The sequence below is a fragment of the Gouania willdenowi genome, chromosome 15 (assembly GCF_900634775.1).
Source record: "Gouania willdenowi chromosome 15, fGouWil2.1, whole genome shotgun sequence".
Lineage (NCBI taxonomy): Eukaryota > Metazoa > Chordata > Actinopteri > Blenniiformes > Gobiesocidae > Gouania > Gouania willdenowi.
The window spans coordinates 7,309,287-7,381,375 of NC_041058.1; the positions used below are offsets into that span (position 1 = coordinate 7,309,287).

The window sequence follows — 72,089 nt, forward strand, 5'->3', positions numbered from 1 at the left end:
GATTAACGTCGACATACTTTTATATCGACCCTCATCCAGAGCCTATACGTCCTTATTATGTGTGCAACTTCCTGCATTATACATAGATTAAATACAGATATAGATGTTGCTATATGTTAAATAGACAGGGTCACTCTCTTTATCGCTGAACACAGTCAAGTCCTTATGACAGAGCAGAAAGAAGCTACAGCGGGAGCCACAAAAATGTAATTATATCTTATCGGAGGGCCATATCATCAACATTTATGTCAACAATTACAATAACAACCAATCTGAGCATTAATGCATGAAAGAACAAAGGCTTTTATGGTTTTTGGAGTCATTTTGTGTGTGTGTTTTTTGTTGTTGCTTTGTGTATTTTTTTTCTCTATTTCTGATTATATTTTTCTCCCACTTTGTGTGCATTCGGAGGCATTTTGTGTATTTTTGTTCGCGTTTTGGGTTTTTGGAGTAAATTTGCATGCTTTTTGTTGAAATTTTGTGTATTTTTGTTGTCCTTTTGTGTTTTTGTCTCTCATTTTGTTTTTGCTGTTGCATATTTTTGTTGTTTTCTGTATTTCTGTAATTCTGTTAATATCGTTTTCCTCTATTTTTTTGTGTTTTTGTAGGCATTTTGTGTGTTTATGTTGTATTTTTTTGTTGTAATTGTGAGTATTTTTGTCATTGTTTATATTTTTCTCTTATTTTGTGTGTTTTTGGAGACAAATTGTGTATTTTTGTTGGGGTTTTGTGTTTTTGGACTAATTTTTATGTGCTTTTGTTGTAATGTTGTTTATTTTGTTGTCCTTTTGTATATTTTTCTCTCATTTTGGGAGGTTTTTGTTGCGTTGTTGTTGTCATTTTGTGCATTTACTTTTGGGGCTGCACAAAATTAGACTCCGCATTTGGCCCCTGTTGCTCTTGTCTAATATAGATCATAAACATGCTGTTTAAATCCTGTTTATTGACTTCATATTAAAAAGGTTACAATTGTTTTTTGAGAAAAACTACTGTTACTTTATTTTTTTGGCCACCTCCAAGAATATTTTTGCCCATCATTTTATTGGTAGTAGCACCTCCAAGAATAAGGCAGATAAAGAATATATGGCCTGTATTTATTTGTGTGTACATCTTGACATCAATAATCTATTGACTCAAATCTGTTCAATGTACATGCTTTTAGTTTGTTGAATTTTAAATTCCCAGATCCAAAGTGCGTTTATCCTCCAGGCTGTATTAGCCCATACTGTATGTCTATGAATGTTGGATGCTGTAAATGGTTTTGATCACTGCAAATCGGCTCTAGTGACCCCGATTAAAACCCTTTATTTACTCACATGAAACTTGAATCATTTTAGGAGTGCATGTGAGTGCAGGTTTCCTCATGGTGAAGAACATTGTTGCTTATGGCATCATGTAACATAAAAGTATGTGATTTTTTTGTCCTGTGATGATTTAATGGTGATGTTGCCCTTAGCGTTTTACTGTCCATTTACAGTGAAACCATCTCCGTGGCTTTCTCTATGTCCTCCTCCTATTCGGCCTCTGCTCACCACAATAGAAGAAGTTAAACACTAAAAGGACACGCTCCACTGGACACCATTATGCTCCCCTCCCTCCTCACCATCATAACCAGTTCATCTATCTCTCACACACTACTCACTCAGTCACTTGGCTCCTTGGCGGCCTGAGAAAAAGTCTGGGTATCCGTATTGAAAAATTAACCAAGGATCAGGGGTCCGTTACATCTGAATCCTTCGTCTTTCACTAAATGGAGAAGCTGTTTCAGTGTTCCAACATCATTCGACTTTCATGCAGTTAAACTTTAATGACTTCACCCTGTACAGTGAGTGTGTATGTATGTGTGCACTATGTGTGTTGTCCCTACAGTGTGAGCATGCCTTTGTATGTTCGTGCCTATACACTGACATTAACTAGAGCAGGGGGAGATTTGAACAAAGAGGTACAAAGTAGCAGGAATGGCATAAAAAGCACTTAAAATGGTCTCTGATGTGACTCCATTAACACAAAACACAAAAAGGCGTCTTTGAAACACGTTCGGAATATTCGGAACAATGGAAAAAGTTGTACTTCTACAATGAATAGCTACAATTTATTAACTTTTGGGTTTTTTAAGCAATTTTTCGTCCTGTGTTTACAGCGTGTAAAACTCAAGGCCCGGGGGCAAATTCCGGCCCTTTAAGCATCCAATTTCAGTCTGCAGGAGTAAGTAAAAACAACAGAGAAAACATGAACCATTGTGTAAAATATTACATCTCAGCCTCTCGAAATACTCAGTTCCATTATGCTTTTTTATATTATGTCATTGGATATTATTGTGCAATGTCCTTTTTTGTACATATGTCTTCCCACTTTCTCTTTGTACTGTGTACAGGCCCATGTATATATCTTTCTTTTCCTTTTTCCATTTTTTTCATTACGCTGTTTTATTTCTCCTCTGCAGGAACTATGCAAATTCCCTCTTTGTTGAACTAATAAAGATTATTTTTATTTTTATCTTTATCTTTATGATAGCAGTCGTTTTTCTTTTCTATTATTATCTTAAATTGTTGAAAGAACTTTCAGTTTTTCCCAAATTCTGCAATTTCCCTCAAATTACTCCACAAAATGTCCTTAAATTCAAAATCAAGGAAATTGAATGTGAAGATCGTGCAGGGACTAATATTTGTCACTTATTGTTTGGATATTATTGCTGTCTTACATACTTTATACATCATTATATGTGAAAGTGGCTGCAAACCAAATTGCACGTTTTCCCGCCTAAATTCTGCCGCCAAATTAAGACCCGACTGGTGTGTATTGGCTCCTGAACTAAAATGAGTTTGACATGTTTGCTCATTTTCAGTCCACTAGATGGCAGTAAAGGAACACGTTTGACTCTCAGTTTATTTCAGGCTGATGAGTGGGTTGAAGTGTACATCATGCTCCTGTTTTGTAAATAGTGGAAAAACTGAGAATGACAATCAAACTCAAAAAGGACATATTTCAGAATCTTTGCATTTTTTACACAATAAAAGGTCATTGCAGACAAAAAGACAAGATGTTAAGTCTATTGTGTAAGAGCATTTTTAGAGCAGTGCCTCCACTTCCTGGATACATTTTTGAGACTGGATTATCTTTCAAAGACAAACATGTAAACACATCAGTGAGATGTTTGTCAGGTATGAACCCAGCAGGTCTTTCAGGTCAGATAGTGGAGCCCAGAGTTCACAGCAAACATTGTGACGCTGCTTTTAGTTGTTATGCTGCAAAGAAGTGGAACAAACTGATGAAGGCAGCGTCCAATGTGTACATTTAAGTTAAAGGCACTCTTTTTCTCTACTAAGCATGACTGAGAGGGAGATTTTTAATCACGGTATTGTTGATTTAATGTTTTTACTGCCGATTTTAAATGTTTTACTGCTGATTTTAAATGTTTTTTGAATCGCCTTGTGTATGAAATGCGCTATACATTTGACTTGCCAAATGATCACTTGGTGCACTGTACTTTGATATCAAAAGTTTGTTGTTTTGAGTCGACTGTAATTCTACTTCAAGACGCAAAATTAAACTTTTCTTCTTTTTTCGAAGTACTTTTGAGGATCAAGCTGCTTATCTAAAATAAATATGTTTTCATCACCAATACAATGGTCATGAAAGGGGAAAAAACCTGTAATGTCCCAACAGGATATTAATGTCCAAGTTGATTCAGTCAGTGCTGTCTGTGCCAGAGTGTGCACGAGCTCCAGCTGACAGACAATGGCCTTCAGCATCAGACTGATGGAGAACAATCAGCAATTCATGGAAGGAAAGGCGTCCGTACATAGGGATGTGTGTGTGTGTGTGTGTGTGTGTGTGTGTGTGTGTGTGTGTGTGTGTGTGTGTGTGTGTGTGTGTGTGTGTGTGTGTGTGTGTGTGTGTGTGTAGGATCCGTGCCATGCTTTAAGAAGGCCTGAGAACAGCGCTAACAAACACAGGTGCTGGGGGGCTCTTTTTAAGCTGCTCAGCCCCTCTGTCCGCTCGGTGTGCACGAGGCGAGAGATCACAGCCTGCACCCCCACCATCACCCCACACACACACACACACACACACGCCATCCCAGCACACACACACACACACACACACTCACTCACACACACACGCACACGCACACACACACACACACACACACACACACACACACACACACACACACACACACACTCAGGGTCTACATGAGAAGTGCATGGAAGGTTGCCCGCGTGCACCACACATAAAAAAAGGGGGGGGGGGGGGGGGGGGGGGAATGTTCGCTTGAGTAGACAAGATTTGGTTTGCTTTCATGTTATGCTTGTTTTAAAAAGATGAGGCGCACACACACACACACACACACACACACAGGTGATATTTCATTCGCACTGCATCCAGATACTTCATAGGATCGGTGTGTGATCTATTTGATCATTTGGATGTTTGCCATGATGCACAATTTAATCATATCTTATCTTTTTCCTTTTTATTTATTTATTTATACTCGATTAATCGCGATTTTATTCATGTCGATTATAAATCGATGCTTAAATTTCCAAAGAATAATTTATTGCAATAATAAAACATGCATAGCTGTCACGAAAATATTGCACTAAGTACTGTTGACCTTCGACAGCTTGTGCAGACATGGTCAAAAAATATATATATATATAAGAAATATTCTAAGAATTTCCAAAGATTGTTTATTTACATTTTTTCAAATTGTACACCATAGGCGACCCATCAACCGAAATTTGAATCTTTCAATTACTTTATACAATACTGAAGGGACTGAGAAATGTTACTCAAATGAGAAGTCAAATCATTCAGCAGCGGACTGATGTTAAAAGGAAGATTAATAATCAGCAATAATCGAAAATCAATTCGATAATTGTTAAATAATCTGAAATCAGTTTGTAACCGAATCGAGAATTCAACAATCAGAGTCAAATGAAAAAATATAGGCCTATTTATTATTAGTGATGCAGGTCATCTTAGAGAACGTGGTATTAAATAATATGTCATGTAGCCTACTTTTTAATAAAGCACATTTGTTTTTTAATTATTCAAATTGTATTGAATTATGATAATACGTGTCCTCTGCATTACTTAAAAATACTTTAGTACTTTAAATGCAAGAATAAAGTCAAATGTCGAGATCATAGTTGAAAAGTTAAGATTAAAGTTGAAATTTCGAGAATAAAGTTATAATATAATGTTGAAATTGAAGTTGAAATTTAAAAAAAGAACTGAAAATACAATATTATGTTAAAAGTCGAAAGGTTTACTTATAAAGTCAAATCTACGGAAGCTGACGGGGCCAATTCACCATATGACAACAAAGAACAGATCATGGCCGTCTACAAAATGCATGCGTTAAACTATACTTCAAAGTTGGGTTTAATAACAAAAATACATTTTTGACACGTAAACATGGTTATTGCCAAAAAAAACTAAATTACAAGGGAAAAAAAACTGTAAAGTTTGAAGAAACAGATTTGTTGTTATGAAGTGGCCTTAGTCCGCTTCCGTAGATTTGACTTTACATTCGAATTTAATCTTATTATCAATTTCATTCCAACTTTATTCTCTAAATTTTTACTTTAATCTCGACATTTTGACTTAATTTATTGATTTGCCCAAAATTATTTTCCCCATTAAAATTGATAAAAAAACGATTAGTCCCACATACTGCAGCCATGGTGTCTATATCCAGAGGAGATGATCCTGAGTGGTAGTAGTGTATATATAGTCACACACACACACACACACACACACACACACACACACACACACACACACACACTGGCTGCTGCATGAATACACACTAATGGAAAAAGTTGTGTTCAGTTAACCTGGGAAATGTGAGACTGAGACATGGCAATGTGCGTATTTCCTCCTTTCCTCTTCTAAAGTTCAACTGACTCTTCACTTTCCACCCCTAAAGTTTTCACTTTGTTTTTCATTTAAACATTGCTTGGCGGACACACTATTTACACTATTTTTTACACGGTAAAAAAACAAGCTGAAGGGATCTAGAAAAAGGGGGGAAAACATGCGGCTGTTCATTGTCGCTGCACTTGTCTCACATTCTCGTTTACGCTCATAAAAGTATCACACACACAGATTACTCTTCGCTAAGTTCTTTTGTCTTGTGATCCATATTTAAGTTGACAGATCACGAACAAAAGCTCCCCCACTGTTTATGACCCCCACCCTCCCCAGCCAGCAACAGATAGACTCACACTTCCAACACTTGTTTTTTTTTTTTTTTTTTTTTTTTAAAAAGACTCATTGGCCTACATATGTTCACTGAGAGAACAACCTGTTCACACGTCTCTTATTTCTAATAAAATAATTATATTTTACGAACATCTTAAAGTTTACAGCAAAAACAAAAATACAAACTGCTGATAAATATGTCCACAAAATAACAATCAACTACTAATATGTTTTGCTCCATAATAAATTGCGTCCGTGCGCATCTTTTTAAACACTTTTCCCACAGCCATGCGTTTTAATGTTGCGCAAATGAGGCCCATTCATGACTTGTTTTGTATTCATGAGCTCCTATCTGCGCCTCCATCTCGCAGATAAAGCTCCTAATCCTTGTGTCCTTCTTTTGCCGATAAAAAAGCAAGAAAAAAAAAAATGCTCTTCAGTTTACGATTAATTTAATCTCAATCATAGCCGGGGCTTGTCACAGCCAATAAAACTTGTGGAGTGCGTAAATGGAGAGGCGGGGGGCGGTGTGTGATAAGGCGGGTCTGCTGGTCCGGCGGTGCCATGGCCCCTCGGTGCTCTTCATATGGGCCATATCTGTCTCTGGCAGACTTGATTTAAGTCCCAGAATAGCTTTCAAAATATGATACAGATTTATTTTATCTACAGTGGTTATGGCGATGGGAGACCATTTGTTTCAGCTGCGTTTTCTAAAAGCTTTGCTGATATTTAAGGAGGGCCCATGGGTTCCAAATCTGAAGCATGTTTGACCCTTGTTTTGTTGGTATCTTGGTAACACATGCATAAAACACATAATAATGTGCTGATAACATTATAGCTTAAAAAAAAAAAAAAATAATAATAATAATAATAATAATAATAATAATAATAATAATAATACTAATCATCATAATAATAATATGATAGAAATTGGGGGAAATAAATTGACATTTGTCAGAAAAAAAAAAAAAAGAATTTGACATTTTTTCCCATTTGCAACAGAATTTCAAAATTGATACAGAAGCTTTTAAACAAGCTTTAAATGCAAACTACAATTGGTTTCCAGGACATTATTCAGTGTGTTCCAAGACTGACTTTCAGCTATTTTGTAGTTTTTGTACGAAATCAAACATAAGGGCAAACATCCATATAGCCCAACAATGCCTCCCTTTGCCTGACACCAGCATGCCTAAACGTGCATTCAAACTGAATAACGTTTACTTTCCACGGACCTAAAGATCTGCAGACTTTGCTCAAAGTGTTTCCAGCAAAACTGGAAGTAAATGCAACAGTGTGTCCTGCTGCTGAGTCTGCGGCATAATTGGTTAGAAAAGGGGCTGCAGGGGAGAAAGCCTCTTTTTTTTTTTTTTTTTTTTTTTTTTTTGGAGGGGGAAATGGTTCTCGTCCGAGGAAGAAAAGCTCTTTTCAGGGGCCACAATAGGAGATTGGGACAGGGGAGGAGACCCATCGCGATTAGCCCATTTAATGGCGCGTTTACTTAATTTCTGTATTCACTAGCAACGGTAAACAAAAGGGGGAAATAGCACTCACATTTTAAAGTGCTGCATGCATGGCGTTGACATTTGCCAGAACATACAGCAGCAGTCATCTAGATATACTTTCTTTAAATAAATAAATAAACAATACATTACCAACCTATTATGTGTTTAACATTTTTTTAAAAATAAAAAATAGCATAAAATAATGTTTTTGTGGTAAATAACCACAAAAAAATCCCATGAATAAATACAAAAAATGTCGAAAACTTATTTGAATGGGTTCATCAACCAGACTGCATAACCTTCCCATTTATGCCATAAGGTGAATTAATAGTTCCACAATTAATGACCTGAACATGTGTTTAGCCACTTATTACATGTCCTCATCCGTAATCGGATAGAATGAAAGGCATCCACGGAAAAAAAAGAAGAATAAAAAGGCTATGTCATAATAATAACAGCCAAAACAAAAACAAAAAATAACCCACACACAACATCATAAATTAGCATGTTTCATTGCAGCCTGCGGCAGGAAAAGAGAAGAAAGGCGCCTTGTTGACTTCAATAAACCCCATCCATAATGTATTATGGTGCGTTCATGCACTTTTCTTTGTGGTAAACTTGATTGGTATAACACAAGCCACGAGCAAATAACCCAGCAAAAAACAAACAAAGCAACAAAAACACCTAGAGCAGTTGAGTTGTAAGTTTTGACAAATATTTTATGTAGGAACACCAAAGTCAAGAAAAGTGAGGAAGGGATAGAAAAGAGGATGACACGGGGGTTGAAAGGCAGAGCAATAATTATGTACAAGCCATATTCCTACACATATAATACAGACCGCATTATTTGAGATATACATAATTCAATATAAAATTTTGAAAATAAAAATAAAAATCTGATACAGTCATTATTATAACGGTTTCCGCTGGACATTTTTGACCATGATGATGTATTTTATATAACCCCACACACAAGCAGTGACAGAAGAGATACTCAAAAAAAGGTGCAAGTTACGACTTAAAAATGATTGTCTGATGAACACAAAATAAAAAATCAAAAAATCAAAATCAAAATTGCATCTTGTCTGAATGGCGTCTTCATCATCATCATGGATTAGAAAACGAGGATGGGGGCAAAAGTGCAACGTAGACACCAAGACGATCTGTTTTGAATTCCCTCTGATCGATGCTCCTGATGGAAATCTTGCATTTATAGGTTATTATTCCCTGATTACAAATTAAAAAGTAAAAAAAATTAAAAAAAAAAATTAAAAAAAATAAAACGTCATGCAATAGTAGAGATGGTGGTGGTGACGTAGTGGGGGTATATGATGAGGGGGAGGCGTGGGTCCTTTGAAAGCGCTTTTCATAATAATAATAATAATAATAATAATAACAATAATAATTAAAAAAAAACCCGACGTGCTATATCTCTTTTTATTTTATTATTTATATCAATCGGTCCTTTTTTTAATCCGCAATATTTCATAAGTCTTGTTTTTCTTCCTCTCAGGTCCATTTTCCCTGTTAATATTTCTCTTTTGTTTGTTTTTGTGTGTTTGTTGTTTGTTTTTGTTTTTTCTGTCCTCCTTCGTATCATACATCGCACTCCGAGTCACTGGATGTGACGGACAGGATGGAAGTCCCAGTGTCAACTCGCTCTGTCATACTGGAAACGCTGGTGGTGGGACTGGCCGCGGTCGACGGCGACTCTGCGGAGCTGTGAGGGGTGAGGCCGGCCTCTGACAGGGACCTCATGCCGCCCGGTCCTATAGCTTGGTGCTGAAGCCTGGAGAAGAAAAGACGCATGAAAAAAGGGGGTAAAAATTGAGGGAATCAGAATCAGAATCAGAATCAGAAATGTTTTTAATGGCCATGTACAGTTTTAAGGACAGTACAAGGAATTTGTCTTGGTAGTTGGTGCACAAAACAAACAAAAAATTAAAAATTAAAAAAAAAATAAAGAAAAAAAACAAAGAACAACCCAGCAACAATAATAATAATAATAATAATAATAATAATAATAATAATAATAATAAAGGATGAGGGATAAATAAAGGATAGATAGAGAATAAAGGATAAATATAAATATATATATATACATGTATATACAGTGCAGCAGATAATGTCATCATGGAGGTGGTGATCGGGTGGGGGGGGGGGGGGGGTTCAGTGGGTGACTTGGAAATGGCAATTAGACCTGGGAATGTACCCCCACCCCACACACCCCCATGTACCCCTCCCTCCGCCTGCAAAATAGAGGTTCAAACTCGCCTTTCTTTCCCCCTGCTGGCCCCAGCTATGCATGCATGCCTTTATCAAATACAGCTTTCAGGGGACAAAACACGACTATTTAGAATACCAAATGTTGGAGGAATCCCTGTTTTATCCTGGTTTTTTTTTTTATTATTATTATTTAAATCAACACTTAACTCAGCAATCTGGGGTATAAATAGATTATAAAACAGCTTTTCCAACGCAGCAATTTCAAATAAAGTAGCATTTGGTTCTTTGTTTTTGTCTATTTATTTTTTGCATTTTTTTGCATTCTACGATGAATTAGCAACATTTCTCTTTTGAAAATTGAATATTTGTATTTTTAAAAAAAGCCATAAATAGTACATTTCAATGAGTGTTACATGAATGACGTGATGGTTACTCTAATCATCCTAAATGTTTTTTTTTTTTCTTTTTTTCTACAATCCACTCATGATAATAGCTTTATCATGACGGGGATAATGTCAGCAAATGGAAATATATCTATTCATTTCGAAAAAAAAAGAAAAAGATTATAGTGTTCATATGGCTTAGTATGTATACTTTCCGCCGTGTATTTTAATCAATTATAGCATTTCACTGGAATGATACTACACTTAATGTTATGAATACAGGCTATAGTCCTTCAATATTTCTCTAATAACACCAGCTTATTTTTTTTGGTCAACTATAATATGAATACATTTTTCTGCTTTCCCCCTGAAGATAATCTTTTATTTCAGTAATGCTATAAAAGCCCTTTGGTGCAACTGGAATAGCTGCGCAGTTGACCATAACAAACGATGCTTCGCTGTTAAAAAGCAAAACAAAAACAACAATAATAATAAAACGATTTACTAAACATAAAACTGTAATAAATATTTAAAATATGATCAACAAAACTATTCCTTATAAAGACAATAGATTATTATGTTTTTTAAATACATGTAAGTTAGTTAATTATGTATTAAAATGTATACTAAATTGTGGAATTTGTTTTAAATAGAATTATGTTAATCTATAAACATGTGCATTTGATTTGTGAATTAAACGTATTTATAGATTCAAAATCTAAATTTCTAAATGTAGGATGTAATGTTTTGCAAATTGTAAACAATGCATTTCTGTCTTTAAAAAGCACAATGTCATGAATATATTTGGTTTTTTTGTGCACATCTAATTTGTGTTTATCGTTCAATTTCATCAAAAGCTAAAAAAAAATATTGTATTATTATTCACATAAAGACTTTGGGAGTTTGTCTAAATTTGTCTAAAATATCCGTAGTGTTTATATGGAATTGAAACAGGTTTAAAGTAAACTAATGTACAAAAAGATGTATAATTTATTATAGGATTGTTTTGATTTTTTAAATTTGAACAGATTGTGGTTTTTAACCCGATTTCAGGTCATAATAAAGGGATAATTAACGACTTGCTAACCGACAGGCTTCACCATAAAACATCTACATGAATAAAATGAGATTTTTCCTGCTGTTTTTAAATGTTGTCTTTTGAACAATGTTTGAGTTTATGTGTGTGTGTTCATAAATACTTAAAATCAATACAAAAAAATAAATAAATATTTGAATAATAGTAATAAAATGAGATTTTTTCCTGTACTTTTTATATAACATATGCAGTTTTAGTTCCAGCTGTAGTGTTAAGGAGGGATATGTGACCAACCTGTTTTTGGCTGCCGCGGCTCTGTCTCGTTGCCTCCGGTTTTTAAACCAGTTTCCGACCTGTGTGGGAGTGAGTCCAGTGGCTTGAGCCAGTTCCCTTTTCTTGCTGGGGTTCGGATAGGGGTCCTGAAGGTACCACTCCCTCAGCAGGCTCCGTGTCCGCTCTTTGAAACAGTGCGTCTTCTGCTCTCCGTCCCAGATGGTCCGAGGCAGCGGAAACTTCTTCCGCACACGGTACTTATCGACCGGTCCGAGGGGACGGCCGCGCAGCTTCTCGGCCTCCTGGTAGTGCGCCTCCAGCCACATCGCCTGTAGTTTACCGTGCGAGTCTTTGGTGAACTTGTGGTTCTCCAGGATGTGGTAGAGGTCTCTGAAATTCCCCGTGTGGAACGCCACCACGGCTCGGGCGCGCAGGATGGACTCGTGCTTGTTGATCGCCTCGCATGCTCCCGGAGCCACGGGTAGGGACCACAGGAACCGGCCCAGCCGCTCGATGTCCCCGGTCTCCTCCAGCGTCTCGCAGACGCTCGCCACCTGCTCCGGGGAGAAGTTGAGGGTCGGTAGCTGAAACATGGACAAGTCTTCTGGAGACCTGGTGGTGGGAGCGCTGTTCGCCAGGAGCAGAGGGCGATCAGCGAAGTTTGGTAGGAAGAAATGGGAGGGATAAAGCTCTAAAGGGGATCGGAAAACCATGGAAATGACTTGATAGAGAACAGAAAATTACGGAGAAAAAGGGGGAAAAACCGAAAATACGGCTTGTATAAAAAAAAAGAGGCTGAATGACTCAATGGCTATCGCCTAATGACACCAGCCCTCATAATATCTCCCCCTAAATCCGCCGTTGAGTGTAGCATTGAAACATTTTGTTTCCCTTTTCTATTGGTCTTCTTGGTGTCGTTGTAGCGTTGTCATGGCAGCCCTGCCAATCACTGTCAAGCGTGCCAATCATTAGCCAGTACGTAACGCGAGGCTTTCACCACTTGTGCAGCACGCACGGGGGGTTATCAGAGTGTCCGATCTCCGCAGCAACCCTCCCACTCCCACCACCGCAGCGCACCGCACTGTGCGCACCGTGCGCATCAGCCACAAGCCAGTGCTCGCCTATCTGCTGAATGGAAAGAGCAATTAGAGGGAGGAATATTATTGCGATCTTAACGAGGCTCGTTAAAGCTAAAGAAGATATGTAGACTGGAGATGCTTCTGGGAGGGTGGGGGGCAGAGAGGGAGCTTTAAATGAATGACAAATGGACAACCAATGACTGCAACTCATGGAATAGACGATTTAAAAAGCGATTCCGTCACTTTCTATGTCATTTTGTTTTTGTAGTTTTGTGTTTTGTTGTACATTCCCATCATCCTTTTGATTTTTCTGCACTTCTCCTTGGATTTATGTACAATTTGACCTTGTTTTATGGATAGTTTTTATTTCATTTTTTAAACATTTTTCTGCATTTTGTATATAATCCGATACATCCAGGCGGACACTCTTTGGGACAATACGTGCAACCCGGTCCTCTATAACCGAAAATTGTATGCTATACTTTATTATCTGGTACTTATTTTAGATAAATATCCAAGCACAATATTCATTGTACAGGTTACATACATATTAAAACCTAGAAGATTGGGATTACAATCACGTCATGGCAACATGAAAGCTTCTGGCTACATAAAAGCACTTTTCATGTATTTGATCTAGTGGTATAAGGACACGATCCACATCCAAAAACCAAGTCACAGGACTCGGCTTATAGAAGTAGTGACCACGGTGGTGTGATTTTCATGTTTATGGCTCAAACGGCTTCATATTTAGACAGGGCTTACAGGGTGTTAAAACAGTGTGAGTTCACTCCAACACGAACAGAGCTGCACATTGTGAAAGAAAACCGTGTTACAAGGGCGTTGCATCGAGACTCCGCTTAATCCGCCCTCAATAAAGCTGACATAATGATCCTAAGCCGCCTTTCTACAAAATCATTCAGGAATTCAAAACTTTTTTCTTTCTCTCAGATTTGCACATTCTGCACGACTGCATGGGCACAGCCGACATCAGGCTTGGAGGAGGGACAGTGAGTAAAGCAGCGTATATGCATGTATGGTCCATTATCTATGTGCAGTTTGTGGACTTTTCTTTACCTGCAGATGCCTGGGAGGAGATCCGCTCTCATTGGTCATTGGATAATTGTGATTAGGGGTGTAAGGGAAAAAAAATAAAAAAATAAAATTGGTTCAGCGATATATCGCGATATTTTACCGTGTAATTATCGTATTGATCCTCAAAAAATGCCACAAACAATTTTTTTTGTTTGTTTTAAAATCATGTTATTTAACATATAAAACATTTAATTGCACTGATATATGCATAGCACATAAACGCCCAGTCACTAGGTGTAAGTGAACCACATTTGTAAAACCTTGTTAACCTACCTCAATCCATTGCATTTAAGCTTGGAAGTTGGACATATTGGGGACTTTTATAGATATTTGTGGTATTTTTTTATTTTATTAATTTTTTTAGAACTAAACTTTTTTTCAAAAATGTAAGTTGACAGTTTGATAAACATATCACTTGTTTTTTTTTTTACGTTGGCACTTGAATTACAGTATTACAATATTTACTAGTTCTCGCAAGTTAAAAAAAAAATAGATAGATTTTATTTCATACAATTTTGTAAAGGTGAAATTTGTAATTATTGGTATTGCTATTATATATATCGCAATGCATATTGTATCGTTTGGGTTCGGGGTATATCGAGACATATCGTATCATGCCCAAATCGTGAATGGCATCGTATCTCAAATTCATGACAATGCACATCCCTAGTTGTGATGATCCTGCACGCATGCATGCAGGTTCGTTTCTTTTGGGACTGTGTGTGCACGTTTGGGTGTGTGTGTGTGTGTGTGTGTGTGTGTGTGTGGAGGGGGGGGTCAAACCTGTCCAGTGCGCAGTTATACGAACCTCAGGAGTACTAATTCTAAGTGGCACTTGAATTGGTCCTGTTGGAAAGCTCTGTGGACTGGAAGTAAAGGCCGGTATTTTCATGCTGGTGTTAAAACTAACCTCCTAACCTAACCCCACCCCCCCCTCTCTCTCTCTCTCTCTCTCTCACACACACACACACACACACACACACACACACACACACACACACACACACACACACACACACACACACACACACACACACACAACCCTGGCTTAGCTGAGAATATGCAAAGCCTCCTACCTGACTGGGTTCCTGGGTGCACCAATTTAGGTGATCACCATTCAGGTATTATCAATGCAAGCATTATGTGTGGGAGTAGCCCTCAAGGACCCAGTTCGGAAATCGCTCCTAGAGGAAGACTGGCTGAAATGTAAAACCTGAATAGAGTTTTTTTTTTAAGGGGGGGAGGAAAGGAAAGCCAGTGGTAATTCGCGTTCTTTTACATGGCTTTTGTTTACGTTAAGCATGTAATTAACACCCCCCAAACAAGTTTATTCACCTGCTGTAATTGTGTGTTTATCCCAGGGCTTTTTGGTGAATGTTCCTAACAGCGGGGGATAAGAGTCGTGAATGCACACCGACCTATTTGGCGTTTCTCCGTTTACTTACAGCCAAAATCCCCCCAGACACGACAACACAAACAGGAGTTTACAAGAGTGGAAATAAGTTGGCAAAGCAAGCAGACACACCAGGCGCCTGAAGACGGATTTCTGCACCTAAAAAAAAGTCATCCTCCTGTTGTAACTATACTGAAACCTTATTGTTAAAAAAAAGGCTAATTAACACTTTTATTTGCGCATTTTATTAATGTGTAAAAATGTAAGTGGGAGGGGCATCGTCCACCAGTATAATAAGGATTTAATTCTCATTAACAATCCATTACAACGAGGGCGAGCAAATAAACAAAGCTGCTGTTGCGTCATTCCGAGAGAGAGAGAGAGAGAGAGAGAGAGAGAGAGAGGAGGTGTGATGGATGATGGAAGACAGAAATAAAGAACGAAGGAAAGACAGGTGTTGAAAGGTAAGAGGAAAAGAAGCAACGGCAGAAAGACTCGTGTTGTTTTCATATTTTCAGACCCTCGGTTGACCTGCTTTATTGGCAGCTTTGGCAGATGCTGGTCAGGGAAAGAAGGCATGCACTCCTTCCGTGGGACTAGACACCAAGAGGCTCCTACAGCCATGGATTCATCTCAACAACACTTCAGCAGGACATTGAGTGCGATGACAGGTACAGAGTCACGCTAAAAACCATTGATTTATTCTTATTTCTGAATAATTTGTTATTTTAAATTACATTTTGTTAGTTTGTTTTACTTTGTGAAAACTTGGTGATGTTTCTCCTTCTTAAGTCTAATTTCTTAATGTTTCATATTTATTTTTTAGGTAGTTTAGTAATCTTTCGGTCTCCTGCAGAGCTGCGCGTAAAGTCCATCCCATGCACGGACTGTCACCATCTGCGCCTCAGACCGGAGGTGGCACCGCTGCTCCACTCGTCCCATAGACCCTGATCCTCTGATGGAAATACAACTACAGCCCATGTAAGTTTCTGGTCTTCGGAAGACGTTTTTCTTTTTTTTTTTTACTGTCAATATTACAATTTGATGCAATGTTTAAATAAAATGTAATTATTATTGTTTATTTTTTTTCAAAAAGTAGGCAACTCGTCGTTTATTTTCGTCGTTTTTACGCATTTTGGGGGAGATCAGTGCGTATGCACAGCAGATGTGATGCTGTCGGGACGGGGAGCACAATCCCTTCTGTCCCATAGTGATTGACCCGTGCACGCACGCAGTATCCTAACCTGTCACGTCACACAATCCATTTGTTTATGTCAGCTGTCGCTTTGGGAAAAAAAAAAAAAATTTGCTTTTCTATTTTGGCAGTTTTTATTTATTAATTTGTTGAGTTATTTAATGCGCAAAGATTGAAACACACTCGAATGAATTTACTCACGTCACTTTGCATGTGATTTCCTATATGGATGACCCAGAAAAGCCCAAAAAGTATAATAATTAGCAGTGTAGTAAAAGCTGTAAACTGCAGTTGCAAAATAATTGCAGGTGCAAAAGGTCAATCAGGTCTGTAAAGACACACGCACCCAAAAAAAAGTGAGATTGAATAAATGCATTTTTTTTTTTTTTTTTTTGCTGTCATGATCTGCACATGTGGCGCCAACTTTGATAACAAAGCTGGTACAAAGGTTGTTTTTTTTTTTTTAAATATCTCTCTCCTTTTCTCTCACCCATGTCTGCCTCTCTCTCCCCCTCCTTTCTCTTATAGTTTTTATTGTGTGGTCTCATTAGGGGGACTTCCTGGCAGGGCTGGGAGCATGCATCGGAGCTGTCCAATCAGTGTATTTACACGGGTTGTTAGCGACAGTTAATGAGGGCTCCTCCCCGGTCCGGTAGAGAAAAGGCGCCTCAACATTAAGATTTACCTTGTGTCAACTCGTTACTTCTAATGAAGCTCTTCGCCAAAAAAAAAAAAAAAAAAAAAAAAGCCTCCTCGCACTCAATGGAGCCCGTGCGCCCGGATCTTTGGGTGTGAGACCCTGGAAGAGTGGAGTTGTGAGCCCCCCCCCCCCAAAAAAAACCTTTTCTTCCGCTCACTGAGGGAGTGAGAGACGTTTTCTTTTTTTTCTCTGCAGGTTTGAGTCTATATGATGTGTGCAAAAGTGCATTTTTTGATCATCACTTAAAGCGTGATCCCTGCACAGACCAGCCCATCACATACTATAGCAACGGGTGTTTGTATTTTTGTGCCCGTATCACAAATCCAATATGTCTTCTATTGTTTGGTGAATGAGGCTTGACATGTCAGCTTATTGCCTCTGCAGAACTAAGTTCATTTACAATCAAACCTCCATCCCCCCCCCCCCCCCACTTGAGAGCGAGCAGCGAGCACAGATAGACACCCCGGGCCCCCCACCACCACCACCATGCACACCCACCCATCACCCCCTCATGGCCCCCAGTATGGCTCGTTGAGCCGTATCAGCAACACATCACTGCGCCTCAATTTAGGTACAAACTGGAGGAGTTCTGGCAGATCCATGAAGTGGACTCTACTCGTGAAAAATCACAGACACCACTTAAAAATCAATTAGTGATATTTACGTCTGGCATTGTTTAAAAAACAAAAACAAAACAGTCTTCTTGTTCAAATTATTGACCAAAAACGGTGGAAGAAGTCCAATCAAAGATAACTTACATTTTCAGGCTCAGTGATTCATTTTGTCGACTAAAGATTTTCGTCGACTTCATTTTTAAGTGCCAATAACTAGACTATGATTACTTTTTGTACACAAAAACTATATTAAAATAAGTTTTATATTTTCGTTACCTAATATAAACGAAATTGTAATTTTGTCATACAGGACAAAATCCAATCAGAAGTCATGATTCGTGATTATATGTGGTCTTACGCACTGATCACGTTAAATCTGTGTATTTACAAACATTAATACCATTCCATATCAGGTTAATAACTGGTAATTTAATTTTTTTTTAAAAAAAATGCATAACTTCTTATGCTTAATGATTTAGTCGACTAAAATCATCATTCAGTCGACATTAACTCAGACAAAAACTGAAATAACAAATTTAAGTTGAAAACTAAGTTGTCAAAAAACCATGACTGTAATGAAAACTAAATTAAAAAAAAAATTGCTGTCAAAATTAACACTGGATGTGCTTTACTTTGAAAACTTGTATCAAAATAAAATGAAAGTTAGTTTGATTTGTTCAAATATGGACATAACAAATGCACAAGCAAAATGTATATAGTTTACAACAGAATAAAAATTATCGCGTTGAAACGACACATTTAGAGCTTAATGAGTGAAATATTGCCTTATGTGACACAAGTGACAAAGTGGGAACAATCCATGGGCATGCAGCCTCTAAAATGTGTGTTTCCCATGTCCTCATTAGGTGTGTGTGTAGGTTTTTACGTGCTCACTCTTCCAGGTAGATGGGTTGATGTGGGGACGCAAACAGAAATATAATGGGCTGCATATCAGATGCATCGCCCCCAGCTTTACACATGATGCTCACCTACAAGACGTCTTGACTCTTCACTGCATTATTGTCTTATAAGAGTAACACCTGCAGACAAGCAATTTAAAACCTATTTTCTCTGTGTGCTACTTCACACTGACAGTTTTGGTAAAAATGTGCTTGTTTTGGATTTGCCTGTCTGCTCTGATTAGGAGCTGGGACCTTTGGGCCCTGCAGTGTCACAGCGGCTGACAGGCTGTAATTACTGCCGACACAACAGAAAGTATACTGTACTATACAGTGCACGTGAAGCCACTCTTTGGTCACTCTGAACTCTCACTAATCACGTGACCCTGCAAGTGACGTTCCTCATTTAACGTTTCAGGAAATAAGTTATTAAGGAATAAAGTGATAGAGGAGAAAACACAATATATCTTTAATATACAGTAATATGGGTGTATTTGAAGGATTTAGAGGAAAACGTACAAAGATTTAGACTCTCCTTCTCGAGGTAAACAATAGCAACATATCGGTACAACGTTGATAAAGAAACATTTTGAAAAACTACACAAACATAAAACTGTTGAATATAAAGTCACAATATAGACCATGATTAAAACGCAGTACTGTATATCGAATAAGATTATTAGAAACAACAAGCTTTTCATTTTTCAAGTTAGCTTTGTGTTCAGTAAACAAAAACTAAAAACCGAAAACTGAAACATAGGGTTAATCTGACTTCCCCCTATTGTTTTTGAGGCATTTCTGAACTATTTGTGTCTTAACATAGTCGTCAGAAAGGGAAACAAATACGTTTATTATCATTATTTGTATTTAACTTTCATTTCTTAATTTCTCAGGTGCAGCCTTCATTTAAGATTCATCTAATGATAGAGATATAAATGATCTTCTTTTGTTTGTGCGTGTTTATACATTTTATGTTTTCACCTGTGTCTCATTATGAGACACAGGAGTAGAAGAAGAAGAAGAAGAAGAAGAAGAAGAAGAAGAAGAAGAAGAAGAAGAAGAAGAAGAAGAAGAAGAAGAAGAAGAAGAAGAAGAAGAAGAAGAAGAAGACAACATCACCCCACTTGATCGCCCATTTACCCCCGAGTCAAGTTGGAGGCAGGCGTGAAGTGTAAGGAGAGGTGGGTGGTGTCACATCCACTCAGCTTTGCATCATGGGTTTGTTTCCCTGCCCTGCCCTGCATGGCCATGGCCGTGGCTTTAGCTATGTGATCATTGTTCAGGAGAACAATTCCTCTCAGTGTCTGAGCAGACAGGAAGACAGCATGTCAGAGAGCAACCAGGGAAAGCTGCTACGCTCATATTTAGTCTGTGTCTACGTGAGTGTTTACATTATAGGCTCACAATCAGAAAAAAAGGCCCTATACTTCATTTTGTGTGATTTCAGTTCACAAATTCACTCAAAATAAAAAAAAAAAAAACACAAAATTCAGAATAGCACAAGTTGTCTCAACAATTTGAGGCCTTTTTATGGAGGCCCAACCCCAAATGATCTGCTTTGCTACATTTGTTACATTTAAATAACCTCAGTGAGACATATATGTGGATATGATTAAATGCAATAGGCCAGGGGTTCTTAACTGGTCTCACCCTATGACCCACATTTTGCCAGGGTCATTAAATCGCGACCCACTTTTTTTTTTTTTTTAGAATTCAACCAACCTGATTGTTTAGGTTTTCAAAAACACACATATATAATCTTTTTTAAAACATAAATCTAGATATTTTCCTGCTCAACATGCATTTCACAGCATGCCTGTCAAAAGCAAAGTTTTGTCCGCAACGCACCCAGTACAAGTCCGCGACAAACCAGTTTAGAATTGCAGCTATAGGCATTAATTTGATAAAGACATTATTTCCAAACTATGGCTAAACTCCTAAATTTCAGAAAGTAGGCCTACTTTCATGGTTGCTTATAACACAGTGTTATTGAGTGTTATTACTGTGTTTTTGCTGTTTTCTGGGGCTAGGACAGTGTTTTTCAACCTTGGGGTCATGACCCCATGTGTTGTCACCTGAAGTGTCAAGTAATTATAAATACTGATAAAAAAATATATATTTTAAAACGTTTAATTAATACTCTTTCAAATTAAAACAAACAATCTTAAACAACTGTATTCTCAAATATAAATCTAGTTACAATTAAATGCATTTTAAAGACAAGAAAGAGAACAAAGGAAGAAAATTAAAAAATATAAATGGATAAAGTGCAGTATAAAAAAATCTGAGCTAGCAAATCTTCTCACTTTGTGCACTAATCCTAATAAATATTTGTTACACATTGTAACAACGACGATCCAAAACTAATCAGAGAAAAATAATAATGTTTGAGATATTGCCAGAAAATAGTGGTATCAAAATAAGGATAGGAATTAGCAACCAATCAGAAGTTGTCTTTAAGTTTATCTTAGTGGTTTTAAAATAAGGACACCCAATTAGACGGTTTAATAATAATAAATGTTTTTATTGCACATTTGCATACAAGCACAGGTAAAATATTGTCAGAAGCTTTAAGATGCATTTTTAATTTGGTGACTTCAAAGTCTTTGTGTAAAACAGGGGTGTAAAACTCATTTTAGTTCAAACATCAGCTTTAGCAACATTGTGCTCTCATTTCCAATATTAGTCCCTGCAGGATCTTCACTTCCCAACTTTTTGAATTTGTAATTTTGTGTAATTTCGAGGAGATCTGTAAACACATAAAAAAAAAAAAAACCCACTGCAAATATAAGCATTATTGGGTCATTAACAACATAATTATTGTTTTCTCATTTTCTACTGTCTCCTGTGGGCTGAATTTGTGGCTTTGAAGGTCCAGATTTGGCCCACGGGCCTTGAGTTTGACACACGTGGTCTAAAATCTCTATCCATAACAGTGGTGAGCTCAGTAGTATCAGCAGCACTGAGATATCAGGATGAGGTCAGAGAGGTCCACCATGCACACCAACCCATGTGTTACTGAAACCATACTGTTTTCATAGTCTCTCTCTCTCTCTCTCTCACTGATTCTAAATGAAGGGACAATAAAGTCGACCCATATCCGCCTCCCTGTGACACTCTGATCTTTATTCATTATTCATCTGTAGATGATTAGCTTTAGATGGCAGATGTCAGAGCGTGATGGAGATGTTTATGTTTGACTGATTTAAGGAACCATTATCCAGCCGCTTATCAAACATTCATGTGTGGCAGATGTAGTTGTGGATCAGTGTCTCCAGTGGCCGTTTCCTTTCTCTCTCTCTCTCTCTCTCTCTCTCTCTCTTTTTCTTTAAGCAACCACGACCTTTCCACTCAGTTAACCTGTTATTATCTTTTAACATTTAGGGGACGGATTAACTCATCACTGAGGAAGACATAATCTAAAAAGCCTGTTATATGACCTACAGGACATATATATATATATATATATATATATATGCTGTATCATTATCGCGCATGTAAAGAAATACTGCAGATATTTTCATGCTTTAGGCCTTCATTGGCAACAAACATGATATTCAAAATAAAATAATCATTTAAAAATCACAAACCTACATAAGGACATGAGAGTTCATCCATGAAATAATGAGTTTTCACTTTCCATTTTACAGCAACTGCAAAACGACAGCTTCTTTAAACAAAACACACACAAACACAACTAAAATGTTTTTAACTTTGAACTTTACATGTGAGCTTTTTTTCTTTTATATTTAGAGGGGGGTAAATGCAAATACGGTGGAATTATAACACAATGGAATTATTTTAATAATATCTGAAGTGTAGTTAAACTTAGTCCTTTCTTATAAGAAACAATTAAGTGTGCAGTTGAAGATGAATGTGATCACTAAATTTTACTGACAAACGTTTGTATTTATGTTATTTATTATATATTAGATTAATTATATTAGATTAGAGTTTTTTTTTAATTTATTTTATCCTATAGATAGATTATGTTACAGCAGACACAAAGAGAAGGCTAAATACAAATACAGAAAGGAAAATTAATTACAAAAACTAAACCAAAAATAAAAAATAGTAATAATAGATAATAGCTATTAATATATAGATATTACATATTACTGTAATTTAAAATGCCTATTAAATATTTGCACTCAGAAACATTAAAAAACATGCAACTGAAAAGTTGTAAATTGTCATTTTAGAGATTCATAACTTTAAAAAGTAAATAATTCATAAAATAACCTTTAAAAAAAAACAAAAAAAAAAAAAACCAGCGTGCTATTTGGCTTTGGTGCGTGCGTAATAAACAGTTGTTGTGATAAAAGTGACATTTTAAGAAATTGGAAACTTAAAAAATAATAATAATTCAACCTTTTAATCGCCCCTGATTCAGTTTAAATAATCCAAACTGCGTAAAACAGCTTTTTTAAAGCTCTCTATGATTTGATAACAGCCCGTGTCCGTGCGTGGACCAGCAGTCCTCTACCCGCCTGCATGTTGCACAGGGTGGGTTTCACTCCTCTGACCTCTCCGTGAACAGCATCCAAACATAACCACGCACACAATGCTGCGTGTGCGCGCTCTCCTCTGCGGTATGTGGGCCAAAGGTCGTGCAGAGGTACTGGGAAGTCGTCGGAAGGTAAGGTCGCGGGTTCATGGCGGGGTTAAACACACCTTATGTTTGCTGTTTCTTTGCTTCCACAGCTCGGCATCCTTCCTCCACGAGGATGTGTCCAAGTGCGCGCGCGGCGCTCACCCCGAATCAACCCCATTCAGCGCGCGCGCACACATACCCTGTTTATTAACAGGAAAAACACCAATATGTCTACGTCATTGCAGGGTGTCTGAGAAAACTCCGTTTGTGTTTAGACTGACTCAGCCTATTTATATCAGTTCTATAAATGCTGCTGCTCTTTCCTCTTGGTTTCATATGGATCAACATCTATCACAGCGGGGGCCACAAAAATGTGATTGGATCTGATCCGAGGGCCACATCATCAACATTCATGTCAGCATTAAGAATAATGACTGATCTGAGCATTAATACAAGGGGGAAATGTTTTCTTTTTTGTGTGTTTTTGTTACTTTTTTGTGTTCTTGTTATAATTATGTGTATTTTTTATGTGCATTTGTGTTGTCTATTTGTGCGTTTTTGGGGACACTTTCTGTATGTATGCTGTTGTTTTCAGTATTTTCCTGTAATTTTGTTGACATTTTGTTTGTCTTTTGAGCTTTTTTGTATGTGTTATTGTTTTTTGTGTTTCCGTCGTCCTTTTGTTTGTTTAAGTGGTTGTTTCTGTCTTTGTTGTCATTTTGTGTATTTAAAAAAAAAAATTTTTTTGTACTTTTGCATTTTGTTGTTGATTTATGTGTTTTGGGAGTTGTTTTGTGTATCACAGTATGTCTTAATATTCCTTCCAACTTCTTGAAAAACAATTCTTGGGGATTTTTTGGGGGGGCCGCACAAAATTAAACCGAGGGCCACATGTGGGGTCGACTGAAAAGTCTTGTAATTGATGAAAATTAAATGAATTACTGATTATTATTATTTTTAAGTATTATTATTATTATTTTACAATTTAAAACACACAAAAACATCAACTGTATTTTATACCACAAACTCTCAACTTGTGGGTCGAGACCCTAAAGTAGGTCACGGACAGCTGGTCAAAAAAATAAAAAACACTTAATGTCTCTCAGTTGGACTTGTCTTTTATTCTGAAAGAAAGTTTTATTTTGACAAACCTTCTGTGAAATGCATATTGCACAGGGAAATATATATATTTATGGTTTAAAAAAAAGATTATATATGTGTGTTTTTGAAAAACTAAATTTGGTTGGTTGAATTCTAAAAAAAAACCAATGCAGTTATTATTAACAACAATAATAAGAATATTAAAATGCAGTATAAACATATCTGAGCTGGCACAACTCTGTATTGCCAGAAATTCTTGATATGAAAATGGGGTCACAATCCAAAAAAAAATAAAAAATTTTGGGAACCAACCACTTTAAGCAAATCAAAAACGTTTCTTCCATATATTATAATTCATTTAAATAGAAAACCATTTCAATTATGCACCACCACCCTTTGCACAACTTCACACCCCGAGCTCTATTATAAAAAAAGAAGAAAAATAGGTCATTACGAATAATGATATAACATGTAAGAACACAAAGCAAACTGTTCTATTAAACTAATGCCCTTTAGAATCACATTTCTTATGAACCATATTGTACAATGTTCACAGCATAGCAGTGATGTAAGTATAGTTAAAAGGAAAGAGACAATAATGGTCTTTTCTTTCCACTTGCACCGATTATTATTATCTCATTGAGGATAACTGGCCACGGGTCGGATGGGTTATCATCTATTTTAATTGCTATTGCATTACTGCTCTGCCCTTAAGCCACACTAGAATGTTCATTTCATAGAAATGGCAATACAGGGTTTATATTAAAAAAAAAAAAAAAAACTTTTCTGATTATTTAAAATGGCATAAAATACACTTTGTCTAAGGTTTTAATATTATTCATTTATTTTACAGTTCTGTTATATTCTGTATATATTTGGGATTAGCTTTTTATAGTAACTTTATAACATATCAACTTATTTAGCAAATCATTTACAACTTAGCCTTTACTTTGATTGATTGATTTATGTCTTTTTTTTTTCAAACATGTACACTAATAATAGAACAACAGTTTAAAAAACCAAAAATAACAATGAATGAATTTATTTGATCCACAAACACTAAAACCTCTCAACTTACATGTTCGAAAAGGAGTTGGAAAAAGTGTAAGCTTATTTAATTCTATACCCCTGTATTTACTACCGATTTAGCTTTTTTAAGTACAACTAATAATACAATGAATTACCCAAATATCATTATACAATTCACATATTCACAAATAGTCTATAGCTAATCAGTATTACTCAAAACAGAAAACAACAACAACAAGAACAACACACTGGTCATTAATAAGGTCTCTCTTCATTCCTGTATCTTGTAAAAATAATTTCTTACCGCAATGTGTTGTAATGTATAATCTGTCAATAACTATCATAAAATAAAGGTACTTTTTACTGATCAAGTTCCCCCTTTGTCCTACAACCACATTTTGCTCATGCAGAATATTATGAACAAACAACTATAGAGCTGATGGAATAAACGAGTGTTAACACACATTTTAAAGAATGTCATTTTGTAAATAAGTGGAATGAAACAGTATTTAATTCCTGAATAGATCTCCCTCCTGATGTGGGACCAAGACTGACTATTATATTTTCAGTTCATGTAATCAATATAATTTCTATCATCGTTTTGTGTGTTTTCTGTGTCATTTTGTGTATTTTCTGTGTCATTTTGTGTGTTTTCTGTGTAATTTTGTGTATACTGTTGTTGTTTATTTGTTTTTTTTTTAAATTAATTTGTATATTTCTCTCTTTTTTTGTGTTCTTTCATTGTTGTGTTTGTGTGTTGTTGGTATTATTTAAATTATTTTCTCTCAGTGAGTGTGTTTTTGGTGTCGTTTGGTTCTTTCTTATGTTGTTTTGGTTTTATTTTGTAGCGATTATGTGTATTTTTTTCTTTGTTCCTGGTAAAAGCAAGTATATTCTTCTCTTTTTTGTGTGTGTTTTTGGTGTCGTTTTGTGAGTTGCTGCTTATATCTAGTATGATCGTCACTTTTAACTAAAAAATAAACATTAGAAAACCACATATTTAATGCTTTCATTTGATAATTTTCCACTCTCTCTCTCTCTCTCTCTCTCTCTCTCAAGTACCCCCTGTGGTGCTATCGCATACCCCTAGGGGTACACGTACCCCCATTTGAGAAAAACTGATGTAATGGTTAAACATGTGCTCAATGTGTTCAAATCAACCAAGATTTCAATTCTCCAAGTAGACAAAAACCAAGACAGAGAACTGTGGTATATAAATACAGTGCAGGTACATAATACAGTGGAGGTAAAAGGACAAAAACACATAAGGAGGGAAGATCAAAATGAATATGATACGTACAACAAAAAAGGGATTGACATGTCCCTAAAGCAGGCGGTAGAGGTTCATCTTACTGAAACACAAACCAAAACATAGACACAGTGACTGGGTACAGTGGGGCTCTGCATTGGCATGGAGAAGACCCTGCTTTGTTGTTACCCTCCCTCTGTTTCCATCTTTCTCCCACTCACTCATCCTCTCCCTTTCCTTTGGTGTTTGTGTGGAGACATCCATACAGGAGAGCCAGCTTGGTCTTCTGCCTATCTTCTCCTCACCATGGAGCCCGTGAGACCAAACAAGCCAGGAACGTACACACACACACACACACACACACGCACACACACTCAATCTGAGCTGCCACTGAAGAGAACAGCTTGGCTCTGCATTATACACTGAAAACCATGCTTTCCCCTCAATCAGACAGACAGACAGACAGGTAGACAGCTGGGTGTTACGGTAAATCCCTTCCCCCATGTGTCCCTCCTAACAAGGGCTTCGCTCACACTGTCACTTCTCTCCGTCTGCCGCTAAACTCCTCATTGTACGCTTCAATATTCAACGTCGGCAAACAGGGGCGAGCTATGAAAACATTCAGTCAAGAAGTACCTGAAAAACCTAGGGTGAGAACTACGGTAAACACATTTGAGATGTTTTCAAGGTGTAAACTGGTCAATTCTCTCAACAGGAAGTGCTGTGGAAAATAGAAAGGAAATAAAACACAAGAGGGCCTAAAAGAAGTGTTGTCCGTCACACTCTGGTCTGCAGCATGACCCTGAGTTCACTCTGTCTAAGCACCACTTCACCCTAAAGCCTGTGTGTGTGTGCGTGCATGTGTGTGTGTGTGTATGTGTGTGTGTGTGAGTGTGTGTGTGTGTGTGTGTGTGTGTGTGTGTGTGTGTGAGAGAGAAAGAGAGCCTCCCTCTCTTATCATCAATGTTTTGTTGTGTTTGCCAGTAATGATGATCTCACCACATAGCAGTACTAAGCCTCCATAGTTATTCAATCTCTGAGTTTGGCAGGCAGACATGCAGCAAGTCAAATATGCCCATCAGTCATTCAGTCATTCAGCCGTGTCTAATTATCAAAAACGGTAAGATTTCAGGTAGCTAAATGTCAAATCACATGTCAATTTGTTGTTGATGTAGTGTGTTACAAGACGGATCTGTCTGTAAGGACTAAAAGGAAAGGTGATACCGATCACCTTTTCGTCGACGACAAAGTAAAGAAAAGAAAAGCCAAAGATAAACAATGCTGAGTCTGTGTTTTTTTTGGTACAACTTTGAGTTATCCACACTCCCTAATACTGCACTGCATGGAAAACTGCACAAATCAGCACATTCAAGTTCAGGCACGACGTGAACAACATATCCAACCTTTCGCTTTCAGCTATAGTTGAGCTTCAGCAGTTTTTTGTCAGGTGTCGCACCCCAAAATATGTCAGAAAAGCTGCGACTGATGGGATAGTATGGAGATAAAAGAGTTTAAGGTGGCACAGCTGGCTCTGAAATACTACACTAATGTTAAAATTGTGTTTTCACTCTGAGTACCATGGTTGTGCTGTTAAAGAAAGACTTAAAGCTGTGGTTCCCAACCCTTTTTGGATCGTGAACCCATTTCCCATTTTGATATCAAGAATTTCTGGTGACCCTAAAGAGATTTTTTTTTTCTATAGAATTTGTTTTTGTTTACAAATACATTTCTATTTGACTAAATGTAAGTATAGAATACAAATTGTGTATTGTTTTAATTAAAAAAATAATAAAAATGACAAAAATTAGTAAAATTATTATTATTTTAATTAATTACTATTGACATTTCAGGTGACCCCATTTAAACTCCAGGCGACCCCACATGGGATCCTGACTCCAAGGTTGAGAAACACTGAGTTAAAGGGTTATGAGTCGCTACTAGTCACAATACTTCTAATAAATGTATGTGTATTGTATTTATGGCTCTATTTTGTTCTTTTTTTTTTTTAAATTGTTCTCTTTATTTTGCAATATTAAACAGACATCAATACAGAAAACTGAAAACAATATAACATATAAATTCTAATGCAAAATAAACTTAACGTCCCATTCATCTAAAATAAATAATGATTAGACAAGTTCAAACAAACAAAATCTATGAATGTGGGGAAAGAAATACAGACTAATAAATGACAAATAAATGATTAATATTATACCCAGAGTGTAATTAAGTGAACATACTGTGCTTGCATAGAGAAAAATAAAAATATACTTCGAGTTCAGCCAAATATGTGACCACCAGGTCCCAAATGGAGAATATTATCGTTTCCAAACGTATAAACTGCGATGTCACTCAAACATAAAGATATTTTAGGTGGATTTTTATATTTCCAATAGGAAAGTATTTTTCTACGCGCAGGCAACATTGTAAAAGTGATTATATTTTCTTGTCCTCTTGGTATTGTATGTATGGCTCTAAATTTGACTATAATCATGCAATGTGTCATATTTCAACAAGCAGAGTCAGCATGCTCGAATCAAACAGCACATGTATGGAATTAGATCCTTCTGTTTACTTGAAGAAAACCGTTGAATTAGGCAGAATAAAGTATTGTTTGCAGCTGCAATAAAGACTGAACAAGCCACAGAAACTAAAAAAGCAGAATAAACGGCCAATTCGATTGTTCACGCGATAATAGCCTTGTTGCTACATATCTCATACTACCTGCCTGATTGAGTTTCACTTCTTCCCGAGGCTTTATCACAACAGAATAAAAGAAAAAACCAGAGAACCAAGAATTAAAGAAGTAAAATGATTAAATGATTTACTAAATATGAGCCAGAGCTGATGAGTACAAACAAAAGCATCGAGCAGGAGTTGGAAAAGTCTCAGAACAACTGTATCCGTTGTTGTTCTAATCCTAAATGAAATGTGTATTCAGTAAAAGGATTAGGGCGTCCTGTGTCATAAGAGAAACCACTTACCAGCACCAAAGGTAATTTGTAACCTTAGCAACTGCTTGTGGAAATGAATGGGGGATTAGGATTGGCTGCAGCCATCACTGTCTTTCTCGTGCAGTCAAAACAACCTCCGCACATTCGTCTACAACATATTTATTCTTACTCTAGCATTCTTTAAACGCGCTATAATACAAGTCATACAAAGTTGAAAGTTGTAGTAAAATTAATTGTAGCTGTTTCATACCAGTGGTAATTATGACAGCAAATTATGATCAAAATTCAGTCATTAGGACTATTTCAGTTATAGTCTAGTTTTAGTCAACTAAATGACATTATGATTTTAGCCGACAAAATCTGTTACAGACATAGTCGACTACAATAAATAAGAGTTTATGCTTTTGTTTAAGATCAAATTACCATTGATCTACATCAGTGTTTCTCAAATGGCGGTACGCGTATCCCTAGAGGGACGTGATGGTACTACAGGGGGTACTAGACAGAGAAATTGGAAAATTAAAAGACAAAAGCATTAAAAATATGGGGTTTTATAATGATTTAAAAAAAGTTTTATAAACATAATAAAGGTGATCGAAATGATCTTGATGACAACATGAACTGAAAATTCGATTTTGGTCCCACACCAGGTGGAAGAATACCGTAAATGATCAAAATTATAGAAAGAAATCTATTCAAGAGGCACTAAATACAGTTTTATTGTGTTATTTACAAAATGAGATTCTTTAAAATGTGTGTCATCACTCGGACAAAAGGGGTACACGGATTCAGAAATAATAAAAAGGGGCTACTTGTGCGCAAAAAGTTTGAGAACCACTGATCTACACAATATACAACATTTTTTAAGTGACAATAACAAGATTATGACTAGTTAGAAATATACATGTGAACAAAAACTATATAAAAAAAATATATTGATATTTTCATCAACTGATAAAAACTAAACTAATCTAATGTATTTACAAACATTAGTACAATCTGATATCAGGTTGATCAATGGTAATCAAAGCTTAAAAAAAAATGCATAAAGTCATATGCTTTATATTTTAGTCGACTAAAATATTAATGTCATTTAGTTGACTAAAACTAGACTTTAACTGAAATAGTTCTGATCACTAATTTTAGACTAAAACTAAGCTGTGCTTTGGTCAAAAAATTATGGCTATAAATAAATAAATAAATAAATAAAAATTTGCTGCCAAAATTAACGCAAACACAATCAGCTCCTATTGGATCACTTACTGGCTTGCCCCGCCTTCCACGCAACAAAAGTAGTTTTGATTGAATACCTTCCTAAAAAGAAACATAACTCTGATTGGATTTGGTCCCATGTGAACATTATAGTTATATATTGATATTTTATTAAAATATTAATATATACTGTATTGATATTGTTTTTGTTGACGAATGTCGATGAAAACTATGGCGTAAATCTTAAGTCAACAAAAGTGACAAAAGACATTAGACAAAAAAAGCAGAAATGAAGGAAAAATAAAGATTGACTGTAGCTCATCAGACTTGATACGTAACCAAAGAAAAACCTCCACCAAGAACGACTGTTAGCTTGAAAATTTGAATTAAACTGTAGAACTACGAGATAAACTCGGGTTACCAACTGCAGCTCATTTGTTTAACCGACACGTGTCTAACTCTAAAGATGTTTCTCTGTCCATGTTCTTGTGTGTGTGTGTGTGTGTGTGTGTGCGTGAGCGTGCATGTGTAGACATATTTGTAGCGTGCATGTGTGAGTGTGATTACCACCAAGTGTTATGTGACAGCTCTCAGGAAGCAAAGGCTTCAACTGTACCTACAAGTTCTCACATTACACTTAATGATGTCAACTCACGCTTGAGCAGACAAGACTGTGTGTGTGTGTGTGTGTGTGTGTGCACATAGACTTAAGGGGCAGACGTAGATAAAGTGTAAATACAGTCATAGGGTGAAGGAAATGCAGGTGCAACAGATCAAGAGCAGATGTGAGATGGATTCTATGAGGAGAATGGGTCGAGACCCTATAAGCAAAGGGATTAAAGACTCCAAACATCCACTTGTGTCTGCGTGCACCACCTTACATGGAGACAGCTCAAATAGCTAATTGCTTAATCATGTGGAAGTGACAATAGCCCAAACTTGTTGTCATGTCGTCTCCTTTCTTCGCGGTTACTAATCCGTCTGCATGTCGTCGTAGTTCCTCGCCGTAATGCAGGGGTGTCAAAAACTCATTTTAGTTCAGGGGCCAAATATGAAGCAGTTTGACCTGAAGTTGGCCACAGATTTTAGGTGGAAAAAAGAGCAAATTCCACATTAATGTGCACAAGTTTGTGCTTCCGTGTATAAATGATACATAAACAATAAAATATGTGAGTATACATCAGTTCCTGTAGGATTTTCACTTAAATTTCCCTGATTTTGGGAATGTGGGTGGAAATTTTGTGGAATGATTTAAGAAAAATTGGCCTGATTTTGGAAAAATGTAGCATTCTTTCAACAATGTGATATAAGAAGTGGAAAACTGAGCTCTGCAAATACTAATTTTTGTATTTGGAGGGGTTGAGATATCTACAACTGAATTAGTTGGTCATTTACAAAATGTTTCATGTTTTTTTTCTATCACTTTCTCGAGCGGGCTGAATTTGATGCTTTAAAGCACACATGTCAAACTCAAGGCCCGGGGGCCAAATCCGGCCCTATAAACCATCCAATTCGGCCCCTGGGAGAAAGTTAAAATGACAGACAAAACATAAGTTATTACAATAATGAAATTCAACAATATTTGCAGGTGTGTATCGTTTTCCACGTGCTTATATCACATGATGGCAGTCTTTTATAATGAAAAACTCAAAATTCTTACAAAATCCTTATATTTTCCTCAAATTATTACACAAACAATATTTCCCTGAATTATACAGAAACTGGTGAGATGATCTAGATTGTTTGAATATTGTCAATTTCAGACATATTTTGTATTTTATGTATACGTAAAAAGGCAAACTATAGGGCAAAATATTGTTGAAATGACTTGTTTGTCTGCATAAAATCTGTGGTCCACATAAAATTAAGCCACTCTGTATTCGGTCACTAAATTAAGATGAATCGGGGCGGATTTGGCCCCCGGGCCTTGAGTTTAATACATATGCCGTGATGCATGTGCATTTGTTTGTCTCCGTAGCTTTGTCTATGTCTCTCAGTCCATGTGACTCAACATCTTCCTCCTCTCACCTCACACCTTCTTACTTACTCTCCGTCACTCCTTCATAAGTCTGAGGAAGCTATTAAAACGGTGGCAAATGGCTTCTCGGGTGACATTTGCTGACATTCAAGGAAGTGCATTTATCAGCGTACTACAGTTCACCTTGGTGAATGAAATCCATTTGTGCTGCTGTGATGGCCCGGTGGCCTCTCTCTCGTTCCTTTTCCTTGCCTCCCTCTATGTCTCGCTCTCCCTCTCCATCCTTGTCCCCTAAATTGATGCCCAGTGTACAGGGAAATGGCAAGGTGGTGCGCAGCTTCACAGCTGCTCTGAAATGTCATGCCGGAGAAAAAAAAAAATCTTTAATGGGCTAAGTGTAGCCTTTCCAGTCCAAACTTGTCATGTAATCAGAATTTTTCCCTCTCTCTGTCTCCATTCTCAGCCTCTTTTTCCTCAGCTCCCCAGGGCGACGACTCAGCACTAATTACCTGTTATACCAATCGGAGAGTGGGACGGCGCGAAAGAAGGAGACTGCTTTTAAGATGGGAGGATATCACATCTTCCTTCTCACGTCTGCAGTCAGACAGGACGCATATTTTGAGTTTCACAGAAGCCTAACTCCACAGAGCTGGAGTCAGGTGGAACATGACACCTTTTTTTTTCTTCCTTAGTGTGTTACTGTCATTACAGTGTGGGGGATTTTTCCTTTCACGGTAACCTGCAGGGATCAGTGATAAGGGAATGTCACCGTATCCTTTAAAGCACGTGTTAAACTCATGGCCCGGGGGCCAAATCCTGCCCTGTGGAACATCCAAGTTGGCCCCCGGGAGAAAGTAAAAATGACTCAACAATATTTGTAGGGGCTCACAGTTTTCCCGGTGCTTATATCGCTTGATTGCAGTCATTTTAATGTTAAACTGTTGAAAAAAGTAAAAATTCTTACAAAATTCTTCAATTTTAAAAGTGTAAATTTATTTAATCCTACAGATTACACTACAGATTTAGCTTTTTCAAGTACAAACAATACAATTATACACCCATATATTATTATGCAAACAATCCACATATTCACAAATAGTCTATAGCTAATCAGTATTACTCAAGTCTCTCTTCATTCCATTATTTATAAGTGATTGTAAACTGAATTATGTTTACCTGCAATGTGTATCATAAAATAAAGGCACAGAGACAACATGAGTCATTGGGTAAATGAAACTCAATAATATTTGCAGGGGCTCACAGTTTACAAGGGGCTTATAATCGCATGATCGCAGTCATTTTTAATGTTAAACTATATTGAAAAAAACCTCAAAATTATTACATAATATTTCCCTTAATTAAATAGAAATTGGTCACAACATTTAGGAAATTTAAAGTGAAGATCCTGTTGGGACTGATATCTGTCAGTTATTGCGTTGATACTGTGTATTACAAATTTAGTATTTTATACATAGAAGTGCAAACTAGGGCACAATAATGTTGAAATTACTAATTTTTCCACATAAAATTTGTGGCTCGTACTTGAGATCGAGCTGCTCCATATTTGGCCCCTGAGTTTGACACCCCTGTTTTAAAGAGTTTTACATAGTAAAGGAGGACAAAACATGCAACATGGAGAATAAACAAATATGTGCCAAAACTCTGTTTTTTGTGCATTATTTATTGACAGATGAGTTTTTTTGACCTTTATTTAATATTAGATTAATTTGACTCGTTTCTAAAATATGTATAAAACAACTATGTCAATCTCAATAAAAGTGAATCATACGAAGACGTGCAACTTTTTCATTAAAGTTTTAGGCTTTATTTATTTAATTTATTATTATTATTTTTTTTTTACTTTTGGAGTTTCAGATTCAAACAACTATATTATAAAATGACTGAAATGAATACCTTTACAAGAATGTTTCTGAGTAGCAAACGTTATCTGATCTAATGATGAAGTTTTGATGTACGATGCCTTTCTCGGAAGGATTACAATGTCTCCCTGCGGGCGTTGGTTGACTGACAGCCAGCAGTGTCGTCAAATGAAAACGCACACAAACAGAATGAAATACAAAGAATCTCTTTGGAAAAAAGTCAAGCCTTGTACTGAGCTGAAACAAATTCTGTTTGGTGAAGCCAACGCTAAAGGTTTGACCTTTCAGACACATTTGTGGTTTCTATGTATTTATATTTAATCTAATTTGCATGTTGTTCTAGTGTAGGGGTCACCAAGCTTTCTGAAACTATGAGCTATACTTCAAAGATATTGAATCATCAGAAGGGCTAAAAGTTTAATATACACTTCTTAAATACTACATTTTCATAGCTTCACTTTAATTAGAGGGCAAGAGAATAAAAGAAGACAAGCAGCAACTTAAAAATGTCTCAACGTGAAAAACTTTATTTTTCTTAATTTATGCAATTGTATACTTATGGGAAATCATAATTTTCCTATATTTTAACAAACAACTTTGAACTAGTCGTGAGACAAAACGTACAATTTAACAATTTTGTAATATTAAACAAAAATCTACTTTGTGGTTCTTGTTTTTTTATTTATTTTTTAATCACATTGTAGCACAATCCACAAAGTTTTGTATTACTAACAGTTATTGTCACTGAAAAAATCTGAAGAGAGCATGTATTTACTCCACTAAGGCTCTGACGACATCTGTATTAATCTTTATCGGACTAGTTTGTGACTAGCGCTGCTGTTAGAACCTGAGGGCCCCTCACATGGTCCATGTGGGCTCCCTGGTGCCCGTGGACACTGTATTGGGGACCCCTGTTATAGTGTGTTTGTTTCCTTTTGGTAGCTGTTTTAATTTGACCTAAAAATCCCCTAATCTGCCATATCTTTAATAGACAATCAATCACATACTGAAATATCCAAATTAAAGCAAACATATGCTGAGTAAACGTCAATAAACTACAGTAGAATTATAGGCCTAAATAAGTTTGGATGATTGAAGTTAATTAAATGAGCTTAACATGATGGATTCAACGTGTTTCCCCCACTTTCCTATAAAGTCAGTTAAATGAACATGGGTTTGTCAGTAGAAAGCGAAACAAAATAAAATATATATATAATATAAAAGTGTATTTATAAATTCAAAATACGGAAATGTATTTGTAAAGCACATGTCGTACCCAAGGCATCATTTACATTATTAGAAGTACAATATTTAGAGTTTATAAATCAATAAAAAAAAAAACTTTATAAACAATAAAAAGTGTTTGAAAATAACAACAAAATAATTAAAAAAACTCCCTCTCAGTCATAAGCAGTAGAGAAAAAACAAGCTTTTAATTCAAGTTATAAATTATTGTGTTCACCTTCAACAGCATGTGCAGACAAGGTAATAATAATAATAATAATAATAAATGTTCATATTCTATGCTTACTTAATTTCTATTCCATGCAGCATAACAACTAAAAACCACTCCACCTTGCTTGGTGTGAACAAGCATGGCAAACATAAGCATATATATATACTGTATATATCCAAATAGATTTGCAAAATGTGTGTTTGTAATGTGAAAAATGTTATAACCTCAATGTGAGCTGTAACTATTGGGATAAACACACATTTGTAAATCATAAAAACGAATGTGTGCAGCAACTTCAAAGCAGCAAGCGATCAAAGCGGTATTGCCAAAAGAATACGTACAGTAGCAATCATAACTTTTGGTCTCTGTTATGATGGAATGATTTAATTCCAGAGGAGAATAACATCTTTCATTGAGATTTCTTTTGTTTGTTTACATATTTTTACACAAATGCGTTGTCATTAAAATGCTAATGTTGAAAGAGGTGCAGCACTCCACACACGCACGCACGCACGCACACACACACGAGAGAGAGAGAGATGAAGGTGAGATAATGCAACATTAATAAAAACATAAAAACTTACAAACATGCAACCATTGCTAATCTCCTGTTTTTGGAGGAAGAAGGAAACTTCAGTAACAAGGTGAAAAGCTATTTTCCTTCAGGCACATTGTTAAGAACAAGCAACAGAGCAGAAAAAAGGGACATACAAAAAAATAAAAAATAAAATAAAATATAAAGAAATTATGACTGATAAGAAGAAGACATGACATGAAAAGTGATTGATGGTGTTGACCTTTTCTTTTAACCCTCCTATTATCCTTGGGGTCTATTTGACCCCATTCAAATGTTTATCATTCAAAAAATAACTTTTTTTTTGCTTCATATTTCATGAATCTTCCTAATTTGATGAGTACAATTGATTAAGCATAAAATTATCATGATGATTTTTTTTTTTTCTTCAAAATGCTGAACATGTATGGCACGCATTGGTGTTCCTCTGGGGTCAATTTGACCCCAAGCTGTTTTAGCAGTGGAAAACATGACTTTCTGTGTGGGACCTATGTGTGACCTTACATCCCCACACCTGCAGGTGCAGAGTTGATACTTCTGAGTTGACACATGACTTGGAAAACGGAAGGTTTGCTGTCAATGAGGTTTAGGAACAGCTCTTTCACAGTGACATTGAGGAGGATGTGTCTGAGACAGAGGACTTTATTGTGAATAACACCAAATAATTAACAAAAACGGAGATAAAAATAATTAAATAATATTTTTTTATGAGAGGAAATCAATGGCTGTATTGTTTCAAATATGACAGACAAAACAGTAAAACGTTTGTTTGTTTAAAAAGTAAAGAATGACAGTCATACTATGACAAATGAGCAAATCTAATGTCTTTAACCATGCACACTGTTTGTCAATAACACATTCTAGGCTACAGTCTTAGTTATATGATTGTGTATTAGCGTCCCCAGATTGTCTGCACTGGTATAAAAGAACTGGCAACCATTCAGTCCGAGTCCTGCTTTCTATTGAATGGGAGGAAACAGAGCATCTGTATTAGACAGAAAAGGCTGTTTTTGGGGCCACACTTGGCCATCTATGTCTTGCATTCAGACGTTTACATCCTTCTTTGTCGAAGAAAAATTAGGCCTTGTGTTGATAATTTGAACACGTTAAACTTGCAGTGAGGCTGCATGTTTTAAACTAGTTAAAAAAATGTCACTAACATTTTCATCTGTTTCATTGAGTTTTAAAGTGTGAAGTGCCTTTGAGTTTCTTGAAAAGCACTATAAAAAATTATTTCAGTAATATTATCAGTATTTTGAACAGTGGTTCCTAACAGCCAATCAGCATTCAGAATCTTGCACTGGGTTCTTTTTAACGGTGACAAAACAAAGACGAAAGGCAATGATATCAAAGCTCACAGTGGGTTCTTTTTTCTGGACTCAGAGACTTCAACTCCTTTGAAAGACTGGAAGCTTTTTGGTAACGTCCACAAGTTTTGCATCTAATATTTTAAAATGGAGAAAATAAACATCACAGCAGAGACAGAAGTTTCTTCTGACAAATCATCTTGTAATGAACCAGCTAATCCCAAGTGTAATGAATGTGGAAAGATGCTTAATCAGGAAAGAGAAATAGATTCCATCCTTGAGGCACAACAGGAACTGAAGGTCAAATTGGAAAAAAAGGATCTAATGTTGGAGCTAAAGGAAGAGGAAATCTCATACCTTTCATTTTTACTGGATGAGATGGAAAAAGAATTAGACATGAAAAATAGCCAGTGGGAGGACAGCCTTGACCTTAAACTGGAGGAGCTACGTGAGAAGTTCCAGGATCAGAAGAAGCAGTTGGATGAAGAAAAGGCTGCTTTGTTGGACATTACTAACGAGCTTCAGAACAAAGAACAAATGTTCTTAAAGCAGAAAGATGAACAACAAACAACCATTTCACAATTGGAGGCCACTCTGAAAATGAAGGAGGATGACCTAAAAAGCCAACTGGTGGAGAATGAAAAAGCTGTGAAAGCAATCACAGAAAAGGAAGCTCTCTGCAATAATGAGAACCAGTCAACACAACTACAGACTGCCCTGGATGAAGCACAGAAAAAACTTGTGGCAATGGAAGAGGAGCGGTCCAACCACATCAAGACTATGTCCATCATGAAGGCCACGCTCACTGAAACACAGGAAGCCTTCAACAAAGTGCAAGCCACAATTCAGGAGCAGAAGCAGGAGAAGGAGAAAGAGAAGGAGCAAAAGAGGGAGAAGGAGAAGAGGCAGAAGCAAGGGAATGAGGAAGAGAAGGAGAAGAGGCAGATGCAGGGGAAGGAGGAAGAGAAGGAGGAGGAGAAGAAGGAGAAGGAGCAAAAGAAGGAGAAGAGGCAGAAGCAGGGGAAGGAGGATGAGAAGGAGGAGGAGAAGAAGGAGAAGGAGCAAAAGAAGGAGAAGAGGCAGAAGCAGGGGAAGGAGGAAGTGAAGGAGAAGGAGCAAAAGAAGGAAAAGAGGCATAAGAAAGACAAGGAGCAAAAGAAGGAAAAGAGGCATAAGAAAGACAAGGAGCAAAAGAAGGAGAAGGCAGATTCTAATGACAACCCGATAAAGAAATGGTTCAAAAACCTGTTTAGAACCAAAAGAACATGAGGATGGTGCTGCAGATGGATGATGTGAACAGTAACTGGTGTAACAACGTGACAGTGATCCTTCAGCACTGCTCTCCTCAGAACCACCAGAATATCGGTGCATGTTTGTGTCAAACTTACGTGTCCTGATGTCATTCCATTCATCTGAATTTGGACCGAGGACCTCCTGTGTGTCACTGAAGGGATGTTATTGTATTTAAATAAACAATTTAAATCTTAATTGCATTATTCTGTTTAAATATCCTACTCCTTAGTTGAGTATTGCATGAACTTTACATTCCCATAAATATATTAAAATAAAAATATAAACCTGTGCTACAGCAGGGCAGGTTCTGTTTCTATCTAACACATGCTGATGTTTGAAACTTTACATGTGTGGATATAAAGAGCAATTAAATAAAACCAATCTTATAATCCAAAGCCAAAATAAACAATCAGGTTAATTTAATCATGACCACGATTAAAATTTGAATAATTGTGCAGCCCTAGTTCTCCATCGCAGTGTTAGGTTTAACGGTTACACGGCAAAGCAAGAGGAAAAAGTAAGACAGACTCAGAGAAGCAACAGAATAAAGTAAGGATGTCACGATTTCCGATCACATGATCGGAAATCGGGCCCGATCACATGGTTTCAGACTCGATGGGAATCGGACGTTATCTCCCGATCAAGACTCGGTTATGAATGTATAATTATTATCATTATAGAGGTGGGCAGTATAGTGGTTCATACCAAATACAGCCGTATCGGTATACTGATTACACAACGCTCAGAACGCTACGCTGTGCCGCGTCAGATCGGAGCCTTTTCAATGTTGCGCTCCTTGGTTTATGAGGCGTGATCACACACAGGACTCTGAGCAGCTGACGTAACTGACACACACACACACACACACACACACACACAAATCAGCCAGTTTATGATAGAAAGAAACAATAAACAGCATAAAGTTGCCAAATAACCACGTTATGTTGGTTTAGAAGTGATCGTGTCTGGACTCAGAGTCCGATGTTGTTGAGGCGATGGTGCATGGGGAGCGGACAGAGGAGTTAATCAGTCTGGATCCAGTAAAAAGGAACCATAACAAGCTGTAAATAGACTAATATGCAAACGTGGAGCAGTGAGGAGGAGACTTAATGTAGAGACCGAAACTTGTCCGTTGAAATTGATCAGAATACACGGAAACCTCAGTTAACCAGAGTACAGCAGCCCGCCTATACCTGCCCGTTCTGATTGGCTGAGTCGTTTGAAGGGCACCCTCAAACCTTGGAATGTGACCAATATAATGATGCGTTCAATATCCCGGAAAATATGGTACTTGTGTGTGAGGAGCGGCTGTCAGCCTCTTACTGTCCTTACAGCAGCCAGTGATACGTGCTTTATTGTCAGAGTCTCTAAAACATCAGAAAACTCTCCAATAACACCAGATAACGTCCCTACATTTGTCACTAGTCTCTGCTGAGAAAAAAAAAGCCAAATAAGAGCTCCACAGCTGGAGCGTTCACCAGGATACTGGTAAGAGACGATAGGATTCAAAACAGGGAGGGGAGAGTTTTTATACAAGTCTCACAATTCTACAAACTGCAGCTTTAATGCGAATCAATGTGAAAAATACATGCCGAGTAATGTTTTGTGTGACACCAGGTACACGAAGCAGAGTCCGCGTGGTCGTACAATGTGAGCTTTGCACTCACTGGCCTTGTGGACTCCGAGGACGTCCCTATGACTGGATGCTCAGCTGGGAGAGTAGAGCAGCATGTAATCCAACAAGGTAACCATGGAGATATACTGGTCAATCATCACCAAACATAGTGAGTTTCAATGAGAGTTCCAGTGAGTCAAAAAGATAATCAAAAAATTATGATTATTAGGATTTCCTAGAAATCTGACCTACGTTTGCAACAAAACCCAGAGTAACGACCAATAAGTGGATGAGGTCAATATCTATGTGTTTTATTTATTTTCTACCAAACATCTTTCCAAGTTTTATTAAGAACTGAAAAATGTCCTGAGATATTGAAATACGGTTTTAAAAAACTACCAATACATACGAGCCTGTAGACCCGGGGTTCTCAATCACGGGGTCACAAGACACTGGGAGGCTTGCTAGATGACTTCAAGAAAATAAGAATATTTTTTAAACAATTTGAGCCCATTTTTGCAACTACACCAAACTTATATTTGAACCTATTTTCATCACTTTTTTTGCCATATTTTTTGCTTATTTTAATGCATTTTTGAAATATTACTCCCATTTCTGCCACTTCTCCATCAAATTTTAATGCCTTTTCTGCACTTTTTTTAAACTTTTGAAACATTTTCGGCACTTATAAACCCTTTCCACCATTTTTCCCACCTAATGTCATATATTGATATCTTTTCACCATATTTCATGCTTATTTTGTGCCAATTTAATAACCACATTCATGATTTGTCTTGCCCATTATTTGCCAGTTCAAACTAATTGTTCCTACTTTTGAAATTATTGTAACCCTCACAATTTCTGTCACGTTTAACCCAATATTGACACTTTCAACCCTTATTACCAATTTTTCTGTCTGTTTTTGCCCACTCTAATTTGCAGTTTTTTTGTGATTAAAACCAGGATTTTCATTTTTAAGATAACTATTCTATGGCGCAAATAATACTAAACATCCTGGATAACAGTGGATATTAATCAGATAAATAAATAAATGTGGTTATCACAGATTAATAGTGGACCATAATTTTGTTGTCTTCATGGATGGGCCTCAAAAAGCTCTCCCCTTTATTCCCCATTATAGATGGCCCTGTCTCCACAAGTTCAACCACCTTCAGGTACAGTGGGGGTCCTCGGTCTCTGGGACCTTTATTTTTAAGGTCGTGGGCTGAAAAGGTTGAGAACCACTGCTGTAGACGATCTACATTTAAAAGTTATATTTTTCATGATTGGATTTTATTGTCGTGGTTATATTCTAATGGTCTGAAGCCATTTTCTTAGCATCATGCTTGTCTTTCTCTCTTGAACATATTGTGATTTCTGTATCGAAAGGCTGATTTTTCATTCCAGAAAACCTAGACTGGCACATAAAGACTTTCTTTTATCACTCGGTCTGAAAAGTTGCAGGACCGACACTGTGGGCGTGGCCGGATGACATCATCGTTTGCTCTTCCTGACCTATCCTGGTTTCTATGTCCTCTCCTCCCTTTGGGTGGCAGGAATAGGGCTCTCTTACTGTGCAACATGGCTGCTGTCAGGGAGTCGTCCCCACATTGGAGGTGTGTTTGTCTGTACATGTGTTCGTATGCATGTGTGAGTGTGTGTGTATCTGTGTGTGGGTCTATGCACTCACAGGTCTATTAACATAGCTCTACAGCTCCAGGAGAAAGTCCACCAAACATCGTGTTCACACCTTTCCCCAGACAGCCTGTTCACAAAGTGCTTTTCTGTGTATCAAATCTGGGACAAGTGTGTGTGTGTGTGTGTGTGTGTGTGTGTGTGTGTGTGTGTGTGTGTGTGTGTGTGCCAGTTATGACAGTAAAGGCAGATTAAAATGACTGCCCCTTCGTCCAATCCAAACAAACAGTTGTGTTCATTTCAAGGGACCGTTTTCATGCTGTTACATGACATTTGTCTGACCTCCTGATTTAGATACACTAAAACACATCATTATGAATGATAAAACAATATTTGGACACACAGATTGGTTACAGTTAGGCAAAAAAGTATTTAGCAGCCACCGATCGTGCAAGTTGTTGTACCACTTAAAAAAGTCTGTATGTCTGTAATTTTCAACATAGGTACACTATAACTGTAAGAGACAGAAATCACGTTGTATGATTTTTAAAGCAAGAATTCTGTCTCTCACAGACCTGTTGCTTCTTCTTTAAGAAGTTCATCTATCCTCCACTCGTTACCTGTATTAATAGCACATGTTTGAACTTATCTGTATAAAAGACACCTGTCCACACCTTTAAACAGCCAGACTCCAACCTCCACCATGACCAAGACCAGTGAGCTGTCTGAGGACACCATGGACAAAATAGTACACCTGCACAAGACTGGGATGAGCTAATCTACAATAGGCAAGCAGCTTGGTGAGAAAGAAACACTATAGGAGGCCTTAAGGCTGGAATCGCAGACGCAATTTTAGTGTAGAAGGCATTAAGTGGGTTGGGCGTGCAAATGTGTGGAAACAAAGTAATATCTCAAAAAACAGTAATACTGCGTTCAAGACAACTCAGAAAAACTCAAAAAAAGCCCTGGATGGCCACATCACACAAACATTAATGTCTTTATTATAAATACAATATCAGTCAGCCATGTATTTCCACACGCTGCGACTGAAATGCTGAAATGAGATCGGAAATGTTCACCTATTCAACCTAAATTTTAACACATTACATGCACAACAGTTAGCATCACATTACGCTTTCAGCACAACCAGAATTAGTTGACTCTGCTGACTTTGCCCACTCCTTCCACTGTCCCACCCTAAACCCCTCTCCCCTGTTTCATTCCCCTTTACCAAGGTGTAACACTGCCCTCTCTTTTATATCTTCCCCCTAATTACGTTTTTCTCACCCTTCCTCAGGGAATGCTGGTGATGGTCACCATTATGCAATAAAACATGCATAGCAGTTGTAAATAGATGGAACTCAGTGGGCGTGCACTGTAGCTGTTCCCACTCAACGATCTTAAAGCCAAAATACAGCGCTTAGTGGCGCTTCCATCTTGCAAATCTGACGTCATTTGGAGCCAGAGTTTGTATAGTAGGGTCTGGAGGGAGGAGCCCTAGTAGCACACTCCGCCCATTTATAGTGCCCAATCATCGGCTTTAATGTACATTTTCTGTGTTCAAAACAGGGGACGGGACTTAGATAAGCAAACTGCTTCTCTCGTCTCCTTTTTTGGCATGTACAAAAAAAAAAGTGAATGTATTCATGTCGGAAATAAACTGAATAAATAAAAAAAAAATAAAATATTATGTCAAATCCTGTTTTTCAACCTCAAATAACTTATTTAAAACACACTTCACAGAAAAATGAGCACTTGAACACAATGTAGTGTGATAATAACTATTGATCACAGCAGAGTTTAAGTTTGAAAAAAAAAATATGTGATGAGTATTTTAACTTTACAGTTTGACCAATATCCCATACGTTAACATTGAGGAGGCGGGGCTTATGACCTATACCGCAGCCAGTCAGCAGGGGGAGCTAAAAAAAAAAATAAAAGCTTCACTTCCCCGTGAGCGGTCTGATTGCACTACATGTAGCGTGGACCTTTGACAGCATTTGCAGACAAAGTGGAAAAAAGGGGGAAAAAGAGATTTCCAGTAGTTGTGAACGCAGATGTTATTAATCTTTTTTGAGGTAGTGAACCCTGCAAGCTTCATTCGTGCATTCACCGAACCCTTCGTAACTGGAACAATTGAATATGGTTTCTTGAAAACATGACTATATATTTTATTTGGACACAAACACGTAACCCTGGGCCGATTTTTTGTTTTGTTCAAAATGCTTTTAATTTTACCTTTTAGAAATTAATATTTAGCATTAAAATGTAACATTTGTATCGTAATTTATTTTTTAATAAACTAGTTTATCATGAAAATTTTTACTGTATGTGTCTTGACCCCTGCCAAAACTCTGAGGCTAGGGATTGTAAATTGCACCATTAGGTGGCGTAAATCTGGTTGAAACTCTATATAGCGCCCCTTTATTTTCTAGTTATGAGCAAACCAGTTTCAGTATTGCGCATAACAAAGGCTGCTTTCACACATAGGTACTCAAGCTGACACAGAAGACGAAGAAGATCAAGTATCACTTCGTAATGAGAAAAGCCTTATCTCATTTCAATTATTTACATCTAATTATTAATTATTGGAGTTCTCCGGCAGCTGCTGATGATAAAATGTCGATGCCGCACTTTAAAGATGATGAGAGTAGCGGCCATGACACTTTCGAGTCTCTTCTGAGGAGGCCGTGCTCTAATCGTAATTGTTTCTTGATCAAGAAGCGTCTAATTAAATCGCCTGTGTTGAAGTTGTAGGCATGGCAGAGCGATGGCGGCTGGTTAAGAGAACGGAGCGTGTGAATGTGTGATGGTTTCCTGTTGTTGAGTATCTGACTTAAAACAAAAAAAAGCTGCGCGAGACATTTGGAATGCATATAAAAAACAATGTCGGTCCTGATGTTTAGATGATGAGCGACATGCTGTCTGTCAATCAAAGCCAAAGTGGTGCGTGCATATGTGTGTGTGTGTGTGTGTGTGTGCTTGCATCTTTTTGCCATCCCATTGCGATTGAATTGAAATGCCACAACAATGACAGTTTGTCCGCCTGCTTCGCTCCACTTAATAGTTCTACTGCAGGGGTATTTAATGCAAAAAGAGGGCCCAAGCTTTTCAAAAACTATTTAAAAAGAACGCACGCAAATCACAGTGTGCGGAAAATGACCGTTTAAATGAAAACAGTGTTCCCCCCCAACAGCACCCAGCAGGAGGTCCAGGAACTGGGCGAGCGCTGGGTAATGCATGGACCACAGGGTGCAGAATAATGACCGTGGAACCTGGACAGCAGAGTGCACGCTTGTTATGCAAAAAAGGCAGGAGTGGAAGCCCCAGGGCTGGGATGTGTGGGGTATAAAAATATATACATGCATAAACACAAGGAGGGGACATCTGCTATTTAATAACTACTGGTAAATGGTCACCACAGCAATTAAAGTGCACGATTGGTAGAAAATACAAACCTGCTCAAGATAGTGGAGAATGTTGTAGTCGTTTTGTTGCAAAGAGAACAAACTGTTTAAAATGAGAATATTCATTTGTATATATTTAGTTAATTTTGAGGTTCCATCTTTGATTGTATAAAAATAGCTGTGATTTATTGATATTTTGAGTGCAAATTCATTATTTTAAAATTGCATCGCATGATAAGAGTGGGTGGTTCAACTCAGACAGATCATAAGTGCGCACTAAACACACACATAACAGTGGTTTTCAACCTTGGGGTTGCCTGGAATGTGAACGCACAGGGAGAACATGCATTCACAGGCAAAAGAATGAGGAATATATATGTATTCAAAATAAAAAGTAGTAACATTAAAATGAGCATGTCTTTCTTCCTGCCACATGGTCGACTCTTAATTAAGATCATTTTCTTCTCCAATGGGGAGGTGGTGATAAATGTATTCATTGTATTGCTCAGAAACCCAAGCCTGTCAAATTTCTTTCATTTTAAAGGTTAGTTGTGTAAGTTTAAATGTGTGTGACATAACCAACGTTTTGCATCTTTTGTAAAAAAAAAAAAAAAAAGTACTGTGGCTATTTAATATTACTTATACTATATTATTACTTGTAATAATATTACTTGTCTATGTAAATGTAATTGTGTTTGTATGGGTGTGTGGTGGTGATAATAAACAATACATGTGGCTGGGTTTATTAGTGTGTATTCTGTGCAAACACTGGGAACACTATAAGGCAGGTATACAATGATACACAATACAATATATCCCGATATACATTGTGATATATCACAATATCAATAATAATGAACTTTCCCCTTCACAAATACAAAATGGTATGAAATACAATGTATTTCTTATTTTTAAACTTGCGAGAACAAGTAAATGGTATCTAACTGTAATTCAAGTACCAATATTTTTGATTGATGCGATATTTGCACGGTGGAATTTTGTGTGAAATATTACAAAGCTACAACAGCTAACAAGCTCTAGAACAAAGTAATAAACAAAGATTGGTGTCAAGATGGTGCAACAACGATGTTATATTATAACAAGGATGATGACAGATATGATAAGACGACTTGTGTCAGTGCCGCCGACGAGGATGACAGCGATGTTTCCATTGTGTGTGTGTGTGTGTGTGTGTGCACCTGGTGGACTTTCTGCATCCTCATTGGATTTCACCTAAAAGAGTTGTGCTGCTAATCTCTGCAAAAATGTCAGGTGTGTGTGTGTGTGTGTGTGTGTGTGTGTGTGTGTGTGTGAGAGAGCGTTGATTACAACCTATTTTCCAACACCAAGAGCCGACATTTCTCAAGTGTGTGTAATTATAGTGAGCACACAGTCTCCTAAGCATCCTGTCAATCTGAATCAGAAAAAAATCACGCACATGCAGACGAGCGTTGCACACAAACAGAAACACTTTTGTTTCTTTAATGCACTTATGCCTTTATTTGAGTGTGTCTCACACACACTCACACACACAGGGACGTACACAGGGATGCACAGTTTGGGCTCAGTTACTTACTAAGTGTTTGTGCTTATTGCTTAAGGCCAAAGCTGTCAAGTTTGTCCCGATGCGTGAGAGGTTAGTCGGGTTCATAAACCAACCTGTCAGCAGCACTGCGGGGTAAAAGTCTTTAAAACAGGCTTAGTTTCATTGACAAAGTTAAGGTTAAAGCCAACAATAATGTGCGTGACAAAAGAAAAGCTGTTACAGTTAAGCAGCAAAACCCGCTTAAGATTTTACAGGCAGTGAATGGTGTTGATGTGTTGTCAAAGCGTTTAGGGCCGAGAAGATCCTTTAACAACTGATGTTACAGCCTATAATGATTTAAATGAAGGTGATGTGACATCATAATAATATACTATGTTTAAATTATTTTTTTAAACTGTCAATCACATTGTTTAAAAAAAGTATGTATCTGATCTTTAAGACAGTGATTGTATAATCATTTCCATATCAGGGGTCTTCAGTTTTTAAGGGTTGGGGTTCTTCTTCTGAGGCTTTTATTTTGAAACTAATCCAGCACTCACATTCTACTGTAAGCCTTTGGCTGTGTTCAAAATGGCACATTCCGTACGATGCACCACAAACTCAGTGAGTACTGTATATACTGTCTACTATATACTAAGTATGGTTAGTATGGTTAGGAGGATGAGCGTTCCCACTGAAGTATACAGTACTTCCAAGTTTCGCAAGATGCATTTCGAACCTACAAGGTCAAATATCTCTGTTGATTCTCCACCTTTGGATGCTCTGAAAACATTTTAAGTGAGAAAGTGACCAAGTACAATATCAACATGTGCTCATTTGATCCATAAAACTCGCAGAAACACATTTCATTCTGACTTTTCAGAGATTTTCGGAGACCTGTCATTGTGCTACTGACAAAACTTCTGGTTAATTTCAAAACAAGAGCCCTATTTACAAAAGCGTTAAAAAACTAATGAAAAACAATAAGAGATGCTTTTATTTTGAAAAGGGAATGTTTGATTTTTAGCTTGAAGCCGGTGTCACATACCGAGTTTACCTCCATACTAAGACTATAACCCTAACCTGACCCTAACCTAATCCAATAAACAAATAAAACAAGAATTTGTTCACTTTGAAAACAGAAATAAACAAAAAAAAAATTTTTAGCAAAAATAATTTTGTGTGCGCATGCACATATACAATCTCAGTACGATGTGAACTCAGTACATGACACCGGTGTCACGGTCTGAGTTTACCTCATACCAAGATTGATTATGACCATGCACACCACCAGAAAATGAATTCCGCTGTGAGTTTTGCTACTTCCGCCATGCTGAGATTGAAAATGTAATTTCAAAGCAATGTGTTTGTATAACAAAAATATATGCTTCATAATGTATTCTATGCAGTTTTTTTTTTTAAATTATTACATGTATTGTGTTTGTATAAAAAATACACGTTTAATAATTTATTATATGCAGTTTTTACAATAACAAGCTGTTGTATTCATATAAATCTGATGATGACAATCATATCTTTTTTTCATCATTGGTCAATTTGATGGTCGACTGATATGATGTTTTAAGCATTTTTTAAAATCAGTACAGCAATCTCTGTGCATGGCTAATCCAGCACTGGTCATGTACTGAGGTTGTAAGTTAGTACGGAGGTAAACTCTGACCGTGACACCGGTCCCAGGACAATATTACGTTCTGCTCGCAATGCATCATGGGCCGGTTGAGTATGACAAGTGTGTGCTCACCGTGCATACCTAAAAAATGTCCCGATACAGTATACATCCGGTATTTCTCTCATACTCAACCTTTCCATACTATCTAATGTTAATCCCACTATACTCATTTTGACGTCAGACTTAGTATGAGTTGTACGTCAGTATGACATTTCGAACACAGCCTGTCTTTACTTAATTGATGTAACTTTTGCTTATGTTAATGAGTCCCAGTTAAAAGCTAATTAAAAAATATTTTAAAATGAACCTCATTATAATAATTGCCAAATTCTATATTCATTAAACAAAGTTCTCAAAGTCCCTCCCAAATTTTAATTATTTCTTTATTTATTTCAACTATTATATGACTACTTTATTACAATGTTTATATCGTTCTGTTAAACTGTAAACCTGCGGATTTTGTAAATAAAGTAAAAAACAAACAAACCAGTAGTACCTGTGTATTTTGGTTGTTTTCATTGAAAATAAGAACAAAGCTGTATCGGTTTCCTGAGACATAATGAAAGCTGTTGGTTGATACCTTCCCATTCTTACGTTGGATGTTTCACATGCAAAACATATTCATTATGGAAGCTGTAACGACTGCTCACTTTCTCCCTCTTCTAATGAATTAAACAGAAATATAGTGAGAAAATGGTGGTGGGATTGAGAGTGGTGGTGATGTAGTAAATTACATTGTCCATTCAAACCCTTCCACTAATGCATCTCATTGAGTCTGTGTTGCTGTTGGATGCTCAGGTATCTGTGTCACTATAGCCATAAAATGAAGGCTGCCATATTACCTTAGCTTAGCCCAGTGGTTCTCAATCATTTCAGCCCACGACCGCCAAAATAAAGGTGCCTGTACCTGAAGGTGGTCATGTGGAGACAGGGCCATCTATAAGGGGGATAAATGGGGGAAAAGTCAGCAAAATGATGGTCCATTGTTCTATGAATCTGTGATAGCCACATTTATTTATTTATTAATCTGAATAATATCCACTGTTATCCAGGAAGTTTACTATTATTTGCGCCATAAATAGTCATCTTAAATATGTAAATCCTTGATGTAAAATGGGTTAAAAGTCACCAAAAATGGTGGAGATGGTGATGAAATAGGATTTCAAAAACCACAAAAATTGGTTGCAAATAACAGTGGCCAAAAACGACAGAAAAAGTGGTAAAAAGGGTTTAAAGTGTCAATATTGGCTTAAAAATGGCAAGATTGACAGGAGGGGGGGTTGCTGTAATGCAATTTAAAAAGTAGCAACGATCAGTTTAAATTGGCAAATAATGGGCACAACAACAGCATGAAATATAGTAAAAAGAGGTTAAAAGTGACAAAAATGTAAGTAAGAAAAGTGCAAAGGGTTTACAAGTGCCAAAAATGTCGTGAAATTTGATGGCGAAGTGGCAGAAATGGATGTAATGTCGCAAAAATGTACTAAAAATAGCAAAAATTTGGCAAGAAAAAGTGATGAAAACATGGTAAGTTTAGTGTAGTTGCATAAAAAGGGTAAAAATAAGCAAAAATTTATTAAAATTGTTAAAAATTCTTAGTTTCAGTTGGAGACCTCTTCCCAGTGTCTCGCAACTCCAAATGGGGTCCCGACCCCATGGTTGAGAACCTCTGCCTTAGTTTATAGTAAAAAGCTGCACAAAGTCTTGCTTTTTAACCTTTGTCCCCCACATGATGCACACACAGTGCCAGTGCCTTACACGTGCACACTAACCTGTGGTAGAGCTCTCCGCCCACCCCCCTTCCCCCTCCTCCTTTCCCCATTCCTCATCCTCAAAACTATTTCAAAATCAATTATCTCAGCAAACCAGCTGTAAGGAGTGGGTGCCAGCCACTTACTCCTGAAGTGAATAACTTATTTGAATTTGATTATTGTGTTGAGCGCAGAGACAGAGCCCTCCAACACTCATTCTTTACTCGCTCTATTTTTTCTTTCTTTCCATCAAACTAACCAGTGGAATGGACTAATCTTTTTTTTTTTTTTTTTGCTCTTCTACAGGCCTTCCTTCCCTCCTACAGTCATGTAATTTTAACCAGCTGAGCGTTATGGACGTGAAAACACACACATGCACACATGCACATGTCCTTTATATGCACACAGTGCCTATGATTGGTTCACCTTATTTATTTATTACATGCAAATCATTTAACGCCGAGAAATGTCATGTTCGCAATTTGCATCCCAGAGTGATTATGTTTTAAAGGAAAAGAGACGAGGAGACACAAATTCAGTTTCTACATTATATTATTGGCAGGAAATAGATAACTACAGTGCCAAACAGAGCACCAAGCAATATAGAAGTATATCTGTGCCATATATGCCACAAGAGATTTTTGTATTCATTTTACGTCATCTTTTGAAATGCTACTAATCATCTAACCCTCAAGTTATACTATTTATACTGAAAAGTATAAATAAACTAAAATAACTTATAAAGAGCACACAAGAAACACTTAAATTTGAATGATTTATATCATATAACATATATATATTAATAAGTTAAACCAATGACTGTAGGAGGCAGCGACGAGGGTAAGGAGGCATTTATTCGCCCAATAACTATTATTATTAATCAATCGACTGATAAAGTCAATACATCATCCTTAATGAAATTTGCCACAATTTGACACAAAGCTAAAATTTTTATGAAGTTTGATTCCCGATTTTTTTTTTGTTTTTTTTTATTTTAATAACTCAAACAATTATTATTTATTCAATTATATACTATATATGGTTAGGTAAACATGCATGTAACATGGGTAAGTCTGTATATACTGTATATACCAGTTTTCTACAGTTGGTCATCAGTGTTACCTATTTAGAAATTAATCAAGTTTTTTTAAGAACAACTTTAAAATCATGAATGAAAACCAAAAACACCACAAACAGAAAAAAACAAGTGTAATATACTGCAGTTTTAACTTCAATGACTACAAATCTTCATCACAGTTTTCGTCGACTACATTTATGAAGTAACAGTGACTAGACTATTCTAGACTCATTTTTAAAAAAAATCTATGTTAACAAAAACTATATCAGATTATATTTAGATTTCCATCGACTATTAGAAAATTGAACTATAATTTTGCCACATAGGATGTAATCCAATCAGAACTCATGTGATCATGTGATCTATCTGTGTTTATTTACAAACATTAATACCATCCCATATCAGGTTGATAAATGCTAATTGAAAGTTAAAAAAAAATGCATAAACTCATAAACACATGCTTTATATTTTAGTCGAATCTATCTGTAACAGATTTAGTCGTAATGTCATTTAGCTGAAACTGGGCAATACATGAAATAGTTCTGATGACTAAATTTTGAATAAAACTAAGTTGCGTTTTAGTCAAAAGACTTTGACTAAATGAATCTGTGATAAGAGAAAGAAGATGATCTGAATTTCACTGGTGTATTTACACACACCATACAGTATCTACCTCAGTGTTGAGCATTAACACCACAGACGCTGAAATCAAACCACCATTAGCATCGCGACAAAGAAAAAAAAAAACACAGCTGCTCATTTGCTTCAATTAGGTTCATGTGTTGGCACAGTCGGGGTTCCATCACAGCCAGTCAAAAGAAAACCAACGCTTCTCTGGTGAAAATGATCAACTCGGCTCAACTTTTGCTACAACGCAGCGTTACCACTGCGACAAAAACACTCAACAGGCTCATTATTATACTGGAAAACAATTATTTAAGTTAAAAACAGAGCTTTGTGTTTTTACACATTTCTAAAGAAGATTTAGTCAGAAAATGTAATTTGTTAGCAAAGGTGAAAGTAATGGATTACAAGTATTCACATTACTGTACCGTTGCTTTTATGGGTACATTTTAAAAGAGGTAAAGTAATCCATTACATTTCGACACCCAACCGTTACTGAGTAAATTATTATTTTTGGTGATTATTACACAAGGGAACCATGGCAAGATTTATTACTAAAAATAAACAGGCGGGGGTGAAAGTAACTAGTAACTTTTACTTTGACTAATATTCAATTGAGCTACTTTTTACTTGTACTTGAGTATTTTATGTATGACTTACTTGTACTTGTGTGCAATTTTAATCGTAACAGTACTTCTATTGAAGTAGGATATATCAGTACTCTTTACACCTCTGTTTGTTAGGATATATTCAGAAATATTGCAGAAAATGTTGTTACTATTGTTAAAAAATAGTAGTCTGTACTTTTTAAAAGCACTTTCTTAGCACATATCCGTTGTTGTTTACTGTTAAAGTGAACATATATCTGTCTGCATGGTGATAATGAGGCATCTGCAACAGTTTTGGCCTGTGGGCTTAAATTTTCTCAGCAAACGTTACAAAGTGAACATTTTTTATGGAGTATTGAGTAGAACAAGAAGCTGAAAGAATTTTTTTTTTTTTCAAACCTCAGATACCAAAAAAAATGTTCAGCCGTTGTTTTATTTTTCTGTTGATGAACAAAAATAAAGTTGTTTAATGCCTCTTGTTCTTTCTCTACCCCTTTTACGACCTCTCTTCCCTTCCTACTGTGTGCAACTCTCCAACTGTATTCCTCACCCCTCACGTCTCCTGATGGAGCAGCGAGAGTAAATGAGTGTGACAGTGCTGTCATGTATGTTTCTGCAAAGGCCGTCGAGGGCCAGCGCGGAGACAGGAGGTGTCATATCCTTACATCTCTCTGTTTCTGCCACCAGCTGGACTCTCCTTCTCTCCCCTTTTCTGTCACACTCCATCTCTCGCCTCCTTTCCTTTCTGTTATGTTTCCACTGGCACACTTCTGGGATTTTTTTTTTTTTTAACACTCCGTAGGTACTTACTTAACTGGCCAGGGCCAGTTGGTTATTAAAAAAACAACTTTTTTTTTTTTCAAATGAGTAAAATTATAGCTGCTGCACAGCTACTGGTCAGGGCCAGGAAAGTTTCAGCAATGCTAAGCAACAGGAACAGTGTAGGAAGATGAAAAAAAGGTGGCCTTCTAATGTGAACTTTACATCTGTTGAGGTTTGAAATCACAATTTCTGGCAAAGGAGACGATGCTCAATCTCACAGTTTTAAACTTATGTTTGTCTCGCAGAGACAAACATAAGTTTAAAACTACTTCTTGCTCATTATAGGAGTTCTACAGAATGATAAGTCAATAAATTAATTAGTCAAATGCATCATTAATCCACATTTATTTCATGATGAAACATCGGCTGTGCTTGAAAAAAATGCACCAGTGGTTCCCAACCTTTCTTGTCTTGTGTACCCCTTGAGCCTTTTTGTCATACCATGAGTACCCTCTCACTCATACGTGTTCATGATTCTCCAAAAGTAGAACATAACACAACTGAATATTCAACGCAAGTCATTTTATTTCATCTTTATAATTTGAACAATTAATATTCAGGCATTATCTTCTTATTTAACTCAAATTAAACATAAAATTATGTTGCCTTCAAGGCAATAAAATGGTAGATATAACAAATAATATTATAGTAAACATTTGTATTATTAATACTTTAATATTGTATACTGTAAAAATAATAAGTAATATAAATAAATAAATATAAAACATATTTATAACCTTCTCTGTGTTATATATAGCTTTCATGACATTTACCACAAAAGGAGTTTCTCTGAATATGTCCCCTTTAAACAGGCAGTTAAACTTTAAAAACAAGTCATTGCGCACACGTACCATTTTATTGACGGACTTATGAAATGACTGAGAATATTTTTTATTATCTTGGAAATAAATTCTTAATTTTTCCATATACCCCCTGCAATATGCTCACGTACCCCTAGGGGTACACATACCCCTGGTTGGGAAACACTGCTATACACTATAATCTCAATGAGTATATATGGTCTACTATATACTATAAGTTTGGTTAGGATGATTAGGATGATGAGCATTCCCACTGAAGTATACTTCCATGTTTCCCAAGATGCATTTAGAACCTATAAGGACAGAAACCTGAAGCACACTAAATATCTCAGTTGATTCTCCACCTTTGAAAGTTCTGAAAGCATTTTAAGCAAGAAAGTGACCAAGTATGTAGTCATTTGGTCCATGAAACTCATGGAAACACATTTCATGATGACATCTTGGAGACCCATCACTGTGCTACTGACAAAACTTCTGGTTAACTTCAAAACAAGAGCCTTATTTTAAAAAATCTTTCCATACTAATGTGAACGCACTACATACTCTGACATCAGACTTAGTATGAGTGGTACGTTAGTATGACATTTACAACACAGCCATCCTCTATGTCACTGAGATAATTAGCAAATGGAAATCTCATCTATTGGTTCTTCACTAACCGACTAATTCAGTCACCTGTGTGCAAGACAGCAGCTGTTAGCGTTTAAAGGCAGACTACAAACGGCTGTCAAAAATTCAGTTAAGACAAAAATCCTAAAATACACATATTGCATCTAGAGTAGACACCATGTAGATGTTGGTCATTTGTTTTTAACAATGATTTATTGGCTCTGTACGTAGAAAAAGTGATATTTTAAAATGCCATTTTTGCACTGACTCCAATTGCAGTACAAAAAATGTAGTTTTTGATGTTCAATTCTGTTCTTTTCTTATCATCTTCTACCATGCGTGATATTATGATTTTTCTTTTTTTTAAATAAACATTGTAAATGTTTTTATCTTGATTCACTGTAGGCTAAATTTTTTTGATACATCATAAATCTGTGTGGATCATGTGTGTAGGACAGTCTGGAAATGAACTGTAGCAACTTTGGTGTCAATTGAGCAAAAATAGAGTTTTTGGAAAAAACACAGTGATGGACTTTATAATTTGTAATAGGTTTAAATGTTCATTCAGTATTAGGGCTACATCTTGGTGAAAGTTGCAAATCTGTAGCACATATAGGTCATTTGTTGTGCATTTTGAAAGGCTTGCTGTAGCGCCACCTTTAGGACGATTGGCGTGTTTTTGCAGATGAGGCAATCTGGCATGGGACTGGACTTTTGTGCAAAAATTTGGTGATTGTTTGCACACGTGAAGCAGGATTTCCTCAGAAGAAGAAGAAGAACATGCAGGATAACAATAAGTTCCTAAATGAATATACATAAAAAAATCCAAATACGCAGGGAGGAGCATAAGCATTAATTGTTTCACACTCACTGGCAGTTGCAGATATGTATCAATGTGTACAGGCATGCATATGATCCCAGGTATTATCTGCACTGTGTGCATGCGAGCTCATGTGCTGAACACATGAATAAGCATACCTACTGTACACGCGTGTGACTCCAGCCCTAGGGGGGCCGCCGGGAATCGGTCAGCGGAAGCATTGGAGTAAAAAAAATGGGGTCAAATTGTCCTTTCAACTGCTTTTAATCTTCCATTCATTCGTAAAAAAAACCTGCCCAGCGCTTTTACAATGCACCTCCACTACACCAAATTTGTCTGTTTTATCACATGACCAACATGCAGATGTCCACATGATCCCAAAAGCTCAAAGCTCATGCATTTGGTGTGATTTGTGCAGTAGTGTAAAGAGTACTGATGTATCCTACTTAAGTAGAATTAATACTGATTGAAATTGAACTCAAGTACAAGTAAGTCATACATAAATACTCAAGTGCAAATAAAATAAATAAAAATAGCTCAATTAAATAGTAGTCAAAGTAAAAGTTTCTAGTTACTTTCACCCCACACGTTTATGTTTGGTAATAAATATTGCCACGGTTCCCTTGCATACAGTAAACATCTCATGTATAAACTTAAAAAGGAAAAGACCAAATCTTGCACAATTGGAATGTAATTTATTTTCCACACAGGCATCTGTAAAAAATAAAAAGGTTTGTCAAAGTCTACGATTCTTTTAAAAAAAACACAAAAAAATTCTTGTATAGCATAATTGGAGTCATATTTAATGTTAAACATGTGAAAAAAAACCCAAAATTCTTACAAAATCCTTCAATTTTCCTCAAAGTATGACACAATATTTCCTTTGATTAAATAGAAATTGGACACAAAATGTAGGAAATTTAAAGTAAAGATCCTGATAGGACTGATATCTATCACTTATTGCTTTGATATGGTCAGTTTCTTACATATTTTGTATTTTATGTATACGTAGAAGTGCAAACTTGGGCACGATAATGTTGAAATTACTTGTTTTCCTGCATATAATCTGTGGCCCACTTGAGATCAAACTGCTCTGTATTTGGCCCCTGAGCTAGAATGAGTTTGACACCTCTGCTCTAAGTATAGCTAAATGTATGAACTCTAAAACGGATAAAATGACCATTATTCAATACTGTTTTGGTGTCGTGCACTACGGTTAATCTGGTTGGTTGGCTATGATGTGATGCATTTGATTGTTGTCTGGTTATTTCATTCTTTTGTAGTTTGACAATGTCGGTTGATCATTTTAAAACAAATAATAATAATTCACTCAGTAACGCTTGGGTGTAGAAATGTAACAAATTACCTCTTTTAAAACATACTTAAGTGCAAATAAAATGACTGATTTAGAAATATACTCAAGTATAAAATCAAGAATAAAGTCAAAATGTTGAGATTAAAGTTGAAATTACTCATAATAGTAACACGGTTACAGTAATGCGAGTACCTGAAATCAGTTTCTTTCACCTCTGGATTTGTGCAGTGACTTTGACCCACGTGCTCACGCAGCATCTCTTCTACCCTGTTGTTAAAAGTGGGTTTTGTTTGCATTTGGAGTGACTGAAGGGAAAGTTGCGATCAATGGCAAAACCATTACGGGACATACTTTAAGTAGAGCAGCCCCGTTTTAGCAATTTGGCAGTAGCCGAGTCCCACATATGGAATTATTTGATCAATAGTCATGCAGCATGATAGAGAGGAGTAAATTATATGATCGATGTAGTGCACAATGACGCTACCTGCTCACTTTGCGTTGGTGTTTCTGTGTGTGTGTGATGTGAAACCAGGGCTTGTGCGCAGACACATCAGTAAACGTGTACGTGCTGATGTGTGTCGTCGTTGCATCCTTTTGTGCGCGCATTGTGGAGGTGCTGTTCTACCATTTGCTTCCCTACTTATTGGCATAAAAGACTGGTTTCCTGAGGCTCTTTGTGTACCTCTTGCCAGCTTCTCTGAGCATAATACACTCAGTTTGAAAGTGGAAACAGAGAAGGATATCAAATGGCAGAGATGAAAATAGAATGAATGGGGAATGAGGGAGACCTGCTAAATTATTGATGTGTATCATAGTGCTTATGAACACAAAACATTGTGAGCCATCTCCTTGGCTATTCACCTCCAATAACACACCCTTATCGCTCCACCAACAAGTACACCTCTCATATCCCAGCATGTATAATACATTGGTGGATAATACACATCCATCCAAACACATATTCACAGTGTCTCACAATGATGCAGCAGAGTGGAGAGTGCCACAACAACAAAAAAGGACAGCTAGTCTTTTTGTTTGCAGTAAACATCTTTTCAAAGGGGAACTCATGAGTTGAAGCAACTTAAATGCCGCAGCTGACTTCTCAAAAACACACACACACACACACACACACACACACACACACACACACACACACACACACACACACACACACACACACACACACACACACACACACACACACACACACACACACACACACACACGATACCAGAAGTGTCAACTTTATTTATATAGTGCAAATTACAACAATGTCATCTCAAAGCGCTTAATAAAAAAATAGAGTCCATAGTAATCCAGGGAAGCAAAAGAAAAAATGGAATTAAAGATATAGACCATCTCGAGATTTGCGCCAACCACAATGTGTGCAACATATAAAACAATGCAAAAATGATTAGTAACATAACTGATAATGTTGACGACAAAAATTTGTGTCGACACGTCAATTAATGTTTTAAATAAAGCCCGGCGGTTGCTTTTTACTTCATTTTTGCTGTAGTACCACAAATGAACTGCTGGGTGCAGTGAATTGTGAAGATGAACTGCGCAAAAGAAGAACCAAGTCACATGACTCAAGCGCTTGTATTTTTAAATGAAAATTGAATGAATTAATATATATTTTGTGTCCTAACCCAGACCTTCATCTCAACAAGTCACATTATACAGAGCTCACTCACACTCCTTTATTGGAGAAAAAGCCAAAAGTGGCTACATTTTGTGCAACGGCTTGCTAATAATTGTGCCTGTGTGGCATTTTTCATCAGCAAATTTAACCCTCAATTGTCTTTCAGAATTTTTTGAATTAAAATGATCAAGATATATAATGTTTATTGACATTTTGAGAAAAAACATAGAGATATGTGTTTTGGTCCATAACGCCGAGCCTTGTAATCCGTTCCTTTCTCCTCTGCATAATACACACACCTTGCCTCTGAAGCATTGTCTGTCTCTATAGATGAGATCACTACCGTACCTGTCAGTCTGAAACACGGCTTGTGTGCGTCCAAGCCTGAGCGTGAGTGGTGCACATCAGTGTGTAGCGATAGCACTGCTCTCCTCAGTGTAGGTTAATGGCCGTGTACGTGTCACAGTACTCACACAGACAGGCTGATCGCCCTGCAAAGCGGCCTCATTTTGAGCCTGATTTGTTTATGTTTCTTTCCATCCCGGTCTTGCTCGCTCCTACTCTCCCTCTCCTGTCACATGGTGAAAGTTGAACCGTCAAGAGAACGATACGCAAGCGACACAAGGAGGTTGGGGACATGGATAGAAAGAGAGGATGGATGGAGGGAGAGACAGGAGGAGGAAAGGAGGGGGGCACACAAAGGAGAGGCTGTCAAACTCACTTAGATGCTGAAATATTAAAGTGAGCAGTCAGGTTGTAATTTTCCTGAGAAAGCCGAGGGACGAGGTGGATAAGTGAAGCAAGAGAAGAGGAGAGGCGGGGAGGGGGGGACACGATGAAGAAGGTATCACCACTGATCTCTCCTTCCTCTCTTCTTGGAAGACACAGCTACACATTTAGGACACTTCCTTTAATGAGCTCGGCTTCGTATGGTCTGTTGAACCTGTTTCTCCTCCATAAGATGTAAATTATTTAGTAGAGATGTTGTACCACTGCGTAGAAAGGCAGTGGGCACACTGATCTGTAATGTATCTGTGGCAGAGGAAGAGGGACTTTGTCCTAGTTCAACAAATCAAGTATTCTTACATCTGAATGGTTGGTCCCAAAGTCCTACACTCATAATTATGGTAACTAAGCTAATCATTTGTTTTTGATCGTGTTCTACTTGGTCGTCATTTTATATTTTAACTAGAAAAACAGACACAACATTATAAAAAACATCTAAATATAAAAAAATGCCAGCATTTGATCAAACTTTTCTGTGGTTGGAAGGAATAAACACATACAGAAGAATCATTAAACACAGGACGCTAAACCGTTCTTTGTGACAAAAAGTGGTAGTCCCATGAGGTCTACCATTTGAGAATGGCGTGGGAGCTGTGTGTCAGATATAGGAAGGATTTACATTTTGGGACACATCATGAGATGTCAAAAACAACTTTTATTATCATTTGTAGATTTCACTCCGATTCTTTTTTTTTTGTTTTTTTGATTCTAAAAAAAATGACATCCTAACTTATTTACTTATGAGGAATACATTCACCCTGTATGTCACTGATTTGTGTCTGTGTATGGTGTCATACCTCTTTATTTATTAAGGTCGATGTGTTAGGCCAGTGCTGCAGTGCAGGTTAAAATGTTTTTTTGCTTCTTATAGAGTGAAAAAAAATATTAATATCTACACTCCAAAAACTAACTTATTAACTCACACATATTCTGTCTCATTTTTGTGCATGATAAAAGTTTTGTTAAGTTGACAATAGGTAGAACTTCCCTGCTCTTACGTCTACCTTTTGTGTGACTGGTCTCCATTCCAATCTCAGCTTGCTTCAGTGATTGCTGAGTCACATCTGAAAGAGAATAGACATGGCAGTCTGAGTCAGCCAGGACAGCGAACGGGGAGCACAGATTAATCATCCAGGCAAAAGGAGCTTTTGTCTGGGGGAAGATGACAGATCCTGGAAATGAACTGGAGAGTGATGTAGCAAAGGGTGTCTGCCTGTCTCACCCAAGGATTACGGACACTCTGAGTGTGTGTGACCGTCCTCTGAGCTCGTGTCCAGGCTCTATAAAAAGATACGACTCTGCGGCTCAATCTCAAAATAAGATGTGAAGAAGCCTCTGAGTGTGTGTGTGTGTGTGTGTGTTGTCTCCAGAGCTGCAGAAACATGATACAGCGCGGCATGTGGATGGAAGTAGGTTGGACAGGGACAGGAAAGTGAAGAGCACAGTTATTTATACATTTCTGTTTTTGGCTCCTGCTGGGAGGAAACTTGTCTCACTGTTGTGGAAGCTGTTTTGTTGCTTCCCAATCAAACATGATCCGCTGCCACTAATCTTGTTTGCGACTAGATCGGTCACCATAATCCCTTCCACAACAAATAGGCCTCTACGGCACATGATGATACATCCCCCCCCCCCCCCCCCCCCAGGTCGACCTGGACTGTCACGGTATCATTCGCTGAAAGTCTGTCAACAACATTCACCTGCTTTATCGGTCCCTGTTTAGTGCCTTCAACTGAGAAGCAAGAGGTCACTCATCCTTTTGTGTCACTCATATGAGCAGTATCTTTGACCTCACAATAGTAAACAAATTATTATTTAATTAATTATCATGGAAGCTTCTGTTTGGGGCTTTGGATTTATAATAAAACCATCATTAAAAATATGTAATATGCTTAAAGGAACTTTCCTTCATACCCTCATATTCTACAGACGTGTATTTTGTTCTGGACTGAAAGACACAAAGTGATTCAGGACTCACACATATTCACTTACACACAGGTACTGCTAAAGGCTCATAATAAAAAATATGATTAAACCCCAAAACCTCTTTTTTTCTGCTAAAAACAAATGTATTTGAGTATGAAGTAGTGTTGATGGATGTTTGTCAAATTCTTGACATTTTAGTATTTCAATTTGGCATAATTTACATCACATTGTCTCACAGGTGACAAGCAACAATATGAAATCAGGTAAGACTTTTTAATAAAAGCCTTTTTAAAATGCTTCAACTGATCAGGTTTAGGAACTAACCATCACACTTACAGTAACTATTTAGTCTAGGCCTGCAGGGGGGCTTTAATTTTTGTAAAAAACACATGTAATGGTCAAACTGTTTAATGATTGTAATCAGATGTTGTTTTCGCTTTAAAGAATATTACTTCTAAAGTTTCTTATTTAAATTTCTTTTAAATCCAAGACAAAATTTAAGCTAGTGAGCTTCCTCAGCTAAGCATTTTGGTTAGATATAAAGTATTTGTTTACAGCATAAACAGGTTGTGAAGCTGCTTGTTGGACAGTTTCCATTGAAAACAGATGGCCTCAGCACTGCTGTTAGTGTTGACAATAGAAATGTACTGGCTGATTTAGACTCTGGGCTGCAGTGTTTTGATGACACACACACACACACACACACACACACACACACACACACACACACACACACACCCTTGTCTCCCTCTAACCTGGACGAAGGAGGTGCATGTGAGTGGATGACTGATTAAATCAACTTTCATTTCTAATTCCCCTCGAACCCCCGGGGTTATCCTGCACCATCACAGCTGAGGTAGAGTGTGTGTGTGTGTGTGTGTGTGTGTGTGTGTGTGTGTGTGTGTGTGTGTGTGTGTGTGTGTGTGTGTGTGTGTGTGTATTCATGGCTGATTTTCCAGTTTTTTGGAGACATGACAAATAGTATTTAGGTAAACAAGATCATGTGTGTCAAATCAAGGCCCGGGGGCCAAATCCGGCCCTTTAGAGCATCAAATTCATCCTGTTCAAGAAAGAAATTATAGAAAAAAAACAAGAATTTTGTAAATTACCAATTACTTCATTTGTAGATTTTTCAGTCCCTTCCAAATACAAAAAAAATCAATAAAATCCACAATATTTGAAGAGCTCAGTTTTCCAGTTCTATATCACGTGACCGCAGTCATTTTTAATCTGAAATTTTCCACAATCTGGCAAGTTTTCCTTAAATTATTCCACGAAATGTCCCCAAATCTTTGCGAAAATCCTGCAGGGACTGATAAATACTCATACTTTATCATTTATATTTCATTTATGCGTGGAAGTGCAAATCAGGGCACATTAATGTTGAATTTGCACCTAAAATCTGTGGCCCACTTGAGGTCAAACTGGTGCGTATTTGGCCCCTGGACTAAAATGAGTTTGACACTCCTGGTATAGACACACATACAGTAGATGTGAGAGAAGCTGGTTTTAATGCTCCTGACTCTGAATAATTAGACTAAATGTTGAGCTTCTTGTGTATGTTGTAATTAGATTTTAAAGAGTAAATCCAGCTGAGTGTATCTATTAAACATATTGTCTTCGCTGGCATCCTCTTACAGTAAAAGCCTCTGCTCTCAGCTTGCTGCAGTCCTGCCACTTGCAGGTCAGCTAAATGAACAGAAATGCCAAGACACTCAGGAGGATCTATTTTATGTATCGCTGAGGTGCCGAGGTCACTGAAAGAAAACATCAGTGTTTTCACAACAGGAGCTGTTTGAGTGGGACGCCAATCAAAGCTGACTTTACAGGTGTGAGGATGCAGAGATGGCTGATTTAGTGTCGTCACGAGCTGTCAGTTAATGTAAAGAAACATAAATATATTTAGAGTGAAATCGTCTTTTTAAATGTGCATCATGTGCAGGATTGGGTTAGCATTAGCATAGTGTAGATGGTTGGAATCTGACTGTGTGAAGGTGAACAGGTGTCTTTTATACAGGTAACGAGTGGAGGAGAAGCAGTAACAGGGCTGTGAAAGACAGAATTCTTGCTTGTTTGTATATTTTCAGTGTTCTGAATAATTTTTTTTTCAGTAACGGGGTAATCTAATTACTTTTTACGCCGTTACAACCCCGTTAACGTTACTGAACGTTAAATACAGTGCGTTGCATGTATTGATTGAATAAACTGTGATCCGAAAGCACCCCTAGCTTCATACGCAGCTTTGAAGAGGTGGGTTAAAAACAAGGTGAGAGATTATGACTGGCTAACGCGGCGTCATGTTTCATGGTAGCAAATCAGAGCCAGTGTTTTTACACACGCGCCACACACAACCACTACAGATTTAATGAAGCAGCAGAGATGGCGATACAAACACTACTTTAATTTAATTGTGGTCAAAGACAAGAACGTGCACGTGAAGTGTTCATTATATCCAGGATTGAAGACTTTGTCCACATCCGTTGTAAGCAACTCAAATTTAATGAAGCACCTCACGACACACGCATCTAAAAAAATCTGAATTATTTGACATATAGCAACTTTTTTTTTTTTAAACAGTAACACAAATAGTTACTTTCCTTGGTAATGAGTTACTTTTATCATAGTTTAATTCAGTTACTAACTCGGTTACTTTTTGGAACAAGTAGTGAGTAACTATAACTAATTACTTTTTTAAAGTAACGTTCCCAACACTGCTTATTTTATGCAAGAATTTACAAATAAATTCTTTAAAAATCCTACAATATGATTTCCTGGAATTTTTTTCACATTCTTTCTCTTACAGTTAAAGTGTACCTATGATGAAAATGACAGACCTCTCTCATCGTTTTAACTTGCACAATCGGTGGCAGCCAAATACTTTATTGGCATTTATTTATCAGTTATTTGTGGGTTTTTTTTTTGCACCATTATGTACATGTAAAAAATTAAATTGCAATGCAACATGACACAAATTTGGAACTGAATATGCATGAAAAGTTGGATGATTAAAAATCTGGAAAATTAAAAACTTGTAGACCCTATTATTAAATCAGAATGCAATACCTGCTTATCCTGCACAGGACAGAACGCTAGTCCATCATAGAACGAATGTCCAGAGACTGAGAAGTCTGAGGTCAACCAAAAACTGTGATAGTTTCACTAGTTTTGATTTTAAAAAAAAGATCATTATTTACTAATATGTTACATAGGCTGATTACATGTTGGCAACTGTGATAGTTTTAAACCAGTTTTTCACATAAAAGGGCAACAATTATTTCATTAATGTACATAATAATTCCAGAGCATCCAGATACAAGCTGATAAAGCTAAGTTACTACAATTTACTGATTCTTGTGCATATCATCTGTATATACTGGTACTTACAGTATGCAGCTTGGCAGAATGGGATCACACCTCTTAGTTTGGTTGCTAATGATATAAACCCAGGTTTGGATCTTTGTAGGTAAGGTTTGCACATTGGTTTCCTGCAGCCACTTTGATTTAAAATCTCAGACATTTAAGAATATTTACGTGACATGAGTTAATCTTGTTCCCAACTACGGTAGTCTTGTTATAGACGTATTCAATAGTTGTTCTCTGGAGTTAGTCTCTCGTTTTAGATTTAATCAAAGTCAGATTTATGTACAAGACATGTAGAGAATTACAACATTTAAAAACACACAAAAAAACAAAAACAACCCAAAAATGTAGAATATATTAATTATAAAGCAGAACAGCAAGTATTTACTAGAAGTAAAAATGTTTTATCATCTCAGGGTAAAAGTGCACTCACACTCTGCAATGTTTTACAAGTATTTTAAGGTTTGAATTTTAAATTCATAAATGAAATGAAATGAATAAAAGAAATCTTGAAAGAATAGTCAAGAAGAAAATTGCCCTTTGTGATTAAATGAATTACTAAAGTGAATCAAACACTGTCTTTGAATGAGTCAAACCTAACCTGGACAAGATAATGTACTAAGTTTGATCAAACGGTGCCTCTATTAGTGCTGCATCTATCTAGTGTCAGTCCTTTTCTCCTTCCTCCTCCACCTTTGATTGTGGACGGTGGTAAAATATCAGTATTGTTTACGCAGAAGATTAGAGCAGAATTGGGCAGAAGGCGTTTGTTCCCTGATGATGGAGATAAGATAGGGGATGCCGCTGCTGCGTGTGTGTGCGCGTCTGTGTGTGTGTGTAGCACGTCAACACATCTTATCTCAGGAGCAGGCGGAGCCGCCATATGAAGTTGTTCATTGTAATTACCTGCAGCAGAGTAGAGTTCATAGGGAGATTTAAAGAGGAGGGAAGCCAATAAACGCATGGGAGGTAAAGGGGTGAAGAAGGAGAAGGAGAAGGAGAAGGAGAAGGAGAAGGAGAAGGAGAAGGAGAAGAAGAAGAAGAAGAAGAAGAAGAAGAAGAAGAAGAAGAAGAAGAAGAAGAAGAAGAAGAAGAAGAAGAAGAAGAAGAAGAAGAAGAAGAAGAAGAAGAAGAAGAAGAAGAAGAAGAAGAAGAAGAAGAAGAAGACTAGAAAGTGGACGGTCACAAAATAACACACACCTCGCTATCATTTAGCGTCCGCATGGCTTCCTGTCTGAGCATTTCTCTCTCATCTGTGATATCGTAACTCCGCCATATCTCCCTGACCTTTCGTAAGCCACTGTTCTAATAATCAGCTTCTCATGACTCATCCACATCTCTTCCCTCTGTTATTCAATCAGTGATCTTTTCTCTGGCTACCCTTCGCTTGCTCTCCACTGTAATTATCGCACTGGAGGAGAATGTCAGGTACATGCAACCAGGTATTCATCTTCAAATGTAGAATCAATTTAGCACACATTAAAAGCTGTTTATGTTTGAAAGGTTTATGAAATATCCAACTCAAAGGATTTGCATCTCGTGGTGTTACCTAAAATTACAGGAAATCATTAAAATGATTAGTTACACAAAGTTTTCCAGTATATTATATATATATATATATATATAAATAAGAATAACTAAACCCCAAAACCACTTTTGTATGTATGGAATAGTGTTATTGATTGATCCTTACCAACTATTGACATTTTAGTCAAAGTATTTAAATTTTTAGCATATTATTTTTTTGTAAAAATGTAAGAGTGACTGCCCTCTATGGGTTGAAACCAGGATATTACAATCAAATTTTGTTTGTGTCGTTTTTAGTGACTTCTGGGCTCGTCCGAATAGTTCCTCCTATCTCCTTTCCTATCCACTTTTCCATAACCCCGTGGATGACGTCACAGAGTTAAGGAAAAGTGTTAGGAGAGGAGTTAAGGAAAGGCCATCACGTTTGTTTTGATAATTAGGTGACGTAATAATCAGACGGCCGCAAAAGTTAGTGACGTCTGCCGTAATGAAAAAACTACAAATTTCCAAAAATGGACTACTAAAAGCACATTTATAACACTTTCCGCTGATATAATGTCAGAAATCATAAGGTTTGAATGTAAATCATGGGAAAAGAGGCAACGAGGCTACAAGGAACAAAAGTTGAGAATGGTTGCTCACACTCACTTTCCACTCACAAATATGAATTATGTTGAATAAAACATAATGTGGCTGAAAATGTCTCTGATCCCTTTTTCTAGAACCACAGTGTCTGTTTTATGTCTGTTATAATCTGATCATATGTCTTACATATAATAAGATATGAGTTTTAGATTATTTAAAGTTGTTCAAGGCATATTATCGCATTGGTAACTTACATGATCTCTGTCCCTTGTCGGTCATTGTAAGTGTCCCTTTAAAAGTCGTCACCGCAAGGAATTGTGGGTCAGCATTATGTCGTCTCCTTTGGTAAAGGATGCATCAGTGTGTCATAGGCTAAAGGAGGTTAAAAAGGAAGCACTGAGCCTCCTTTCCTCAGCTTAAAGAGAACTCAAACGCTTTTTTATCATGGCCACCACTTAAACACTTCCGGGGGTGAAGGAGCAGTGGATAGGAAAGGAGATAGGAGGGATTATTGTGACACAGCCCTGATGTTACTGTTAGCCCCGCCCCTGCAATAAAACCATTGCACTCTGCAAGATGTGCTGAGTTGGTTGGATTGAGAGAAGAGTGAATAGAGCGGTGTAGTGAGTATTGAGTAGCTAGTTAGCATAGCATTTTTGTTTTTTGGAGATTTTATAGTATAGACTGGGTGTGTCTTAACTACTCCAGAAGCTCCACCCATAATCAAGGCATTTTTTTAATTTCCAGCCCAAAATCATTGGGTTTAGTTACTCTTTAATAACATAATGAATTGGATTTATATAGCGCTTTACATTGCATTATTGTTTCAATCCACATATAGTGGTGGCAAGCTACTATTGTAGCCACAGCTCGTTGTTGTATTTGCAAACCAAAAGTGCTTTATTATAAAAAATAATCTTGTAACTTCAAAAACAGTTGATTAAGTGTGGGCTCCAGCTGTCAATTAATTTCACATTTCACACAAAAAAAACGTAAATCAAAAAACTTTGTGTGTGAGTTAGAGATGTGATATCTAACATATCGAACTAAAAATACATTTAAAAAAACTCCACTTGTCTTTTTACAAGACACTTTTTTTTATTCAGCACTAGATTATCTGATCTCCCAAAAAATTATGATATATTATTATTATTAATGTTAATTATAATAGATATTTTTTTAGGTTTATCTTATCTTGAATGTATTAAATATCTTCTATGTTGTATTAAAAAAGTTGAATTTCAAAGAGTTAAATGAACTCTTATGAGACGGTTTCATTTTCTCCTAATGATGATGTGTGATTGTAAATAAAGCGTTTCCTTGTAAAAAAAAAAAAAATAAATAAATAAAACACAAAAAATATTAAATAACAAAATGTCTTTGGATTTCAAGAAAGCACAACATCAATAATGATCTTTTCAGAACAAGCTGAGCCTTAAAACAGGAGACGCAGACATATGAGGATGGAGGAAGGAGCATCATGGAGCCGGACTCTCCTTCTCTCGCATCTATCATTCATCACTGTAAACAACGTGATCCAGACCAGACCAGCTACATTTAGCTCTCCTCGTGGTCTGCCTCTTTATTTTATTTTCATCTCGCTGCCTTCTCATTTTTAGCTAGACTTCTGTTTTTTGACGACATCTCCTTCACTAACATAGAACTTATTCTCAACAGAATGATGGCAACGATTTTTTTTTTTGGATGTTCAGGCCTGGCCTTGTTTTTCTTTCCTGCATCACTTTCACATTCACACAGTCAAACTCCTCTTATTCACCTCCAGCTTTTTTCTTTTTTTTTAGCTACTGGTGACTTTGAATGTAGTCGACAAGGTGAGTGAGCTCAGGAGCTCAAAGACAAACTATTGACACTTCACCCGGGACATTCCCAAAGGCAGCAATTTGTTTGAAACGCAGCCAATGAGCTTTTTGCTTCTGCATGACTGACAGCGGTGGTGTCTAATTACACAGGAATGTTTAGAAGTACCCTGATAATCCTCTAAATGCCCATCCAAAACTTAAACTCCCCACTTTGGATAAACAATAAGAGCAAAGGCATTGTGTTTCTAACAGCATGGGGTTGAGAAAAGGGGGAAAAGGGGAAATCCCCTTCTTGACAAAATAAGTATATATTCAGATGTTGAGAAGTATCTGTCTGAGCGTTCTGGCTGTTCAGACATGTTGGGAACAAAATCAGAAGTGTGAGTTGGGCCGTGGGATTCTACCCAGACACCAGCTCTGAGAAGGGGGTTTGCATGTTCTCTCAGAGCGTTTCCTCTAGTTTTGTCTTATAGCTCACAGTCAATCACTTTTACACAGCCATTTATTCCAAATTACAACAACCACACTGCCCTGAGCCCACAAGTAACTGTTAGGAGTGTAAAGATACATCAATCGGCTCAAAATATCGATTGGTTAGGCAACAATTAATGAAAACTAGTGCAGTGCTCGTAGGAAATATGTATTGCTATAGTAAAGTGGGCGGTTTAATATTTAGCGCTGTAACATAAGCTAGCATACATCTCCAGCTTGCTGAGAAAGAGAGCGAGAGAGCGGCCCGGGGCTGGGGCGCGGCAAATGGTGTCATCTTGTAGCTTATTGACTAAACAAACTGTGCAGAGCATAATATTTAGCACTATAATTCAGGCTACATATACTGTATATAGTGAAAGCCTATTTTTATTTTATCATTTTGAGCTATCATTTATCACATTGAGCTGTTCTGCAAAGCTGCATTTAAGATAATTTTAGTCAATTCAACTTTAATTGTATATCGCAATTTACAACAAAGTCATCTCAATGCACTTATCAAAATATAAAATTCATAATAAGAAAGAGAAAACCCAACAAGATCCACATGAACAAGCATTTAGCGACAGTGGGAAGAAACAACATCCTTTTAACAGGAAGAAATCTCCAGCAGAACCAGGTTCAGAGGTGGCAGCCATCTGCTTCGACTGGTTGGGGTTAGTGAACAAAAGGACCAACAGAACAGGACAGAGAGATAGAACATCAGAGTGTTCCAGACTAGTTGAGTCGTGAACCACAGATCAGGAACTGCCATCATCATTATGAAATCATTTATGAACGGTATCATTGCAGTCCTAACAAATCTGATGTTGCACACCTTTAAACCAAGCAGCAGCCATGTTGAAATTCTCAGTCAATCTGAACCTGAGTCGCAGGGATATTTGAGGAACAGACAGACAGACAGACACAGACACAGACACAGACACAGACACACACACACACACACACACACACACAGAGACAGACAGACAGACAGACAGACAGACAGACAGACAGACAGACAGACAGCCCTTGCTTTCATAGAGAGATAATCAAGACATCGATCAACATCATCAGTGAAACTCAGCAAAGGTCTATTTTCTTTTTGTTGAAAATAATGGTTTTCATTTAAATGTCGGACTCATTTCAGACACATGGTCATAACATAAAAATAGTTTTTTTATTTATGTAACTGATTGTGTTTAATGAGTATATTAGATTGTCTTAGGGTGAATTCACACCGATGGATTCTAGAGTGGTTAAAACACTCTGGGTTTCGTTTGCTCAGACAGTCCGCCTCAGTCTTAAACAGGTGATTTCTAGAGCGATGGTTTCTGCCGGTCTCGGAGCATTTCCAATCGAAGCCTAGAGCGATTAGGAGCACCGTGAACACAACTGCTCTTAGAGTGGATCGAACGCAGGTTGTATCAGCGATGATCTAGGGCGCACAGCATTGTGGGTGATCAGTAGAACCGGCGACGGTGCAAAACATGGCTTCAAAACCACCAAAAGCAGAGGAACTTGTTGCCACTCCATTGTTGAATGTTGTGAAAGAACAGCCTCTTCTTCAGGTTTCTGTTTTTCGAGAGTGAGAATGCTGGAGTAACGGTGCCCTCAAGCATTTGGCTCATGTAACTGCTCCAGAGGCTGTTTGGAGCGGAACAGAAGTTGCGCTCTGAATGCAAACGGAACTAAACCAAGGTGGTAAATTGATCACCTTTTGTCCACCCATTCGGACCTAATCTGGGACTAAACCAGTGTGAAAGAAAGCAATCTTAGATCAAACAAAGGCCCCTAAATCGAATCGTGGAAGATTTTGGAATATTTGCAAATATCATACGGTTGTCAAAATTTTTTTCTAAATTAGATCATATCGTCATGAAACTAGTGATTTACACCCTTAGTTACTGTACACAAAAATGTGTGTGTGAGCCAGAGATTTCTTGTTTGTTTGTTAATCCTTCAAAATACTTCTCTCCAACATATACAATGTGAAGATAGATAGATAGATAGATAGATAGACAGATAGACAGATAGACAGATAGACAGATAGACAGATAGACAGATAGATAGATAGATAGATAGTCCATTGCCAGAGATACCATGTAGATGTGACATAATACAATTATGACATTTTTGTTACTGCTAATCCAATTCAAGCATTAAGGAATAGACACAAACATTAAAAGAGTAGATGAAGACCTTCTTCAAGAGTGATTCCATGCTTCCAATCTCTATTTCATAGATAATATTTGACCACAAAGCAGCCCTGTGTATTGTGTAGTTGTCAAACGAGCAGATGAAGTAAATGTGACCTGATAAGCACATGGTAATATCACATGGCATTTTGAAGCAGTTAAAGCAGTGGTTGTGTTGCTTAATGGTAGTGAACATGAACATGAAGGCCCGCTTCTGTCTGT

General features: G+C 37.1%; 2 protein-coding genes and 2 long non-coding RNA genes across 4 annotated transcripts; 2 read left to right on the forward strand and 2 right to left on the reverse strand.

Annotated features, from left to right (window-relative positions):
• Positions 1-8,413: 8,413 nt before the first annotated feature.
• six3a (SIX homeobox 3a) lies at positions 8,414-12,650 on the reverse strand. The gene is made up of 2 exons (XM_028468567.1): positions 11,652-12,650; positions 8,414-9,501 (listed from the first exon to the last, which is right to left on the reverse strand). The coding sequence occupies exons 1-2, from the start codon at positions 12,341-12,343 to the stop codon at positions 9,309-9,311; spliced, it is 885 nt and encodes a 294-aa protein (XP_028324368.1). The 5' UTR covers positions 12,344-12,650; the 3' UTR covers positions 8,414-9,308.
• Positions 12,651-15,518: 2,868 nt separating this feature from the next.
• Positions 15,519-33,809, forward strand: LOC114477310 (uncharacterized). Its single transcript, XR_003675693.1, has 4 exons — positions 15,519-15,661; positions 15,744-15,868; positions 16,024-16,178; positions 33,186-33,809. It is a non-coding gene; the product is annotated as an uncharacterized LOC114477310 (long non-coding RNA).
• Positions 33,810-38,030: 4,221 nt separating this feature from the next.
• On the forward strand, positions 38,031-39,208 carry LOC114476912 (nucleolar protein 58-like). Its single transcript, XM_028468915.1, has one exon. It carries the CDS (start codon positions 38,087-38,089, stop codon positions 39,206-39,208), a length of 1,122 nt encoding a protein of 373 aa, XP_028324716.1. The 5' UTR covers positions 38,031-38,086.
• Positions 39,209-50,004: 10,796 nt separating this feature from the next.
• On the reverse strand, positions 50,005-61,321 carry LOC114477054 (uncharacterized). The gene is made up of 4 exons (XR_003675662.1): positions 61,206-61,321; positions 60,988-61,047; positions 59,671-59,768; positions 50,005-50,041 (listed from the first exon to the last, which is right to left on the reverse strand). It is a non-coding gene; the product is annotated as an uncharacterized LOC114477054 (long non-coding RNA).
• Positions 61,322-72,089: the final 10,768 nt, after the last annotated feature.

What these genes read in the sequence shown, in the direction of transcription:
- LOC114476912 (XM_028468915.1), top strand. Translation starts at nt 38,087, where the DNA reads ATGGAGAAAATAAACATCACAGCAGAGACAGAAGTTTCTTCTGACAAA.
- six3a (XM_028468567.1), bottom strand. Translation starts at nt 12,343, where the DNA reads ATGGTTTTCCGATCCCCTTTAGAGCTTTATCCCTCCCATTTCTTCCTA. An exon ending in GCCGCGGCAGCCAAAAACAG is followed by an intron (nt 9,502 to 11,651) that starts GTTGGTCACATA and finishes TTTCTTCTCCAG; the next exon opens with GCTTCAGCACCAAGCTATAG.